Source organism: Papaver somniferum, chromosome 6, assembly GCF_003573695.1.
Source record: "Papaver somniferum cultivar HN1 chromosome 6, ASM357369v1, whole genome shotgun sequence".
Lineage (NCBI taxonomy): Eukaryota > Viridiplantae > Streptophyta > Magnoliopsida > Ranunculales > Papaveraceae > Papaver > Papaver somniferum.
Window position 1 is genome coordinate 117,944,815 of NC_039363.1, and position 72,089 is coordinate 118,016,903.

General features: G+C 36.6%; 4 protein-coding genes, 1 long non-coding RNA gene and 2 pseudogenes across 11 annotated transcripts; 6 read left to right on the forward strand and 1 right to left on the reverse strand.

The window, feature by feature from the left end:
- The first annotated feature begins 9,449 nt into the window (after positions 1-9,449).
- LOC113289016 (aconitate hydratase 1) lies at positions 9,450-15,992 on the forward strand. Its single transcript, XM_026538175.1, has 20 exons — positions 9,450-9,631; positions 9,772-9,876; positions 9,982-10,142; positions 10,260-10,352; positions 10,482-10,667; positions 10,903-11,064; positions 11,370-11,514; positions 11,621-11,763; positions 11,861-11,917; positions 12,003-12,082; positions 12,197-12,272; positions 12,676-12,861; positions 13,468-13,535; positions 13,609-13,727; positions 13,805-13,926; positions 14,085-14,183; positions 14,262-14,741; positions 15,073-15,171; positions 15,261-15,503; positions 15,648-15,992. The coding sequence occupies exons 1-20, from the start codon at positions 9,628-9,630 to the stop codon at positions 15,720-15,722; spliced, it is 2,703 nt and encodes a 900-aa protein (XP_026393960.1). The 5' UTR covers positions 9,450-9,627; the 3' UTR covers positions 15,723-15,992.
- A 65-nt stretch (positions 15,993-16,057) lies between these two features.
- Positions 16,058-19,591, forward strand: LOC113289017 (probable prolyl 4-hydroxylase 10). Its single transcript, XM_026538176.1, has 8 exons — positions 16,058-16,614; positions 16,712-16,790; positions 17,485-17,582; positions 17,691-17,788; positions 18,707-18,839; positions 18,939-19,126; positions 19,233-19,309; positions 19,440-19,591. The coding sequence occupies exons 1-7, from the start codon at positions 16,373-16,375 to the stop codon at positions 19,301-19,303; spliced, it is 909 nt and encodes a 302-aa protein (XP_026393961.1). The 5' UTR covers positions 16,058-16,372; the 3' UTR covers positions 19,304-19,309; positions 19,440-19,591.
- Positions 19,584-25,973, reverse strand: LOC113291372 (annotated as a pseudogene).
- Positions 25,974-32,563: 6,590 nt separating this feature from the next.
- LOC113289018 lies at positions 32,564-36,832 on the forward strand. Of its 7 annotated transcripts, XR_003330811.1 has the most exons (6): positions 32,564-32,892; positions 33,144-33,504; positions 33,697-33,898; positions 34,293-34,438; positions 34,506-34,574; positions 34,717-36,832. It is a non-coding gene; the product is annotated as an uncharacterized LOC113289018 (long non-coding RNA). The 7 variants fall into 7 exon arrangements; XR_003330807.1 differs by having other exon boundaries at positions 34,293-35,259; positions 35,351-36,832; XR_003330808.1 differs by having other exon boundaries at positions 34,293-34,574.
- A 4,766-nt stretch (positions 36,833-41,598) lies between these two features.
- LOC113289019 (dnaJ homolog subfamily C member 17) lies at positions 41,599-44,644 on the forward strand. Its single transcript, XM_026538178.1, has 3 exons — positions 41,599-42,397; positions 42,512-42,712; positions 44,159-44,644. Exons 1-3 carry the CDS (start codon positions 41,720-41,722, stop codon positions 44,201-44,203), a joined length of 924 nt encoding a protein of 307 aa, XP_026393963.1. The 5' UTR covers positions 41,599-41,719; the 3' UTR covers positions 44,204-44,644.
- A 368-nt stretch (positions 44,645-45,012) lies between these two features.
- On the forward strand, positions 45,013-54,117 carry LOC113289020 (annotated as a pseudogene).
- A 2,348-nt stretch (positions 54,118-56,465) lies between these two features.
- LOC113289021 (ethylene-responsive transcription factor 4-like) lies at positions 56,466-57,670 on the forward strand. The gene has a single exon (XM_026538179.1). The coding sequence runs from the start codon at positions 56,577-56,579 to the stop codon at positions 57,366-57,368; it is 792 nt and encodes a 263-aa protein (XP_026393964.1). The 5' UTR covers positions 56,466-56,576; the 3' UTR covers positions 57,369-57,670.
- Positions 57,671-72,089: the final 14,419 nt, after the last annotated feature.

Consider the following 72,089-nt stretch of genomic DNA (forward strand, 5'->3'; position numbering starts at 1 on the left):
CATAATCATACATGCATACAGAGAGGTGAATCAGGCAGTATATGGTTTGTCAAACTTCGCGACACAACAACAATTACAAATAGGGAGTAATATTCACACATGCATATGGGACTATATATGTCAAGACTTCCTAAATATAATTGTATCAAATTATTCAACGTGGCGGTGCTACCCCAGATATATACTCCCTCCGTACCTATTATATAAGTTGAGGGACTAAAATCTCGAATATTAAGGAATTGCTTTGGTTTCATAATTTTGCCAAGTTCTTTCCTAATTTACCCCGTGTATCATTCCCAAAACGAATTCTTAGATTAAAAAGATATTTAAGGTAATTAGATCCCCATTAATTGAAAACAGGTGTAAATATTCTCTCCATGGGTAAATATCGGGCTAATAATGTTCAAAGATGGGATGTTCGTCTTCTCTCCATGAGAAAAAAAGGAAAGCCTTTAATGAAAGAAGGAGAAACCATAAAAAAGAAGATGCATGCTAAACCATTACTCTGCGTTATTTTTTGTAGCCTATAAAACCATCTTCTTTTGGTGGTGGATTAATATCAATATTCATTTCTGATTTTCTTTTTACTTTTGAAATTTCTTCAGCCCGAAAAAGAGCTCTAGCAATAGAGTAAAGACTATCCATCTCCTTCTGATTCTCTTCATTAATGGAAAATTATCCAGCTTGTAAAATGTTCCTAACAATAGTGTCAAGAAGCTGCATCTCCTTATGAGTCTCTTCATCCATGGAGTATTACTGTACATATAATGAAGATGGAAGATAGAATATATAGAGAAACATATTCATTGGTAGGAGTAGATTTGTAAGAAAAAGGAAAAACATTCTCAATGTGAGAATTAATGAGTATAAGGAACATGGAGTTATTAGAGAGAGTTTTCACAAACTGATAACGAGAACAATCAATGGCAGTGTATGATACCCAAGCAAATAAATAGGGGTAGTAGAAGTAAAAAAACGTTTGGAAACTTGGACTCCGCCTATATATTGGTATAGGGAAAAATGAGAATTCCGCCTATATAATAGGTACGGAGGGAGTACTAGTTTATTTATTTATTTATTTTTTTGCTCGGTAAAAAGATTATATATATTAAGAAGGAAGGTTACATACATATCTGCAGAGCAGACAAACCACCAGGCACAGAGAAACAACAACATAGAAATGGAAAACCCAAAAACAGGAAAAGAACAAAACCAGCTAAGGAGGGTCAAACAACGGGACTCCAGTTCGCAATTACATCATGGAGGTGAAGAGAAGAAAAAGTAGGCGAAGCAGCAGCCCAATGGAAAGAATTAATCTTATAGTCAACTATACAGCTTCTACATATCTCTTCTCACATTCGAGACATCTCTGATTCCTTTCGATCCAAACATTCCAACAAATGTTGATTCGTTTCCTGATTTCTTTATATTCCGCAGAAGCGGAGTAGGTGCTCTAGTTCTTGAGAACATCCATTATCGACGAGCGAGTAGGCAAACTAAGATTAGATTGAGAAAAGAAATACACCCATACTTGTTTTGTGAAAGAACAATCCCAGAAAATATGCTTAACTGACTAATCCACCATGCTACAAAGGAAACACATATGAGAAGACTGATTATCTACATGCGCTGTTAGAATGATGTTTCTTCTAATAAGATTATCAACAGTTGGGAGCTTCTCAAGAACAAACTGCCACAAGAAAAACCCTATTTTATGAGGCAAATCACCCGACCAAATAGGAAAATCCACCTGATTTAACACCCCGTTGTTAACGCCACGTCGTTAATGTAAGCGACTTTAGCTGTATAAATACCAGACTTATCTCCCAACCAAAGTAACTTGTCCTCAACATTAGGGAAAAAAACTACATTTTCAAGGATAGAGATAACATGAGTATATTCAGAGATCTCAATATCATAAAGGCGCATTCGAGAGATATTTAGATTCCAACTGCCACCAGTGACCAGATCCATCCAGAACAAAAACATTACATAGAGAACACTGCTTGTTGTTGAAGATAGCATACAACCTAGGAAAGGACGTGGATAATGGACCTTGCAAGCACCATTTGTCCTCCCACAAGCGAATACGATCGCCTTTGCCAATCTTAAATTGAGTCAATCTGAAAAAATCATCAACAACTTTAGTAATGTTACTCCATAAGCAAACTCTGTGAGCTAATTTAGAATCCTTGGTACGCCACCCGAAATCTCCAAGGCCGTACTTTTCTAATATGATTTTAGCTCACAAAGAGTCTCGCTCCCTCCCTTGCCTCCGGCCCTCCATCACCACTTTTTCAGCAAAGACTTATTAATAACGTGAATTTTTATAATGCTTAAGGCTCGTTTATCGAGAGGTTTACACACCTTAGACCACCTAACCCAATGCACACTAATCACGAATAGTCTTCTCTATTTGGTCAACCACAGATTTTGGCGCCAAAAACAAGGAAAAATAATAAATGGGTAAACTGAGTAACACGCTCTTGATCAGTATTAACTTACCAGTTTTGGATAGAGAGTTCCTTTTCCAAGAAACGAGACGAGATTTACAAGACTCCACCAATTTGTCCCACTTCGACTTGGAGAGAAGTCTTGATCGCCAAGAGGAAAGAGAAGTATTAGTTTATTTTTTTTTAACAAAACTACCTTTCAGAAAAAAAAAAAAAAAAAAAAACCCGGGGCATCAACACCTCTTCCCCCCATTATTAACTGTTCCAAGTCTCGTGTTTAGTCTGTTAATCAACTCTCCGGGATAGCAAAATCAGCTTTTCTAGCCAGAAAATCTTTTCACCCTCTCTATTCTTTTCCTTTTTTTTTAAGACCAAACACTTTATATTGAGCCTTCAAAATGAGCATCCTAATATGGAATTGTAAATGAATTAATAACCCACCAACCATACAACACCTAAAAGGATTGGTATCCCTACATAAACCCGTTATTCTTTTCCTATAAGAAACTCTAGCTGATGCAATCCACATGTCTCGACTTGCTCAACTCCTTCAATTCCAAAACCATACCTCCGTTCCCAAGATTGGCAGAAGGTGAGGTCTTTGCTTTATGTGACAGAACAATCTAAATGTTCGAGTACTTCTTAAATCACAAAGCTACATCCACGTCATCATATCTCCCCTAGCTCCGAGTCAACCGTGGCTGTGTACCAGTATCTATGGCCCGCCATATCCAGAAGCAAGACACGATTTTTGGCACGATTTTCCCACACTCTTCCCTGCTATCAACAATGTAGAGTCATGGGTTTTATTAGGTGACTTCAACGAGGTGATGAATCAATCAGTGAAAAAAGGGGGATCGCAAGTTACATATGCTCAGACTCAGCCTTTTCTCACAATGATGGATCAAATGGGCTTTATGGACTTAGGATTCTGGGGAGATCCGTACACATGGACTAACAATCAACAAGGACAAGATAATATCATGGAAAGATTAGATCGAGCCATCGCTACCCCACATTGACGTATGACTAATCCACATGCAGATGTTACTCATCTTCCGAGAATAGCTTCTGATCATGGTCCAATTCTTTTACATACCAAAGTAATTGATTGGCACGGGCACAAAACCTACAAGTTCGAGCACCTCTGGTTAAATCATCCACATCTCAAGTAGATAGTCGAAAAAACATGGAATCAGCAAAATGACTCGGAACCAACTCTAGATCTCTAGCTAAATCTAATTGCAACTGGCGAAATACTTATGGAGTGGAACAAAGAAACTTTTGACACCTTCCAAAACTAATCAAAAAGTCAACGACTCAGATTCAAATGGCACAACATCAATGTGCTATATGAAATGTTGTCGAACTAGACTACTGGCTAAACCAGGAAAAACAGCTTCGAGCCCATCACTTATATTTGCTGCGATGTCATGCAACATACTGGCAACAAAGATCCAGAATCCAATGGCTTCAATTAGGAGACAACAATACAACATACTTCCACACAAAAGCACCATTCACCGAAGTTGTAATAACATTAAACAATTACAAGATTCACAAATCAACTGGGCCAGTGATAAAGATCAGGTAATCCGATTCATCCTCGATCATTTTACTGATCAATTCACAGCCCAAAGCACAACAATAGACGAAGAACTCTTCGCACAAATCACACCCAGAGTATCATCAAGACAATGCTCAAAGTTCACGGAAGAGGTGACCACAACGAAAATCAAACAGGCTTTATTCTCCATCAACTCTGAAAGCGCTCCGGGACCTGATGGATATACTAGTAAGTTTTTCAAAGTTTTTTGGGACACCACACACCGTCAATTAATAGCCATGGTCCACAGTTTCTTTAACACACTAAACATCCACCCTCTCATGAATCATACCAACGTAACCCTCATACCAAAAATAGAACATCCTTCAAAACCATCCCAATTCAGACCAATTAGCCTTTGCAATGTAGTTTACAAGGTGATATCAAAGATCCTAGTAAATCGCTTACGCCCCCTCCTCCCATTTATCATAAGTCCATATCAGAGCGCCTTCGTCCTACAAAGATCCATACATGATAACATAGCAATCGCTGGAGAACTATTCCATCCTATCAAAACCTCCGGTCTTACCAAAGATCCAAAAATAACATTGAAATTAGATAAGAAAGCTTACGATATCTTAGACTGGGGGTTCATCAAAAAATCATTCACAAAAATGGGATTCCCAACCAAATTCATATATTATATTATGCCACGCATCACTACGGTTACCTATTCAATTAACATCAATGGTACCCCTCATGGATACATCACCCCTACGAGGGGCATTCGGCAGGGAGATCCTCTATCTTCTTATATTTTCATAATTTGTGCAGAAATCTTATCAACCAACCTAGGCAATTTGGAAGCACAAAATCTTGTAAAAGGGCTAAACATATCTGAAAAAGCTCCACCTATTTTGCATTTAATGTATGCGGATGACCTCCTAATCACTTACAAGGCATCTCCGGAAGGCAATACACACCTCAAAAGTCTTCTTCAATCCTACAGTTCATCGGTGGACCAAGAAATTAATGCAGCAAAATCAACAATAATTCATCATCCAAGATTGCAATAACATCACTTGGACGCTATTCAACAATTTTTTGACATGCCATCATCGTCAACGTCACCAATATACTTGGGAGTTCAGTTTAAAAATGGGAGAACCTCTAGTCACATTTTTGATCCATTGCTTCAACGTTTGGCAAGTAAAGCTCAAGGATGGATGACCAAATACCTTACTCCAGCAGGAAGGTTAGTACTCATTAAAACTTCATTAATTCCTACCTAAAACCACCTTATGCAAACACAACTATTCCCTACTCATATACACAAACAAATAGATCGGATCACCAGGATTTTTTTTGGGGTCATGATTCAACGGTTAAAAAACTACACCCAATAGGATGGACCAAATTAAATAAACCAATAGCAAAAGGAGGTCGTGGAATAAGGAAAAGTAGTCACCACAATAAAGCTTTATTCATGAAAAGAATCTGGAATATGCACGACCAACCTAATTCCATTTGATTCAGATTATATAATGAGAAATATATTCAAAATCAACCAATCTTCCAGGACAACACCCCAATTCCTTCCTCTTCCAGCCCACAATGGAAACAAATGGCATCTCCCATACCTATATTACAAAATCTCATTTTTCATCGTATCGGAAATGGTCTAAACACACCTATCCAAGCAAATTGGTTACCTCACTATCAAAACCTAAACCCGGACCAATGCTACCCAATCCAATCAGTTTATGATCTCATTGACCCCAACAACCGTAATTGGAATCATGAACAACTGAATCACCTCCCACCTACTGCTATCCAAAACATAATAAACATCCACCTTCCCGCAAACGTGCCTCAGGATAAAATCCTATGACCACACTCAAAATCTGGAAAATACACTACTGCCACCGGATACAATTGTTTAATACAATAAGAAGACAACCAACACCACATAAACCACCTAACCCCCTCCCCACTAAATTCTTGTGGAACTTACCCTGTCCACCAAAAATTTAGCTTTTCTTGTGGAAAGCTATAAACGAAGGTCTCCCTACTTTCTCGTTACTACACCGCATCAACATTACAAATTCCAACCTATGTCGTCGCTGCAACACCGAACCGGAAACAACAGAGCACATGCTTATTCACTGCCCAATAACAGTAGCATCCTGAACATCCTATTAGATCGTCTATCAACAAACCAAACCAACATCAGCTCCCATATCACTATAACACGATAGCCAAACTATTACCCAAATTATACAACACGATAGACATGCCCCCTATATATCAGCTTGTTGTTTTCTCTTATGGAACATTTGGACATCCAGAAACGATTTAGTTTTCAAACAACATCATACAACCCCACAAAAAATCTTGGCAGTTACCCTGCAACAACAACAAGAGTACCAATGGGCATAAAAAGTTTTACCCCCAACCTTACCTGTGGATTCACCAACCAGCCCCCCACACACCCACAAATATCAGAGCAACAACAATGATATTAGCAGGATGGATTAGACCAGAATAGGATTGGCTAAAGATCAACACAGATGGGACTGCAAGAGGACATCCGGTAATAGCGGGAGCAGGTTTTATTTGCAGGGATTCAACGGCTCAAACTGTGATGGCTCTAGCGCAGCCACTAGGTATAACAACGACACTAATAGCTGAAACATGGACGATTCTTCTAGCTTCAAGGACGGCAATCACCAAAAGTTATCTTTGAGACAAATTCAGAAACTTGATGCACTTCATTAAAAAAGAACGTGAAGCTCCATGGTATGTTGCAGAAATGATTATAGAAATCAAACAAAGAATGCGACAAATTCCTCACTGCAGTATATAACACAACTATAGAGAGGAGAATCAAGCATCAGATGGCCTGGCAAATTATGCAGCAGACGGAAGTCAAACATGAAACTTATCAACATCAGTCTGGGACCAGACTATCCCACAATTTATTAGCCAAATTTTATTTAATGACTTCGTGGGTAAAAAATACCCACGTGTAATTGCTCTTTAGTGTGTTCTTTCTGTTTACTCATGCTTAAAAAAAACACACCTCTTCCCCGTGCGACTTCGAGAAAACGATGAAAAAACAACTACGTGTATTATAACCCTCGTAAAATATATTCGTGGCGATGAAGTCAACTTATTAACCACAACAACAACCAAAATGTGGCCAATTTGTCTTGGATGTTTAGAGCTTCTCCAATGGTTGTGTGGTCAGTTTCACATGTGGCATTGTGGGAAGACATCCTTTATCATATTTAATACCTAATTTTCCTAAAAACAGGGGATAAAAAAATTTCTTCTCCAACCCATGCGTTTTTATTCCTCTTCTTTACCTAGATGTCGGCTGGTTCCCTTGTTTATTCTTTTCAGAGTGATTTCCCTATTTTGTTTCGATGCAGTTATTCATCATATCATCTTGATATTGTGATATGATGAATGTCACGTAGAGTATTATGATCAAACATCAATACCGACAGTACATCTAAGAATACGAGTAAACAAATTAATTAACAGGAAGCCGCACTAGATATATGAAAATCCAATTACTTTTGTGATGTTATCATCTACTTCAGTTCAATTGTTCATATAGTCAGAGAAGAACATGGATCATTATCAAATATCTCGTGTACCTATTTTCATTTTTTGATACCTCCCTTATGTTATAAACCCAAAGATCAGACTTGATTTAATTGATGATAGACAAAACCAATAACATGCTAACTATGCTAATCATACTGTTAGGTTAAAGCAATAACTATTCTTAGGAAAAGTTCAATAACCAAAGAAGAAGGCACGAGACTGACGTATAATGTTATTAGAGATGTGATTGATTCAATGGGGTTTTCCGTGAAGAAATCGAAAAAAAAAAATATTTCGGTGAAGAATTTAGAGTGAAATACAAATTTGTAATCAAAAATCAATTTTAAATAAAATAATTTAGAAAATAACTTGTTATAGGGGCGGCATGATTTATTAGAGGGGCGGCAGTGTGATAGTAATGTCCCTCTAATTGATTAGGGGATGTCCTATAGGGGGTGTAAATTAACTAGATTACCCTCCTCATTTTTTAACCTAAATCAAATCTAAATTGAAAATTTGTTTTCTTTCTTCTTCTCTTCTCCTCCTCCCATCAACCGTAACCTCCATTAAACTCAAAATTTCATCGTCTTCGATTAATCGACGATTCGAAAATTAATCAAGTGTAGTGTAATGACTTATATGAGGTATATTTTGGAAACCCAGTTACAATTTGGTTTATTTTGTTCGATTTAAGTTTAATTTCTATTGAAAATTAGGGTTTTAGATGAAAATTGAAATTGAAATTTCTGGGTTTATGTGAGTTACGGTTGATTTTAACTCAATTACGAACCGTAACTAGATATTTTGATGTTGTTACGGTTGGTAATAGTTCAATTACCAACCATATGTTCTTATATCTGAGAATTTTCTTCTGTTACGGTTGGTAACCATTTTAGTTTACGAACCGTAACTCAGTTACGGTTGGTATCGAGCATTTGGTTACGAACCGTAACTTAGTTACGGTTCGTATCGAACATTTGGTTACCAACCGTAACTGGTTTTACGATTGAGTTTTCTTCAAATTTAACCAGTTACGGTTGGTAGTTCATCTTTTACGAACCGTAACTTCGATTTACGGTTGGTTATGAGTCAATTCCAACCGTAATTAGCTCTGAAAATAAAAAAATTGAATTTTTTACGTACTTTAGATAACTTTGAGCAACAAAAAGCTAGTTGAGACTAATTTAGAAGTATATCCGGTCATTTTCAGGTCCTGGTTGTTCATTTTGTTGGTTAATTTCTTCAATTGATTGAGATTGAGATTGACCTTCTCGTCTAAACTTTTTTTTTTAACTCTAAAAATCTGATTTTGGTTTTGATTTTGAGTTAATATAAGTGAAATTAATCATTAACACTAAACTTGATTATCATCACTAAACTAGGATATCAATTATGAGGGTTAATTTGTCATTTCCAGTATTTTTTTTATAAGAGACACCTTGAATGATCATGTAATGACCATTTTTATCCTATTAGAATGCCATCCCTCTAATAAACCATGCTGACCCTATAACGGGTCACTTTAGAAAAGGCTGACTCGGATGGATAGACATCCTCTTCATGAACCTCTAGAACTAGAGGTTCACCAAGAGGATGTCTACCAAAATCTATACCATGTCATCCACATAGTAGTCCAAGAGGTTAGGATTGGAAAAGGTTTTTTTGAAAAATGGATGTATATCCTATGTGGACGAAGACTTTTTTACTCACACACAAGCCATGAGAGAAGCTCTTATCTTGAACACAATTTCTGAAACTCCTTTCCACGTAAAACGCATATTCTATTTAATCAGATCGTGTGTGCTCAATTAATTGGAGGCTTTTTTTTCCTCGTCAATTGTCCCCCACTCACTCTCCTAGGAGTAATAAAAAGTTCCTCCAGCAGTCACACGCCCCTCACCAAACATTTCGCACTAAACACAACCATCACTTCAACTAATACTTATTCAGTATCTAAAAACCCTATCTCCCAGATCTCTTCCTTGTCACTTCTCGATCCTCTCGACTGTAAACATGGGTAATGCTTAGATCCTATCCGATCTCGTACTAGTTTTACTTTTGATCATTCTTTTATTGATTTCAGTTCATCTAATTCTGTTTTTGATTTATGCTGATATTGATCTTTATCTGTTTTGAATTTTTGAATTGTGTTATTAGCTTCTAAGAATGTTTATGAAAGTATATTGAAAACACTGGAGAAACCTGGAGGTGGTGAATTCGGAAAGTATTATAGTTTACCAGCTCTTAATGATCCCAGGATTGGTAAGTGATTTCAACTCTGTTTGATTTCGTGATTGGAATGGAATTTTGTTTGTTTGATCAATCGAGGTGAATATTTGAGGTTTTTGTTTGTTGATTTTGTTACAGATAAACTTCCATACTCGATCAAGATTCTACTTGAATCTGCGATTAGGAACTGTGATGAGTTTCAAGTGACACAGAAAGATGTGGAGAAGATTATTGACTGGGAGAATACATCTCCTAAACAGGTCGAGATTCCGTTTAAACCAGCTCGTGTGCTTCTCCAGGTAACCGTTTAAGATTGTTTTGACTATTTTCCATTTTTTTTTCTGTAATTGTTTGTTTGATGAATTTTGGTTTGTAAAGTGTAATAGAATAATAGTGTTGTGTTATGAATGGCTTAGGATTTTACTGGTGTTCCTGCTGTGGTTGATTTAGCCTGCATGAGAGATGCCATGAACAGACTCGGCAGTGATTCCAATAAGATCAATCCTTTGGTAAGAAATTGTTCTAGCGGTTTTCTTTTTTGGATTCGATAATGTTGTACAGTTGTACCTCAGTTTTTGTTTGTTTGAGAAACTATTTCACTGAGTTGAAAGTTTAAACCGGAAAACTTTGTCCTGCAGGTTCCCGTAGATCTCGTCATTGATCACTCAGTGCAGGTGGACCTTGCTAGATCAGATAATGCTGTGCAGCGTAATATGGAACTCGAGTTTCAACGCAACAAAGAAAGATTTGGTTTTCTTAAGTGGGGTTCCAATGCATTCCATAACATGCTTGTTGTTCCTCCAGGCTCTGGGATAGTTCACCAGGTAATGAAAAATAATTCTTTGGAAGTGCACGTTTATTTTACTTTTTATTCATCTCAAGCTATATCAAAAAAGAGGCATTTGAGTCGTAATTTATAAAAGTCAAGTATCTGTTTGCGAAGGTAACACCTATTGCTACCTCCTGAGTGGTATAGAAACTGTTATTCTCTGAGTACCGCTCATGTTGGTCTTCTGCAATACGGCATTGGTAAAATGACTATACAATGTTGACTTTCAGGTGAATCTAGAGTACCTTGGTCGAGTTGTCTTTAATACAGGGGGCGTGCTTTACCCCGACAGTGTTGTTGGAACTGATTCTCACACGACTATGATAGATGGGTTGGGTGTTGCTGGTTGGGGAGTTGGTGGAATCGAAGCAGAAGCTACAATGCTTGGGCAGGTAAACATAAACTTCTTTTTTCCCCAATATTATATTTCTATCGAGCTATTCAGTTAGAAATTATCTTGATGTTGATGCTAATTAACTTTCAAAGGAAACAAACAGCCCATTAAATAGCAGAAAACATGTAGTATTAGTTTATACAGTTTTCATATGTGATTCATTGTATCCTCAACTGAATTTCTTAGGAAATATGTACAGACACTTGATTTCCCAGTATCCATGCACTTTGTCTGGAGTTTTTTCTATCTACCAAGCGTTTATATATTAATTTTTCACTTAAATATTTTCTGTTTGTTTTACAGCCAATGAGCATGGTCCTGCCTGGTGTTGTTGGGTTTAAATTAGTGGGAAAGTTGAAGGATGGTGTAACAGCCACTGATTTGGTTTTGACCGTAACCCAAATGCTTCGTAAACATGGAGTTGTTGGGAAGTTTGTGGAATTTTATGGTAAACCCCGACTTCAGTTCATTTAAATATTAACATTTAATTCTTTATTAAATCCTCGCTCTCATAGACGTCTGAATTGAACATGGACTATTATCTCTGTCTGCAGGCGAAGGCATGAGTGAACTTTCACTTGCTGACCGAGCCACTATTGCAAACATGTCACCTGAATATGGTGCAACCATGGGTTTTTTCCCCGTGGATCATGTCACTTTGCAATACCTGAAGCTGACTGGCAGAACTGATGAAACTGTGAGAATTAAGCTACATAACAAAGAATCTGATTTAACTTGTCTAATGTTTTTTTGATGTGGTGCTAATGGTAAGTAAATTGTTAACCAACTTGTAGGTCTCTATGATAGAGTCATACCTACGGGCAAATAGGATGTTTGTGGACTACAGCGAGGTAATCTAAGGCTATGCCATTAATGTCTTTTCTGGGTGTTGTTTTAGATTTTATTGGTTTCTAACCAAAGTTTTCCTGAAAGCAGCCCCAGATTGAAAGGGTGTACTCAGCTTATCTGTCTTTGAACCTTGAGGATGTAGAACCTTGTGTATCAGGACCAAAGAGGTACCCTTTTGTATCCCTACGCATAATTTCATTCTCTTTTGATATATAAAAAAGCATCTTTATTGTTCATCCTTTTCAATATCACTTGGCACTCATGAGAGCGATCTCTGGCAGGCCTCATGACCGAGTACCCTTGAAAGACATGAAAGCTGACTGGCATGCTTGCCTAGACAATAAAGTTGGATTCAAGGTAATATGGTCCTGTGTTGTTTTTTATTTTAGTTTATGAGATTTGTGGTAGATGGAGTGTAGTTATCTTGTATGAGTCATCAATATCCTTAAAGACTCTCAGCGGACATCTTTGTACTGCTAATTGGTTCTAATGCTCCATGCAATTTCATTCCATGTTAATGGAATTCAACCTGGTTTACTTTCCCAATGGAGCATTGGTAATTTCCAACCTTCTTGTTTTATGAGGTGGCATTGTTCCTCTATCACTGTGATGGTTAAAGGTGTAAATATATTTGCTAGCAGTCCGTAAAGGTTTTGGACTCCATTTAGCCGCAATTTTGTTTAGATTCATATGCCTCTGGGTCTCATATATATCTTGGGCATCTGCCTTCATGCTTTCTTTTTCATTTGTGATGCTTCAGGGATTTGCCGTACCAAAAGAATCTCAAAGTAAAGAGGTCGAATTTTCATTCAAAGGGACGCCAGCAAAGATCAAACACGGTGATGTTGTTATAGCAGCTATTACTAGTTGCACGAATACCTCAAATCCTAGTGTAATGCTTGGAGCTGCCCTGGTCGCGAAAAAGGCTTGTGAATTGGGATTAGAGGTCAGAATCTTTGTTATTTTGTTTGACGTAGTATCTTGCATCTTTATCAGAAGTAGCTATTTTAAATTTTAAGGTAGTAGTTATCAATAATCAGAACTATCAGTATATTTTTCATAGATATCAATGAAATCGAAATCTGGCTTTAGAGAGAAGCCCTTCTCTTTACGAATTGATGTAAATTAAATGCAATATCCAGTCGCTCATGCAAGTATTATTCAACCAATTAGTGGTAGGGTAGGGAAACATATGATAGGAAGTACATAAATAGTGGATATTAATATTAAGAAGTTAATCATCACTATCCTTTGATTGGATTCGTTGGTCTGCTAGCTAAAGCAAAGTTTTTTTTGTATTAATCTTTTCCCTGATCTCACAAACTCTCATAAAAAGAGGGTTACTCTTACCAGCTGCATAAAATTATATGTTTCTACTTTCTACTTTATCATTTTGGTTAATCTAACTCAACTTAAGTAAGCAATTAATCTTAGTTGCATCAGGTGTTGTGTCAGTAACTACTGGTTCCCAAGATGTATTATGAAATTTACCACCTTGAGCTTTGAAATTCATCTCTTACGGAATGCTTAAAGTTATTGTCATCTTATCCAGGTGAAGCCATGGGTCAAGACAAGTCTTGCACCAGGTTCTGGAGTTGTTAAAAAGTATTTGGATAAAAGGTACCTACAGAACCAGACACTGGATTTCTAACTATTTATAGACAAGTAGTATAACTTGTCATTGAATTTGCAGTGGACTGCAGCCATATTTGAATCAGCTGGGTTTTAATATTGTTGGGTATGGATGTACTACCTGCATTGGAAATTCCGGAGATCTTGATGAATCAGTGGCCGCTGCAATTGCTGAAAATGGTAAGTTCCAGCTTATTGGTCATTTTTCTCTATTTGACGCTCTTTGGATATACTCTAAAATCTGGTTACATTTTCAGACGTAGTGGCAGCAGCTGTTCTCTCTGGAAATAGGAATTTTGAGGGTCGTGTACATCCATTAACTAGAGCAAATTATCTTGCTTCTCCTCCTCTTGTCGTTGCGTATGCCCTTGCTGGCACGGTATGTAACTACAAAAGGGGAAAAAACACGCACATGAACACCCATTTGTGTTATCTCTTCAACCCTACTAATCAGTTAAAATTGCCGTATAAGATGCTAATATTGCATGCAAAACAAAATCTTCTCTTTCTTGGCTCACTTCATGATTTCACCTGCAGGTTAACATTGACTTTGATAAAGAACCCATTGGGACGAGTAAAGATGGGAAGGATATATATTTCAGGGATATTTGGCCATCAAATGAAGAAATAGCTGATGTAAGTTATCCTGCAATGTGTTTTAGTTAGTGATATTATGTACTGGTCAAAGTGTTTATATCCTTTTCTTTGCTTCAGGTTGTGCAATCTAGTGTGTTGCCAGACATGTTCAGGGGTACATATCAAGCAATCACCAAAGGGAATCCCATCTGGAATGAGTTATCAGTTCCCTCTGGAACTCTCTACTCCTGGGACCCAACATCAACTTACATACACGAGCCTCCATATTTCAAGGACATGACTATGTCCCCTCCTGGACCCCATGGAGTAAAGAATGCATACTGCTTACTCAACTTTGGGGATAGTATTACAACTGATCATATATCTCCAGCTGGAAGCATCCATAAAGACAGTCCTGCAGCCAAGTACCTCATGGAACGTGGGGTTGATAGAAGAGACTTCAACTCTTATGGAAGTCGTCGTGGTAACGACGAGATCATGGCTAGAGGAACTTTTGCCAATATTCGCATTGTCAACAAACATTTAAAGGGAGAAGTTGGACCCAAAACGGTTCATGTACCATCAGGAGAGAAACTATCTGTTTACGATGCTGCCATGGTATTTCATTTTGCTCTAAAGTTTCTTTTCTTACTTAGTAACTTGGTACCCTTACATATGGTAAAAAGAAAATAATCATACTTGTGACCTAGCATTGCACTGGAATAGAACCACTATATGTTTATTGTAGCAACTGTCTCAGGTCTGACCTTTCAGGCCATATAGATAACACGTAATGTTCGTTGGTTCATTCCCACAAATGTAGTCTAGTGGTAATGTGAGGCAGGAGGAAGATAGATTCCATCCGTTAGCAAAGAACGATTACTATGCGAACTAGGGAAGCATTGTCTATTGCTAAAATCTTTAACCTCCATTTTATCCCCTTTAACAGAAGTATAAGAATGACGGACACGACACAATTATCTTGGCTGGTGCTGAGTATGGAAGTGGAAGCTCACGTGATTGGGCTGCTAAGGGTCCAATGCTTTTGGTAATAATTATTTCGTAATATGTTTTCTTTTGCTTTTTCTTGTCATGTTTTCTTTGCACTGACGTTGATATTTGATTATTTCTCTGTAGGGTGTGAAAGCAGTTATTGCTAAGAGTTTCGAGAGGATTCACCGTAGTAACCTGGTAGGGATGGGTATAATTCCACTTTGTTTCAAGGCAGGCGAAGATGCCGAGACTCTTGGCTTGACTGGTCATGAACGCTACAATATTGATCTCCCAAGTAGTGTGAGTGAGATCAAACCCGGACAAGATGTTGTTGTTGTCACTGATAATGGAAAGTCGTTCACATGCACTGCCCGATTTGACACAGAGGTAAAAAGATAAAGAAAACTGAATTGTGCTCTCTTTTGTTTCCTGATTGCATCTGAATCTACTTCTGCCTAGTTTCAACTACTTATTACGACTTTCCCCCCCTGTAAATCATATTTTCTGACATTTGGTTCTTGCATCGTATAGGTGGAACTTGCATACTTCGACCACGGGGGTATTCTACCCTATGTCATCAGGAACTTGATTAATGCCAAGCATTAGAGATTTAAATTGTGGTTACCCATGGGTGAACACGTTGTTTTCAGCCAAATTATTGGTATGCGAATCCCTTGATTTGTCTGGAAAAAAAAATGGTTTGCGTCTTGTTAGCCCAGGCTTGGGCACCCAACAAGAAACAAATTAAGTAATAAAATAGCAAGCTAGAGCGAGGAAAGGTGGTGATTTAGCTGTTTGATTTTCAAGTGTATCATTTTTTATACTGTACCATAAGTTCCACTATTAATCAATTCAGACTTTTCATTTATGTAGAAATAAGTTTGTAATCTAGAGGCATCTAACGTGCCTGACTAGAGTAAAGCCGGCAAAATTCGTCACCATTCTGACCTATCCAAATACTCCAACCCACTTGAGCATAAGATCTTCATACAGACACAAACCTGCAATAAAGAGTGAGATCTGCATGTATTGACATTAGCCGGCCAGTAAAGGACTGCCATGTGCATGTTATATATTTGCAACATGTTTTCAAGAACAAATGGCAATGAATATGAGATCTCGTCTACATCCCTGACAATTACTACAGATCAAAACCTACGTGCATACGGGCGTTTTCTTTTCTCTTTGCTTCTATCTCAGTATTCCATTTTTCTGTCTTTCTCTAAATAGAATCAAGGATTTTCTAATCTTTAACAATGCATATGGCTCCTGGTTTAATGTCAAAAGAGAGAAGAACTTGTCGAATTACATATATGAATAAGAAATCATTATCGTTAACACCCATTCTTGCTATGCTTCTTTTCTTGTCATTTCTCATTTTCATACTTCTGTTTCTTGGAATTCTATCACTTCCTATTACTTCTGATGGTTTTCCCAAAGCTTATGACCTCACTTCTTTCGTTCGTGGTGGTCGAAGGAATACTAGAGAGATTCTGAGGTTATTAGAATTCTTCAAAATCTTGTGTAATTGTGTTTCCTTAACAATGCTATTTTAATTGGAATTGTTCAATTGTTGATCTGTTTTTTCTGTGCAGAAGCAAAAATGATAGAGGGGAGCAGTGGATGGAAGTCCTGTCCTGGGAGCCCAGAGCCTTCATTTATCACAATTTTCTAGTAAAGATTTTCTTCTCACCAAATTCATTTTTTCCCTTTGTTTTTGATTAACCCCACAATTGCATAGGCTGGTACTTTTGAGGTTCCTATATGCAACAAAACACCCAATACCTCACATATGATAGAAATTGTATGTGTGATGTTCTTGTAGGGTGGGTGGTCATTATTCCTAGGACTAAACAACTTGGAGATTGGCCTAGCAAGTCATAAAAGAATTTGTGACATGGAATTTTAAGCAAAGAATTCGATTAGTATCATTAGCTGTACAATGTACTACTTATATTTGTCGTCATCATCTTATTTCATCAATTGTCCATTCGGTTCATTATCAATCAGTTAAACATAGGAAAAGAGCGTACGTTAATAATTTTAGAAGTTGTATTATTTGACTCAAAAATGCGGCAAATATTATGTAATTTGAAGCTTTAGTTGTGATAATTAGTTTCTTTATCTGTCCCTCTAGGAGGTCTGGCTACAATAAAACATTTTCGAGATGCTTACATACAACTGAAGTACTACTAATCACTTTTTATGCTACGTAGTTGATAAATATCGTTCATGAGCTTCACTTGATTTAGTTTTACATGTTGTGCTCAGCTGTTCGCTCCTTGCATTAGCTAGAGTCTAACACTTAGTTGATTGTAGATTTCCATCTCGGAGTAGTTATTCTGACCATAGATGATTTTCTGAGCAGTCTAGTAAAGAATGCGATTATTTGATTAGTATTGGGGCACCTCGAATGAAGAAGTCAACAGTTATTGATACCAAAACTGGTGGAAGCACAGCTAGCAAGTATACATTTCAGATCTTATTGTTTATACTTTTAATAGAATGTTTAAAAAGTCATTGCTATCTCCTTTTTCTTGCCCCTCTAAAGGAAATATATTTCTTGGTATGTAGAGTGCGCACTAGCTCTGGTATGTTTATGAAGAGAGGAGTGAATGAGGTCATCAGAGATATAGAGGAAAGAACTGCAGATTTCACTCATATACCTGTAGGTATTGTCCTTAAAACTTATATCTATACTTTTGAAGGTTATTACAATTACTCCACCATACACAGATGAAAAACTGCAGCACCAAATCTGAATTGGTGGCCATTTGTAGTTTGTAACATGCTTGTTGGTTTGTCCTTCTCCTCCGTACTACTCCTTGAGGGTGAATATATGTAACTGCACTTGGTTGTTTCCGGCATTTTTGTGCGATCTGGTGCTACACCAGTTTTTACGAGCAGTTACTATTACTTCTAAAATAAGAGCTTCAACCTGGACTATCCTGAAATGACAACGGCACTTGACATGTACTTGCTATTACTTCCGACGTTGTCATGTTCATTTGACATTTAAGAAGATGTTGTCGGAAAATCAACCTGGCCTGCACAGATTTATCTGTAAGTTGATTTTTGGGACAAAAGCCAGACCTCTTACCTATAATGACCTGTGTACATGATTACCGCGTGCATTCGTGAGGTGTCTATCTACTTCGACAACATAATGTTTATCCAAGAAACAACATGGAAGTTGGATGAGTAACCAGTTGGCTGAAACAACTGATTGAATCCCTCGTAAAAGATTGACTAGTTGATATCTTGCATTCTCTGGTTTTGTTTTGCATACAACCTTAAGCTGAGTTTTGGAGTGCAATTTTCTGCCGAGTGGTTAGCAGTATAGTTCTATGTTATTGGTCCCAATAATCACTAGAAACTATCACCACGCATGGGCAGTTTGCTATTACATTTCAGATTAAGACTAAGCATCTACCATATAAGCTAGCAAATACATATCAACCATTCAAGTTGTGATGCTCTGAAATTCTTTATGCATGTTTTTACGTTCTGATTGGGTTCCTCAAGTCTGGATTTCATTATTTATATCTGACATGTATTATCTTTCCTTAAATTAACATTATAACATTCAGAGCATGGAGAAGGACTTCAAATTCTCCACTATGAAGTTGGACAGAAATATGAACCTCACTATGATTACTTTGAGGATGAATTCAATACAAAGAAGCATGGAGGTCAACGGATAGCTACATTACTGATGTATCTGTAAGAGCCATGTGCCATGATCCCTCCACATGCGTGTTAGTTTTTCTGACCCTTGCACGGCTTTGTAAGTTCTTCTATTTTCATATGCTGTTGTTACAGATCAGACGTTGAAGAAGGAGGTGAGACAGTTTTTCCCAGGGCCAAGGGAAATGTCAGTTATCCCCCATGGGAGGATGAGTCAGTGGAACGCGGTAAAAAGGGACTAGCTGTTAAACCTAAAAAGGGTGATGCATTATTGTTCTGGAGCTTGAAGCCTGACGCCACTAAAGATCTGTCAAGTTTGCATGGTAAGTTGTTATTACTTGTTCCCTTGAAGGCTTAGATCGTCGAAATGATAAAGTTACCATTCTGCAGAGTGCATAATATGTACCTCAATTTAACTGTTTTATCCAGGTGGTTGTCCTGTAATTAAAGGCAATAAGTGGTCATCTACAAAGTGGATGCACGTTGGCGAATTTCCTTAGCTAGAGGTAACTCTTTTAACTCCAATTACTCCATAAACATAATAGATTGGCGCCTAGAATGATATGCATTATCTGTGTTATTTACAGCTTAAGTTCATTTTACCTTTAACCTATATTCCACCCTCTAAATTTGCAGATTTCGAAGACAATGATAGGCTGTTGTAACTTGTATTAACAAATATAAAGCATCAACACGAGGCGAATTCTTAGTGAAAAGCATTAATCTACTGATCAACTTTCAAAGCAAAGAAGATTTACAAAAATTCATTAAATTCTGTAATGACCAAATGAGTTCTTTATATCAGTTCCTTTCTTTAATACAAAATTAGAGCTAAAATCCCTTGAGTAGCTCCATATGCAATTGATGTCATATGATTCACTTCCCGGAGCCAAAATATTATGTACAAAGGAATATGCAATGACGAGGCTTTATGCGTCTTCTGTCTTCTGGTGTCTACATTGACGCAGCAGTCTGACGGAAGCAAGCTTTGCTAGCATGGTTGGCTCAGTGTGGCTTGGGGCTAAATTCAATTCAGTGCACAATTGATCCATCCCTGCTCTCTTAATGCTGTGTCAGTTCAGAAACGAGATTTTGCAGAAAGGAAAATTCACATTGGGTGAAGCTGATCCTCTCTTCCTCCTGCTTGACAGGTTTTATCAAATCAGACACAGCCTCTGAAATCTCTCCAACGAAGTCGACGATCACGCCTTCAACGCCCATCATATACTGCACATAAACAGCCTCGTATGTCAAAAGCGAAAGACTAGCTTCCTTGATCCTAGACACTGCTTCTTGATTCCTCAACAAACCTCTAACGTCTGATACAATCCCTTGCAAACCATTTTCCAAGCACAATTTTATAGCTTCATCCAAAGAATTCCTTCTAACATCCGTGTAAATTTCAGTTCCACCTTCTGTCAAGAAATAAACAGGATATCTATTCTGTAACTTTTTGACAAGCCGTGCTGCATCAAGCTGGAACGTAGAGAAAATAACCGGTCTTTCCTGTGCATACCCCAACACTACTCGCAGAATTTCTCGAAGACGATCCACAAGTTCTTCGTCTTGGTAAACAAAGTAATCATCAAATTTCAATTCAATGTTGAATCCTGAAGATGAATTCACATTTTGAAAAGCTTCTTGTAATGTACACAGAAAATCATCATTTTCAACATTCCATTTGCAAATTCTCCCATCTTTACTTTTTCTCAACAAAGGCTTATAACATTTAGTCATGTTTACAGACTCTCTTTGAGGTCCATAACTAAGAAACCCAGCTAAAGTAATTTCAGTAACTTTTCTCTCGGATATCGTCATATACGTACCGCAGTTTTCTTCTCCGGTGATGATTTCATCGTCGTGAAAAATAACCGGTACGTTATCTCTCGTAACTTGAACATCGAACTCAACATAATCGACTGCGTAATAGAAAGAATTGAATTCTCTTTAATTGACTTCATTCTTTCATCAGACGATGATGATGAATTCATATTCATACCACTTCCTCCGTGCCCCAGAACCAAAAGCTTCGAAGAAGAAGAAGAAGAAGAAGCTTTAATACAACAGGAACGAATTCCTGTAGAATAGATTGATGATGATAATGTAGTGATTTTAGGGACTTGATCAAGATTAGGAACATTAGAGACACGAAGAAGAGATTTCAGAGCAGCCACTTCAAGAAGATGAGACTAATTTTTTGTTGTTGGTGATGAAAACAGGGGGTTTGATTGAAGGCTATTTATCGGGGGAAAACTTTGGATTGTGCTTTTGAATATTCTTTCCGATTTCACATTTAGCAAAAGTTGTCCTCTGGGAAGTAGACGGAATATTCCGCTGATTCTAGAGGCTTCGGCTATGATTATGGGTACTTTGACTAGTATGGTATGGGCTCCATACCTATACTATGAGTATGTATGGGCACCCATTCCCCAACTCGACAGTTTGACACCGGTAACCGAGTTAATCATAACGGAAAATGAGTCATTTGTCCAAATATTTTTAAAACACGGTTCAAATGGACGAGTAAAAATTAGTACGGGTAAAATGGACACAAAAAAAATAACAAGAATGAAATTGGATTTATCCTGACTTAAACTTAGAAAAGAGCGAGGATGAAACTGGTTGCATCCCGATGTAAAATTAAAAATAAGAAAAAGTATTTGAAAATGGGAAGGATGAAACTGTTTACATCCTGACTATTTTTAAAATTTTGTCCATTTAAACAGTATCAAATTTTACATGTCTTTTTCACCCAGGAGTTGTTGATTCTGGTCTTTTTAACCAATTTTGTGTAATCATAATCACAAAATACACCGTACTAAGCTATAAATATAGTATTCTGTTGTTCAAAAAAAAAAAAGCTATAAATATAGTAATATACGAATCCGATTTTGTGCACAAATAACAATGGCGAAACTAGGATTTGATATTGAGGGCGGTAAATTTTTCTATTTGTAAATGTGTCGATTACTTTTTTAAATGTTCACGAAATCGGTGAGCTTTTTGATTCTGGTACTAAGTTCCTGTAATTTAGCATTGGTTTTTGTTATGTTTTAATACGAGGAAAAAATAAATAGTTAAGTACAAACTCTTTGGTTGGGCTAAGCTATATAAATATATTAGGATTTGCGTTGTTAAGTGGAGAAAAATATTAGTTTGGGGGCTACACATGTATATCTTAATGATGGATTTTTTAAAGAGAGAATAATTAAACTTGGGTTCCTCAGATACTTTCACGTTGTTAAATTCTGCAATGATGTGTGTCGTAAGTTGAACAATTACTTTAGATACTTTCCACTAATACTAACAAGCAATATAGTGGTAGTAAGGATCATTTTCACAGAGAGTAGTGTGATTAATATGTTATTTAGATTAACAAAACTATTGTAAAAGTCGAATAGTTTGATTAGGGATTCTTTCGCCGTCACCAAACATTAACTTAATCATCATATTTATTTATCATTCATTATAATCATTCATCTCCAACCATTGGATAACATGTACAGTTAGCTATCCCCAAAATTCTTTGTATCACCAAATAACATGTACGCTTAGTCACCGGATTTTATCCATCTGAACCACCAAAACATGCACTCTCAAGGTGTAACTCATTCGAATGCTTTACAATTTGTGAACTTAGGTTGATTCCATCAATTAAACTCAGTATGCTCAGTTAACTCACTGGTGTTGTCTTCACAGGCGATTGCTCCACAAAAATACAAAATCCCTCTGCAAGGTTTCGCGTTTGCTACTTGTGTAGGAGATAATCGACAATTACGGGCAGTTCAACTGTCAACTAGCATTAGAATGATCAATAGATTAATTTAAATGCACACTCAAACAATCTAAAAACTAATCACGAACCTTATATCTAATGAAAACAAATGATGAGATGATTAAAACTCACAATAAACTTTTTACAACTAATCAACATAAATTCTTGGTGTGCTTACTTTGCTTTTACTTCCGTATTATAAATTCTTTTATACTTAAAGTGAAAGAAAATAAGTACTAAATCAATCTTACAGAATTCGATTCTTAAAAAATAGAATTAACAAGACTTTCTCTTGTTGGAACTCGGTTCTTAAAAAATAAAATTAACAAGACTTTCTCTTATCGAAATTCGGATCTTGAAAGAGATCATTCTAGGTTGCCTTTGGATATTGATTTTTGAGATCGTCCAAGAAATTTGTCATGCAGGTTCACGAACAAAGAATTGGTGGTGTACTAGGTACCCTCACCTTTTGAAGACCATTTGCGGGATCGTTACTACACACTCTTCACCATAAGTTTGCTCACCAACTTTCTTCAAGTCTTTTTATTTTTTATTTTTTATTTTTCTTTCTTTCTGAAGGCGCAATATCTGAAGTGCTGCTTTCCTTTACTGGCTTCGTCATCATCAGGATTCTTAGGCAATATAGTTCAATTCGAATTCCTGGTAAAAATACGCCGTGATTTCATTGCTTCTTTAATATGTTGAGTGATTTTTTATGCTTCTACATTGTTTAAAAGAGAGGGTACCAAGTACATCACCAACTTTTTTCGTGCGGCAACATGTATGGACAAAATCTAATACAATTGCAAGTAGACCAACTTAATAATCCTTGACAATATGTATTTATAGTTTATATTTCCATCTTTTCTCAACCAAAAAGTCTAGACAATAAATTATGTGAACCTGATTGTTAAGAAGAGCATATGGACGATCTCCAAAATCGATATCCATGTTCAAGCTAGTTGTATCCAAATAGTCCAATGAGGATTCTGCCAAGTAACGAACTGGGTATATATATTTCAAAATATGAATTCTACAAGAAATAAGTTTTGTAATCGATCACGATTGTACGAAAGTATCTACTAAGATTGAATGTATTACATGCATAAATCCAATAATAAAGATAAACAATATATTGTGGAGAAAGAAAAACACATGATATCAGAAGTTTTGTTAACGAGGAAACCGCAACTGCTGAAAAATCCTGGGACCTTGTCTAGATTTGAAAAGAAAACTGTATTAATTCGCTACATACACTAGCCTACTATCAGATTTAGGACTGGAATGTAATTGAGACGTTATCCACCCTCCAAGAGATTTCATTACAGTCGCGCTCCTTATGTCATCGCAAGGTTCTACATAATTGATTATCTTAGCTGAAGTCATTTGCAGCCTAAGAGTTGCTTCAACCTATGTGTAGACTGTTGATACTAATCCGCCTTAAACAAATAAGCCTATTTTATTTTCCTTTAGATCAATGATCAAGGCTTGTAAATCTATTTGCAAATATACAAAGCTAGCAAACCTTACAAATTTGTAACACTTACACTAACTTAGATGAGAATCCTGGATTCTTTAACACCTCTCAAGAACAATCTTCAACTTATCAACTAAAAATAGTTTTCAGATATCTATCTTAAGATATCACAAAGTCTGAGACGAAAATAACTTTTTGATTACTATCTATCTTGCTTGAAAGAGATTACGAAGACCTCAAAAACATAAAAGCAAGATCAAGATACATGAAATATCAAGATAATGTCGGACATGGTTTCACGAGTCCCCAAAACGAAGTGTTTTGGTGGTAGACCTAATAACATTTCTCATAGGAAACATAGGTCAATAGTGGACGACTCTAGATATCAACTAGGATACAAAGTGTCAAGGATTGAACTTCCCGGTTGAAAGAGCATCTTTATTGTTTTCAAGACTAAGGGTTGCTTAGAATTCAAGCTAAGATAACTTGAGATTCAAGCAAACACTTTCTCAGTTTAGATTAAACTGAGAAATTCGTCTTGAAATCACATAAGAATAATACACATAGTGGTTCAGGTACGTGAACCGTGTATAATGATAGTTCTTGGAAAATATGCCCTATGAACTAGTAAGTAATTTGATGTTCATTTAAACACTTAAAAAATTAATCATGATGCATATACACAAGTGTTTTAGTGATCAATGATGTCTTAGAGGTGTTTATGAGAGTCATAGCAATGCTAAACATATTTTAGAAAAATAAGTCTTTGAGCATCTACTAAAGTATTACTGGGACCGTTGGTGAAACGGTTCGTGAACTGTAAGTCATAGTTCACGAGTCAAGGTGCTACGGTTCGTGAACTGGGTTCGCCAACCCTACTCGGCTCGTAAACTCAAATGGACGCAGTAAGTGAACTGGGTTCTCCAACTATTAGACTTTCTCACCAATATAAAAATTCAGATCACCACAGTTCGTGAACTGGTTCGCCGACCTTCCTGTATTCCAAAACTCAAATAGCCACGGTTTGTGAAATGGTTCACCAACCTTCCTGAGTCGAAATTACAGTAGTTCTAAATTTCTCTCATTGATGTTTGAAAAATTCCCAAATGATAAATCATTAGATTGGGTAATTTTCAAACTGATCCATAAATTAATTTTTGAACAATAAATGATTTTGAACTAATATTGCTAAGGATCTTTGAAGTTCGAACATCCAATGTTTGAATCATATTTCAAGATTTTTAACAAGACAAGATTTACTTGATTTTTATTTATTTTTGCAATAGACCTAGTAGAAGTCATACGACATGGTATCATAAGATAGAATGGTAAGATAATGAGTAAAATATAATGGTTCAGTCTTCACATACCTTGTTGATGAAGTTCTCCAAATGTCTTATTCGATCTTCAGTCTTTGATGGTGATGTCTGATACTCAACTGTCAACTTCTAACCCAATCCTAGAATTGACTTAAACTAGAAATCAATATATAATTTTTTTCATCTAACATTGACAACAAGCTTGAGATGGCAAAACTTGTGAGTTCAATCGACCGTTGCTCTAACAATTGAGCAAAGCCTCGTAGGGATTCACCTTAACATTGGGAGTAACCTCATTAGTAGTTTTCTGGTGGAATTTGTATCTCTTCATCCACCTATTCAATATCTTGGCATGTCAGAATCAACATCGTAATCATTTTCAATATCCCAAGAAATAGAGAATTATATTTATTGTTATACAATGTCACATCAACTTGTTGGGTAACAATATTTGCTCGCTTCTTCTTAATTCCTTTTATTTGTTTAATAACAAAAACATCATCTTGAGTATCATTGAGACATTCTTTTGCACTTGTCACGACACCCTGTGCAACCGTTGGATACATAACAATTATTGCATCAATTTTAGCAATTGTCATAATATGTCATCATCTCCCATATTGACCATGTTGTGATCCACTTCCTCAACATTGATTGACGGATTTTCTATTTATTTTGAACCTTCACAAACAAAAGCAGGATCTCCTTCTTCTAACTCTTGCTAGACATGTGTTTTAATGTCTGCACTGAAACTGACTTCAGTTGTTTTGTCTATGACATCCCTAGATAAATCTTCATCTATGGGCTCTGAAACACATTTCTCCAACTGCCGAGTCCTACACTTATCCTCAATATCATCTGTATTCTCCTTAACGCTCAATTCTTGCTTGAAATTTTTCAAATTTGTAAATAAGACCTTCTTCTAAACTGCATCCCTCTTTGTATTAAGTTCTTTAAGTTTCAAAGCATAATGCTCATTCTTACATTCGGCCATGATATACCCAATAATTTTGTAATGGGTACATATCGTATAAAATTGAGTGTAAAAAGAGATGCAAACAAAGTTCTATAATCCCACTTGAAATGTGAATGTTTTTCTTCATTTGCAAAACTAGAAGAAGTGACTTGTTACATTAGATTTTTTTTTTCTTCTTCTACTGTTTCATACGAATTAGCATCAATAGTGCTAAAATGGAAAGTGGGTTGTTACTTTTTAGTTCTTGGAACTACTACTACTATTGATCTTTGGTTTTTCTTATTACTAACGATGAACATTTTGTATATGTATAACATAGAACACATCCTACACAATATAAGTTTTCTAAAATTTCATATTTCACGTATATGATTCATGTATTGCTTTTTTATATTTAAAAATATAAATATCTAGGTTAATTATTACCATCCCAGACTCCCAGTCGATCATTTTAGTTTTTTTTTTCATCTTTACAAAAAGAAGTTCATCGTGATTATTCTTTCCTTTTTTTTTTTCCCCAATGGGTTTTGAAATTAAATATCATCTTTATCTAAATAAACATGTATTTCTATGATAGAAGTATTTTTTCAATTTAATTCTAAATATTGAACCCTTAAGAACACAAGTTTTGGATAATTTATGATCATCATGTTTGATTATAGTTATTTTTTATGTAAATTATGTAGCAAATAAGATGATCGTATAATAAGATATAAACACTTCCTTGTTTATATATATACTGCTAAGTAGTTTTTCCAGCGGGTTACTCTGTTTTTTCTAAACGAAAACTCATGTTTTCCTTTTCTTTCTTTTTTCTCCTCAGTGCAACTGCAAATGCCAAATCCCGAAATGGTGTTGTTTGATTGAATCCCCAAACTCCATAAAAGTTTTTTTTTTGGTAAGAAATGAGAATCAGTGAGATAAAAAAGAATATCATTCAACATCCCATTCATTGATAGGAATTGTAAATTCAAATTTACCATTCATTCCAAGCCTCATTCCATATTTTTGGTTTGTTCCATTGGCAATGAAAGCATCACAGTAAAATCCATTGCAATTGGTATCCAGGAGAAAAAAACTCAAGAGTTTTTCCCCTTTGATTCTTAAATGCTTTCAACAATGAAGAAATTTGTCCACAAACATATATAAGGCAACTGGGTAGATGCAAGTTGAAACTAGGAAATGAAATTAAGATAACTTAATGTTTTTTCTTAATTAAGATAACCAAAATAAACATAACCAAATTGAAATTGCAGATGTCTTTTAGCAGATATAAAGTATAAACCATACCCATACCATATATCAAGTTAAACCATGTCTTTAACAAAAGTGAAAACGAAAAGGTTAGCGGGGCGAGCATGTGTGGCATAGCAGTCTGGCTGAGTAAACTTCATGGGCCATCCAATCATGGGCTTGTTCTGGTTGGCAAGCCCGTTGAGAAACAAGAGATTATCAGTATTTATATCATCATTAAATATGAGACTATCTGTAATATACATATCGAAAGAAGAGATTACTATAAACTGACTCATTATCAGTTTGAACAACAACCACCATGTAACCCATTTCACTGGCTATTCTGATAACTAGGATCCAAAAAATGGTTATATGCTAAAACTAAGTGTCGATAAAAAAAAAACAACCAAAACTGAGAAATCAAAAGTATACATATATCTATAAACTCAAACAACAACCATATTATTCATCAAAACCCCAAAAAAAAAACATATGCAAAGAAATATAAAAAAAAACTGACTTATTATCAGTATGAACAACAACTAAAACATATATAGAAATCTAAAGAAATATAAAAAAAGTATACATATCTCTATAAACTCAAATAACAATCATATGCACAAAAATAGTATAATAAGAGATATCTAAAAAAATATCAAAAAAGGTATACATATCTATAAACTCAAACAACCATATCAAAGAGAAATCTAAAGAAAGCAACATAACTTCATGAGAGAAACAACCATACGAACAACGGAATAATAAGAGGAACAACCATACAAAAAACAAAATACAAGGAAATATATAGAAAACTATTTTATGTTATACGTGTTGTTATCCTTTTCTTGAACTTTTGGCCTGCCAAACACTCCTCTGATAATCTCCATTATTTTTTTCACAATGTTCTAAGTTCTCCTTTTCTGATCTATCCCCCCCCCCCCCCACCCACACACACATACACACACACACACACACATTGTTGTTTGTTTCTTACCAAACTCCCCTCGCTGCTCTCCTTTTCTGGTTCTCTCAGTTGTTTGTCTGTTGTTCTTCTAATTTTTATTTTTTGGGTGTGGAAGTTACACTGAAGATATAATTAATGAAAGTTAAACTCCTCACTTCTCCTCTTGAATTGAGGCAGGTAAAATATTAACCTTGGATGGTCAAATCTCAACCTTGGATGGTAAAATCTTATTAAAATATTATCCAGTTGTACCAATCTTTTTACTTGGCCAAGATTTCTCAGCTCGCATTCAGCAAAACTAGTGGGGAAAGAAAGAGATAAAGAAAAATAAATGAATTCCTTAAATGTATTTGTGTCTCTGAATTTGTTTACTTATAGTCACAAATATCTAAATCCTACCAGTCATGGCAGCAGCTCTGGTTGACACCACTTCAATACTCAAAATTACAGAAAATAAGAAAATCTTATTGTTCAACTCTCACATCCGAAACCTTCATGCCCTTTCACTAAAAAAAGGGTTTTCAAGAGTTTTAGTATCACCCCAAATCACAATAGCTCCCAAAGAGTTTTATTCCTGATCCAACTTCTTATACTTTCTCGATAAATCAGTTGTTTAAGAGAAGGAATGTTGGGTATGCAATGCAATTAGTGATGAAGTTGTAAGACTCTTAGATGATGATCATTCCTAAGTTATCATCCTTCAGTTTCAGTACCAAATAGGTCAAATTACATTCACTGGATTGAAGATTTACTCTCCACCGAAGTTATTGGAAAGACTAATGTTAGTGGAGATGATGATAATAAGGTGAGGGGTTTTGATATTGGAACTAGAGCTAATTGCATATACCCTCTTCTTGGTGCATCCCTATCGGGTTGGAGTTTCGTTGGATCATGTATTTTGGTTATCCCAAACCCTACATTTTACATTTGTTTAATTTGTTGAATTGGGATTGAAATGTGATTGAAATGTATACATATTGCTGATCGATGATAACTGTTTGCATATGTGACTGATGTTTCTTTATAATGGGCATAATATAATGTTAAGAGTAATCCACATATTTCAAGAATTCATGTCCGAACCACTCCATTCCGAGTTGCTAGAAGTCGAACTCGGAGTGTTAGCCAGGAAACTCGAAGTCAGACTCGTCGGTAAGCTGTGGGAGAGGTGGACGCTGAGACTGTTGATGGTGGTGAACATATTTTAAATGTTGTATTGCAGACCCCCATTAGGTAAGTTTGGGTTGTGAGAGATTTTAGGGATATTTTGGGTTGTGATGAACATCTTCTTTAGCTACGGATTTGTGGATGTTTTTTTTGTTTTTGTTTTTGACATTGAATTTCTGATAATTGTGGTTGTGTGAAGTATTTTGATTGTTGTTTATAGACAATATGGCTTTGTGATTGCTTATGGTATTGTTTTTTTGGTTAGGACAACAATATTGGTTTTTGAGGGTTTTGCTGGTAATGTTGGATTGGAAATTTCGGGAAAGTATAGATAGTTGTTAATTGGATTTTGTACATAGAGCAAGTTAGGAGGGATGGTTTTGAGATGGTGCAGGGTAGGGAAATAGATTAGGTGCCTTTTGATATAAGAGTATTTGTTTATATTACTACTTCCACCGGAATAAAAAACTGGATAAGAGGGCTTAGATCGATTGCTCATAAACTCATATTTAGGATACTGAATAGCGAAGGTAGGGGAAACTTTGATATTGAACATTAAATGGAGTTACCTTAGAGATTGACTGTCTAGTATTGTTGGTGTTGATGTAATTTCTGCTGATTTTCTTCCTGTAATGGAAGGAAGTGTTAAGGATGTAAGGAATGGAACATACTCAGTGATATTTCGATTTCGGAAGGGTTTCTGCATGATTTGTGTTGAAAAAGGTTTATTGAAGTTAGAATTCCTGCCTTTATTCTTCCCGTCGCTGATGAAAGGTCTGTATCTCAGAGATTTTGTGATGTGATTGTGGTATCTGTGATTCCGGTGGGTAATGGTGATGATTCTAGTGATTTCAAAAGGGTTTAGTAACTCTGTGATTGATATTATTCATGTTAGTGATTAGTTGCCATAAATATTCATTCTCAGAGTTAGGAATTGTCTGAAAGAAGAGATTTCTTGGGGATTCCAACAAGAAAAACCGGCAAAAACTAGCCGTTAGACGCCAAAAAGGCTTCTAACGGTCGAGAGAAATAGCCTGAAAGAGTTCAAAACAAGAGAGAAGTTTCTTGCTACTAAGAACTCACTGAGACCCTCATTTTCTTATTCTTTTTCTCACTGCACATGTTTCGGCCATTTGGCCGGTCCATCATGGATGAAAAATAAATAAATCTTCAATTTGTTAACTCCATACGAATTCCCTTAATCCTACTATCTATTTATCTATCATCAAGAGTACAAAACGTAGTTTGGCTAAGTTTGCCAGTATAATTGGTGGTCCAGATTTGTCCTCAAAAAGATAAATCCATGGCTGTAGTTCTCCAGACCACGCCCTACTAATCGCAAGTGTGGCATAGATTTTTGGTTCAAATTTTTCCTCCCAATACATAAACCAAAAAGTTGGTTAAAAAGACCAAAATCAAAAATTTCTGGGTGAAAAGGACATTTAGAAATTGATACTGTTTAAATGGACAAAAATGTAAAAATAGCCAGGATGTAAACAGTTTCATCCTACCCATTTTCAAATACTTTTTCTTATTTTTAGTAACCCGTTATAGGGGCAGCATGGTTTATTAGAGGGGCGACATTCTAATAGGACAAAAAGGGGTCATTACATGATCATTCAAGGTATCCCTTATTAAAAAAACTGGAAATGACAAATTAACCCTCATAATTGATAACCTAGTTTAGTGATGATAATTAAATTTAGTGTTAATGATCAATTTCACTTATATTAACTCAAAATCAAAACCAAAATCAGATTTTTAGAGTTAAAAAAAAAGTTTAAAGGAGAAGGTCAATCTCAATCAATTGAAGAAATTAACCAACAAAATGAACAACCATGACTTGAAAATGACCGGGTATACTTCTAAATTAGTCCCAACTAGCTTTTTGTTGCTCAAAGTTATCTAAAGTACGTAAAAAATTCAATTTTTTTACATTTTCAGAGCTAATTACGGTTGGAATTGTGCTCATAACCAACCGTAAATCGAAGTTACGGTTCGTAAAAGATGAACTACCAACCGTAACTGGTTAAATTTGAAGAAAACCCAATCGTAAAACCAGTTACCGTTGGTAACTAAATGTTCGATACGAACCGTAACTGAGTTGCGGTTCGTAACCAAATGCTCGATACCAACTGTAACTGAAGAAAATTCTCAGATATAAGAACATACGGTTGGTAATTGAACTATTACCAACCGTAACTCACATAAACCCAGAAATTTCAATTTCAATTTTCATCTAAAACCCTAATTTTCGATAGAAATTAAACTTAAATCGAACAAAATAAACCAAATCGTAACTGGGTTTTCAAAAACATACCTCATATAAGTCATTACACTACACTTGATTAATTTTTGAATCGTCGATTAATCGAAGACGATGAAATTTTGAGTTTTAAAGGAGGTTACGGTTGATGTGAGGAGGAGAAGAGAAGAAGAAAGAAAACAAATTTTCAATTCAGCTTTGATTTAGGTTAAAAAATAGGGAGGGTAATCTAGTTAATTTACACCCCCTATAGGACATCCCCTAACCAACTAGAAGGACATTACTATCACACTGCCGCCCCTCTAATAAACCATGACGCCCCTATAACAAGTTACTATTTTTAATTTACATATGCATTCAGTTTCATCCTTGCTATTATTTAAATTTAAGTCAGGATGATCCAGTTTCATCCTTGCTATTTTTTTTGGTGTCTATTTCACCTATACTAATTTTTACTTGTTCATTAGAACCATGTTTTAAAAATATTTGGACAAATGACCAATTTTCCGTACATAAATCTACGGCTGCTATCATCTTGGAAAAGCAATGAAACAAATATATTTCGCTGAACTTATTCCTTTCGAGTTCCGACTTCTTAGACCCTTCTCATTCTTTTCAGTTAGTCTATCAAATCCTCATCAGTTAGTCTCGATTCATTTTTCTCTTCCTTTTCCTATCTCTTCGTTTTCCCGTTTTTAATTGAAACTGAATAGGGGTTTAGGGGTAGTTTGAAATCCGAAATCGTCCAATGTAAAAATGATTGAAGAAAAATTGTTGTCATCAGCAAACCCAACTTTCTTCGTGAAGGAAGAAAAATCGCTTAATGCGCATAAATTTGGTGAAATAAATGATTTCCAGTTGAAAAAATGATTGCAGAATTTTTCTTAACAAGGGGAGTTCAAATATTAGGTAAGAATAAATTTATTAATTTGTAATTTGTTCAATCTAGGGCCATTAGTTCTCTAATTCTGTACTTGGGGTCCCAATTCTAAATTTTATTATTTGAATGGTTCAATTCTATATTTTGAAGTTCTCTGTGAAATGTTGGTAGAAATGGCCGAGAGATGATACGTCTTACTATCTTCATAATGAAATTTTCTTTATTTTTCATTTAAATTGAATTAGGAGACTTTATTAATTTCTTTCGGTTTGGATTACAGGATAACAACAAGATCATTGAAGAACAGACATGGCATAAAGTGGCTTCAATCACCAGTGAGATAGTGCGTGCTCTGATATGACATACCTTCAAAAATAAGTACCAATATGTTTTCTTTTAAATTGGATTACGTGCAGTATGAGTAAATTTGTGAATCCAATTACAATTACATATAGGTTACTGTACTGTATTTGAGTATCTATCTTTGAGTTTACATAGAATTAATTTGCTTTGTTTTTGATCTGCTGGATCCATTTCCAGTTGGTGTTAAAAGGTTCTGGAGTACTAAGCATTTTTCTTATATATATAAGCAATTGTCCAGAAATTTGATGCAGTGGAAAAGATGGGATCAAATAGATATAGTAAGTTGATATGTGTCTTTTCTACATCCTAAGAAGACCGAGTATTTACCATGTTTTTTGAAAAATATGTTGGTTATGTCCTTCCATTTGCACCCTTTACCTTGAGGATTAAGTATTTTGTTTGTTGGGTGATTATCAAGTCCGAAGAAATCTTCTGTTGCGCAGTGTTTGAAACGTTTGTTACTGTTTTAGTGCAAGGGGGTAACAACATTCTTCATTGCACTCTATTGGAGTATGGACCACACTGCGGTTGTCGACTCTAATTCGATTTGTCGTCCTTAACCCCGCTCAATAATGTGCAGCTCATCATCTTCCGCTTCACCACCAATCACTTTTGTCCTCTATATGCTTAATTTAATGTTACATCTCACCGCCCAGTCACTTTCTTCCTTATGTAAGTTCAAGTATTTTGTCTCATATTGAGTTCATTTGGTTACTGTTTCTACCTTATGTAAGTTCAAATACTTTATCACATATTGAATTGATTTGGTTTTTTAATTTTGTTACTGTTTCTGCCTTATCGTTAATATTGTGAGTTGCAGAACATATGTGTGCTATTCGATCCCATTGTTTGGATATAAGATATTTTATTTTAAGAAACAAATACTTTCGATGTTGTATGCTTAGTTTGATCAAACTGATTAGGAATACATTCTTGGCCCACTCCCATTGAGAATACAGATGGTATTGCAACATGTATTAAGATGCCAAAACATATTCTTTAATTGATGCCAACTGCTTAAGTGTGTATTTATTTTGGTGTTCCTAATTAGTCTAGATTTTTACAGTGAATGATAGACTGATAAACATGACGGCTCCAGTTCCAGAGCAACCACTTTTTATTGTTCTTGCCCAGTCTCCATGGTGTTCGCAAGGCAAGTTCAGACTGAAGGCAGGTCGAGGAGTAGATCAACGTGAAAAATCACATGTTGAGGTAGAATATTGTAATACATTTGCTTCTTTCCTTTAAGATGCGGTCTTAATCTAAAGATGTTGCATAGGTATCATAAAAATCCAGCAAAATTAAGAGTTGTTATCCTTACCAGCTATCATCCTTTTGCATTGTAGAGGTAAGATTTGATTCTGACATCATATGCTGTTGTAGATTATTTTATTTTTTTGTACAGATTGATACAGTTATTTGAATACTTATCGTTCTACTCTTGCAATGTCTACCAAAACATGACATACTCACTTTTTCAAAATTCTTAGGTGGCAAACCTCTGACGAGCATTAAAAGTTTTTCGCTTACTCAATTCATCTACAGACATCATTATCCATCTTCTTTGTCACGAAAAACAAGATAACACCACATATGCACTACTGAAAAATAAGTCGTGTATTACACAACGTTCGGTTCATGTGTAAAGATTTCGTCTCAACCCTTCCAGCACGTGTTTACAAACTAGGAACACTTGACATGCATTTTTGTTCTTCATTTAAATTTTAATCTATTTACATGTCAAGAATTTGGGTTCGTAAGCTTATTGGTCTGTTGTTTCTTCTTATCCTGTTCTTGATTACTTGTGTGTAACTTTGATTCATATAGTCTGCTCAATTATTATTTTGGTTAAAGCGTTACACATTATTTGTTTTAAAGCTCTTTTGATATCTTAAAGTTTGGCCGGCTACTATATAAACCTTTCTCGATTTGTCTTTCACTCCCACCGTTGCATCTACTCGGGTAATCGACTCCTCTGTTTACAATTTAAGCATCTGTAGTTGGTTTTATCTCGGTCGTTCACATAGTTCCAGGTATATCTAGGGCCTATCAATCATAGCCTTGACATTTTTACTCTGCTAAGCATACAATGTGGTATTTATCCGATTTTCCATGCTTACGCAGATGCTTCAAATGGGTTTCAGATTCACTGCAATCCCTCCAAAAGGCTTCCACATCTCCAGGAACCACCTACAAGACCTTGGACCAGCTCCCGAATTGGTGAACAGTACCCATGGCAGGTTCAAGTCATATCTAGAAAATGCAATGAAGCGGATTTCTTGGGAAAGACGATATTACCATCTTGGATAATCCATTTCTCGACGAAAACACGAGTTTTTCCTCAATATTATTATTAAAATTTGGTTGCACCATTTATTTACATTCCTGAAATAAAGTAACAATCGATTTTCCATGGGGAGGAAATTGAAGCCCCACTAAGCATCAGTGTGGTCAAGTTACCTAACACAGACGCACCACCTGATTTTAGGAACAGTAAGTGTAAAAATGCCTCTCATTCTGATGATGATCAAGATCAACGCGAACTAAAAAAATTACTCTCCTGCAAAAAATTGGTAATGAAACGTCCGACTATATCTTTGGTGAAGTATGATTGCTGTATAGTATAGTGATGCGCCCTTGGTGATACAGCAACCGAGCTACAGACGTGAACTGCTAGAAGCCTAGAACTTTGAAGCAGGATTCTATATAGCATTCATATCTGTTTATTTGAATCTAGCTCGACCTTTTTAACAATTTATCTATTATTGGATTTATGCTTTAATTTCTATCAAGATTTTTCAATATTCTGTTCAGATGTGTGTTCAAATTCAAGTAACCTTTTACTGCATCTAGCTTTTGTTTTCCCATATATATATAGTTGCTTTGGTGATTTTCACGTTTGTATTCTTTCAATCAATTGGTTAATACCCTGTAATTGAAGTTGGAAATTGGTGTCAATATTGAGATGCAAGAACTGCAGGTGGTGTTGTGGTTCCTTCTGGTGGTAATGAATTTGAGGTGTTGAAGCTGCAGATGTTGTTGTTGCTGTTTGAAGTGTGAATTGAATTAAATGGGATGTTTACTGCTGCAAGGAGCTGAACTGGGTGTGTTCAAGGGTTACAAAGGTGAAATTGCAAGGATGATGTCGTGTGTTGTTTGCAGTTGGAACTGAGCTGAAGTTGCAGTTGAAGATGATGTTGCAGGTTAGATGGCTTGAGCTGTGAATGGATCTAAGGTGTTGCTTGCAGTATTAGAGAGAAGTTGGAGTTGAAATGTTTGAGTTACTGCTGGAGAATTGAGGAGAGTATTGATATGCAGATGCTCTGGTAATGGGTATTGCAGCTGGAGTTGGAACAACTGCAGGTATTGCTTTTTAGGCTTGGGACGGCCTGTTCTTCAGTCTCTGCTTTTGATTTCAGCCTGCTAAGCAACGCAGTCCTGTAGTTTTAGCTTGGCAGGTGTTGTTATGGGGCTGTTTTTGTTTTGCGTCTGTAATTCTTTTGGCAGAATCATGTTGATGTGATCTGATTTCTGTAATTTTTTTTCTGTTGGCCAGTCCAAATATTTTTTTTTTCCTTCTTAATATAACGATTTTTTTTTGGTTAATACTCTCATGGCTAAGTTCGGTGTAAACTGTAAACTCAAATGCCTAGCAGCCTGTGTTGTTCGACAAAACAATTTTTTAATAAGTAAACTGTAAACTCAAGATTCAGATGTGACGAGTGAGACAGGTCAGTTGCCTAGTACCCATGGAGTCACTGAGTACAATCTGATTAATAAAATTAGTCCGCGAGTTGCAACACCAAAGGCGTCACTCTCCATGCACAAAAGCTCCAACAAAACAAATTGATCACAGAAACCCCATTTAACATAAACTATCTATATTACCCTTTTGATTTAAATCACCCAACAAAAATAAAAATCAACCCCGCCTTTAATTTTTATTATATTATTACCACCACCAACAACACACCACGAGCAACACCGCCATCGTGCCACCACCACTGACCACCATCGCCGCCAACCACCACCACCACTGACCACCATCGTCGACCACCACTACCGTACCATGACCACCGCCACTGCATCACCACCTTCGACCCCGTCCACTGCCACCACCGCCACCACCGTCCGCCACCACCACCGACATCCACCACCACCGCGCCACCACCGTCATTGCACCACCGCCACTAGTCAGCACCACCGCTTCCGACCACCGCTTATCACCACTGGCCACCACCGACCAAAACCATCACCACCACCGACCAAAACCATCACCACCACCAACCACAGCATCGCTGCCGCCTACCATCGCCAACCACTAGCACCACCGTCGCCGCCAAGAATATGATGAAACCAAAACTGGCTTCATCACTCAAATGAAAAATCAAAATTGGTTCCAACAGTAAACTACTATTTGGTTTCGTCGACAAATATAAAACATGAAACCAAAATTTGATTCAACATAAAATTCTCGTATCACCAATAAGATTGGTTTTGTCCACAAAAACTATATAAAAAAAGTGCGATAAAATTAGATGAAACCGAAACTCGTTTCAACATAAACTATCGTATCACCAACAATATTCCTTTCGTCGGGAAAAACTAAAAAAAAAAAAGTGAAACCAAAGCTCATCTCAACATAAAGTTATTATATCACCAACAAATTGGTTTCGTCGACAAAAATTAGCAAAAATACGATGAAACCAATTTTGGTTTCATCGTATTTATAATGAAACCAGACAAATTTACAAGATAGCTTTACCTTGAGAATAAGTTGAAAATATAATTGGTTTCATACAAATGTCTATGAGTATCAAGATAGCTTTACCTTGCATGAACAAGAAGTGGCCCAAGCAGAAACGAATTCTCAATGCTCCTTAATCTGGGTTCTTTAGGATCTGCGCGAGACAGTAAGAAAACAACATGACCCCATTTCAATAAAAGTTTAGAAATAAGATGTCAATGAACACTATTAAGAAAGAAAGCTACCAGCAAAAAAAGTTGGAGCGGAAACAAGTGTACCCTTTGTATGGGACAAATAGAAAAATGTATAAAGGTTGGAGCGGCAACGGTAGCGCCTCAACAGAGCCAAGCGACATACTTCTTCACACTAATGGGAGAAACATAAGTTAGTCGCAATTTTCCGATAAAACATGCACACTGTACCTATATCCTATCAGTAATCACAAAGATTATGGTGTTTTTTCTATTACTAAAAATAAACGCAAACCTCCTTCCCAAAAGACCATGGCTCATGATCACAGTGCCCTTTTCAGAATGACCTCGGTAAAAACGATGTTGACATCACAAATTTCTTAATTAGCAAAAATTAGATAGAAACCCATTTTGGTTTCATCATAAATAGATGAAACCATTTTTGGTTCCATCATAAATAAGATGAAAACATAATTGGTTTCGTGAAAATGTCTATTCAATTGTAAGAAAAATTACAAGAGGTATTATACACGTACGTTGATAGAAAGACGTCATTGAAACGTCATGACTGACATGGCATGCCTAAATGCTATTTCGCAAAGCTTTGAAAACACTAACGGATGTAACGTAGATAAACAAAGTGCTCACCACCACAAAATAACTAAGATGAACTTATTTTCTCCCCAGTTGTTTAAGTTGCAGGTAAGACTATACGAGCTGCTAATACTCTGCAAAATCTTTGCAAGTAGATACTACATTACCTATCTCTACATTTTCGGCATAAACAATAATATAGAGAAAATATGGAGCTACATTAACTTCACCACAAAGAAAAATGAGAGAACTAGTTTTGTTATTCCCAATGCTAATCACATAACACATGCTTACCCATTATGTATCCAAGCATCCCTTCAAATTTTCAATTCCATACTGGATGTCGAATGTGAACTCGCAGAGTTTCACCTTCTTCTCTGCCAAGTAGTACCCACTTTGTAGACTGACCAGAACCTGCAAACACATAAAGGTACGCATCAAATAACCAAATAATAATAGTATTAATGTTACTAGCAAGGATACCAGCTAACAACGACCATCTAAGTAAAAAACAAAAGACCGAAAATGCCAAGAAACTACTAAAACGAGCCAAAGAGAAGTTCGACTACTAAACCTGTCACAAAATGATTCAAGACAAAATCTTGTAAGCTATACTATCATTGTTTGTTGGTTTTTTGATGTAATATACTACCATTATATGCTGATAGAAATAGAGTAACAAGACTCCAGGTAGACAAACCTTCTTAAGGCAAAATACAAGTAACTACTTCACCAACAAATTGGTTTCATCGACAAAAATTAGAAAAAATACGATGAAACCAGTTTTGGTTTCATCATAAATACGATGAAACCAATTTTTGTTTCATGAACTGTCTACTCAACTGCGGGAGAAATTAGAAGAGTGTATTACACAAGTCCATTGAACATATAAGGATTTGTTGTGTACCTGCAAGAGAAATTATAAGAGGTGTTATACAAGTCCATTGAACAAATGAAAACAGAAAAAGGGGCATGGATATCTAGTAATTTAGTTTACCGGATTTTTGCAAACTGAACATGCTTAATCTGACCGGTGGGGAACTTGCTACACGAATATGGGGGTGATGATTTTGAGAAGCCACAAGCACCTCACAAGTAAACAATCATCCTGCAAGTTAGTTACACATTAATACTAATCACACAAATTAAATCCTTCCAAAATGAAAATCCCACTTCAAACTACGTAGAGAGGAATAACAAGTACACTGACCAGTTCAAGTATAGAGCTTTGCCAAATTGTTTGCACATACAATTGCAGTCATTGTGAGAGCAAAGAAAACCTATGAAATAACAACAACTAATAATGAGAACACAATTATCAACAACTGTTATTGTCTAAGATCTAAGTGAACGGTTTTGAGAGTTATCAAGGGAAGCCTTACTAATAATTCTACTAAAAACTTAATCAACTATTTTATGGTAACTAGAAGTACTAGTTTCTTTCTCTACTCTTGTTAAGACTTCTCAAAGTATTAATATAACAATAAAAAATGTTAGAAATCCTAATCAACATGGGCAATTAAACGAAAACATGTGACGCGTCTTCAAAACCCAATCAATTCCCACACATGGATCAAATAGCTGAAGCGAAATCATACTTTGAATCAAAAGCAACAAACCTGTGTTCAATTACCATCCCAGACCAATAACATTCTCATCAACAGTAAATTCAGAGTAATCTTAAACTTGTTTCAATAGAAAATTATTTATCACCAACAACGTTGGTTTCACCGATAAAAGCTCAAAAAGTATCAAACAAAATTTGATGAAACCAAAATCGATTTCAGCAATATTAGATGATTACCAAATTGGTTTGTTTGATTTTAGAATATTTTTTACTCACTGAAAATGTAATTACTCCACCAAAATTAGATGAAACAGAAAATTAGATGAAATTAGATCCTCCATCAAAATTAGATGAAACCGAAAATGTAATTACTCTGTTTGAATCATTGTACTAATCGATTAGAATACTCATCGAACTTAACATATAAGTGAAAACAAATCTCTGTACTAAACACATGCAAGATCCACAATTTATTCGAATATTCTAAGACGGTTTGATTTATTCATCATTTGAGACCCAATTCTTCAATACCCTAGACATAGTTCATCAAAACAACAAACCAATCGGCATTTGAGACCGATTTGTTTGACATCCAACTTCTGAATAGATAGATTGGTAAGAAAAACCACATTAATGTTACACAAAAAATCAGATCTCTAGATTTGACTGGATTTTTATCTTTTTATTTTCCTCGATTTGTATTCTCGATCTGTATATATTTACGTTGGTACGGGAGTAGTAGGTGTTGCTGTTGGTGATAGGAGAAGAAGAAAAGGAGGCGACGTTGGTGGAGGATCAAGAGATGATCGTGTTTCTGGTGGTGGTGCGAGAGGAGAAAGATGAGGTTCTGTTAATGGTGTTGGTGTGAGTGATAGAGAGAGATAATAGATCTCGTATGGAGAAGAAGACATGAATAATAGGGTAGGTTGGGTATTTCTTGAAAATGAAATGGATGTAATTTACCCATATTAAAAGATTTGGAGTTTTTATATCACTTTTGGGGAAAATGGAGTTCTTGCAACTCCATATGGTGAAGTTTTTGTACCATAAATTTGTTCACCTTGGTGCTACATGACTAGTTATGTAATAAAATTCATGCTAATTTCTTCCTATTTTTAATTATTAAATTCATGCTTCAATAAAACAAAACAAGAGTATGTTTAATTTGAGCCGTAGATCTCTCTTTCCTATGTATCAGATGAACGGTTGGTCAAAAAGTTTTCGATGTATTTATACAGACGACAATCAGTTTCATTGTAGAAACTAGAAAGAGTAGAAACCGGAGGAACATCTAAACTGAGGCCGCGAGCACTTCCAAATTTCAGGTACACAATACGAAATCTCGTCTCTCTTTCTCTCCTAAAACCCTAAGAGATATTTTTTCTAGATTAGAGATGGAAATAGATCATTATGTGATTCTAGGGTTACCATCAGGAGAAGAAGGGGCAAAATTAACTGATGAGAGAATTGGAAAAGCATATAGAACAAAAGCCCTAGAATTACATCCAGATAAAAACCGCAATGATCCTAATGCAAATACTAAATTTCTAAAACTCAAAGAATCTTACTTAATCCTTAAAGATGAAAAAGCTCGTAAAGCTTTCGATGATTTATTACGGGTGAAACGTGATCAACAACAACGCCAATCACAATATGATTCAAAAAAACGTAAGATGATGGCTGATCTTGATGAGAGAGAGCGTTCTTCTTTTGCTCCTGATCGTACTAGACAAGAGAGAGACAATGAAGAGAGAATTGCTAGGGTTTTTAAAGAAGAATGTGATAGAATTAGAGCAATGCACGCTAAGAAAGCAGGCGCAGGGACGCCTAAGGTGAATGCTGATTTTGGAACGTCTGGTACGAATGGGGAGAGTGCAGGGAATGGGGCCAGTTTGGATCCAAGTAAAGCTTTGAAGGTTACTTGGGAAGGTGGAGTTGAAGATTATAGTGCTCAGAGGTTGAGAGAATTGTTTGGGGAGTTTGGAGATGTTGAAGACATTGTGATTAGATCTCAAAAGAAGAAGAAGAAAATTGGGTCTGCTCTTGTTGTCATGGCTTCTGCAGATGCTGCAGTAAGTATTCGATTGTTGAATTTTGGTTTGTTAGTTTTTTTTTTATCTTAAATTGGATAGTTTTTGTTTAAATGCTTATGTTCGGTTACTTATTCTTACTTATTCTTTTCGTAGGTTGCTGCCCTGAAAGGTGTTTGTGGTGATCTTTCAAATCCGTTGCTTGTTCTTCCTCTACAGAAAACCGGACAATCTGAGTTTTCGAATGTTTCTCCATTCAAGAAGTTTGAGGAACCTGTCGAGCCGATTATGATTAATCTTGTTGGTGCTGGACATCAGGCTAAAGAAGATTCCATTTTAGAAAAACTTCGGAAAAAGGTATGAGCTTTTACTTTGGTACTTTGTTGTTGCTTTTACTAACATGCGTGAATGTGGTCACTAATCATCACTATTTGGATTAGGATAAGTGCCAGTTTTATGATTCAGTTATATCTTTAACTACAGCTTTTCTTTTGGGCATGCATGTTGTTTATATGCTATCTCTAGGATTTAATCGTCACTCTTAAATGACCAGTCAAATTTCATTCTTATGCTGCACTTTCATTTTGTGAGATCCTCTTGTCATTCTTATCTTCGAGTATCTTTGATGGAGTATGAAAAAGTTAAACAGATAGGAAAACTTCACTGAGAAGATTTTAACTCTATGAGTATAAATGTAAACCGAGTAATCTCAATTCTTGATTGAAAACTTCATCAATTTCTTCTGTTATCTTGTTTCGAACTTTAAGTAATTTGTCATATTTCTTCTTGAAGCTGCTATTAGTGTTGCCAGCCCAGGAAACTTCCAACTCTATAGTTTTTCTACAGCCCAGCTGTTAGATCACCTCTATATGTGGTAAGGAGGAGCTTAGTTGTTTAGAGAAAATTAGATAGTTTTTAGATGATCTTTCCTAAAGCCTCTCATCGCAGTGACCAAGTTCGACTTGGCAAGTCTGAAGGAAACCAAAAATTCTCGATTTCAATAATCGGAGATAACTGTTTGCTCGACCAACAATGTGTTGCAACTTAGTCGTTATTTGTATTACAATGAAAACTTAATATATGACATGAAGTCCTACTTGATGCTAAACCCAATGAAAATCTCACCAAAAGAATTCTAGTTTAGCAACCGTTCTTTCTAGGTTATGATTCTTTGAATTAATCTTTATAATATCCCTAATATCGGTGACCACCACTTGGGGTAAATACAGGATGGCTTCTTCAATCTTTTCTACCCTCCTAAAACCAGTGCCTTCTGTTTCAAAGATATTCAACTTTTGTCTGAACCTCATTTTTAGTCTTTACCAAGGATTGCGAATAGCGTACGAGCCATCTTTTTGAGCATGAAGAGCTAATTCATGATGTAGTTCCAGTGTGATTAGTTGCATGTTAATATGTTTTACAGTCTTATTCATCAGTAATGTGATGTTAAATTTCTGTATGCTGTTTCTCACTTTGTTTTCTGAGTCTACTGGCTCTGTAGTTGTTGATTATACTCATCCAAGTGTACTATGTGATTCAATGGAACTGTTTTCTGTTGTTGGCTTACCATAAGCTACAGACTACAGTTCTTAAAATATTAGGTTTGACAAAGAGTATATGCTACAGTATGTGCATTCAATGCGAAATTATACTCATTCTTGTTTCTGGTTATGCTGTTTTTCCTTTTGGCGTTATGCATGAAATGAATCATGTGTAGTCATTCTTTACTTATTTTGTTAATCAAGTTTTAATTTATCCTCCTATTGGTACTAACTACTGGCGATCATCTATCTTTTTTAATAGGCAGCGGAAAAGAAGAGCGAGAATAATGGAAATGCCGCAGTATGATACCTCAATCAAGCGGAGGGAGGCAATAACATCACGAGAGTTCCTGTATGCTGTCATCTCATCGTGCAAAAGCTTTTTGCTGCTCTTTTTCTTCTCTCCTCCCTTGTCATCTAAGAGTTCCATCCCACTGTCATCTCGTTGTACAATATAACAGTTTCGGATTTAGAACCAAAAATATAGGTTTAGTTGACAGAGGGCAACCAACGATGGTTCTCAGAAGGTTAGCGAAGAAGATGACAGTAAGTCTTAATTGTGTTAACTGTAAAATTAGTTTGTAGGTGTGATTCTTTTTCAAGTTGCAGTTTAGAACTGGGTGTGCCATACTAATCCGTTTGGAAAATTTAAAACAAATGGAGAAAAAGAAAGTCAGGAAACACAGTTTTAGGTTCCTTGTATTGTACTTCCTATTACAAAATTATAAAGTGGCCTGATTTTTTACAAGGTTGGCCTGTTGTTGGTCTATATAGTACATCTATGCTTAAATTTCTTTGTTTAGGGATAGTTGTTAGCTTGAATGAGTTGTTTTTGTGGCCCGCAATGCCGGGCCTAGAGCAACCACCATAAACAAATTCTATTCAATTGCTGCTGTCCCACGGGTCCATAAGAAATTTCGCTGCAACACCCTTCCAAATGCTCAGATCTCTCAGGAAGTTTTTTCTTTATAATCCAACGGTTAAACACGTTTGAAGCTGTACCGATCAACAGCAACACTAATTATGCCTAAGATCATTACAAAATATGCAGTCTTTTAATTATCTGCCTGTCTCACAAAATTCTTCTCTTAATTATTCCAAAGTCTTTTACATTGCTGGCTGGCTCGTCGTCCCCTTCATTCCTAGTCTCTGTGACTCTGTCTTTGTCCTGTCAGCATACCTCCATTCTTCATCTTCTTCTTCTTCTCAATTTCTTTCATCTGAAAGAGACGCCCTAGATTCTTTCTCCAACTTTTTTTTAAGGGTTTTTTCCCTTCTGAATTACAACTACTGTTGTTAGTGAAAATGGCTAGTGTCTCGCAATCACCAGGAGGAGGAGGAGCTACTGTTATGTGGCAACCACAAGAAGAAGGTCTTAGAGAGATCTGTGGTTTACTTGAACAGCAAATATCTCCTAATTCTGATAAACCTCTTATTTGGCAACAACTTCAACATTTTTCTCAATTTCCTGATTTCAATAACTATCTTGCTTTCATTATTGCCCGTGCTCAGGTATTATTTCAGTTTTAGTTTCTATATCTGTTTGCTTGATCATCATTGTTGGGGGTTTGCTTTGTTTGATTTATTGAATTCATACTGCTTTTCTTCTTTTGTTATGGTGTTGAAGTGTCACTTCTTTTTCTTTCTTTCTTGAATGTACGACTTTTGATTGAATTTATGAGGTAGGTGAATGGAGTTATACTCTAGGTTGTATTCTTATTTTAAGCATATATTGGAAATGACTCGCAAACATTTGATGATCTAGTGATAGAACTCGAAACAAAAACTCCATTTATCTAAGATAGGGACAGTGGATGAGGATGGATTAGTCTTTAGAAGCTAAGGCATCGAAAAACTGGTTTGGGAAACAAATAACAAAATTCCAGTAGATGTCATCTGTCAACTGGTTTCGAAGATGTCATCAAATTGTTTAGTTAACTTCATGGCATTTTTGCAAGTAACTTTTGGATAACCAACTAGCTACACTTGGGAAACAGCTAGTTTACTATGTAACTATATTTATGCAACCTTCTGATAGTGTTCCTCGGACGGAAAGTCTGGATTGTAGCGCTTAAATGGTTATGCATTCTATCTTGTATAGAAGAGTACCCAAATGGACTAATAAGACACGATAGCTTGTAGATTTTGGTGCTCATCGTCATCATATTCAAGTTTTTGGTTGACAAATGACAGTCAAATTTGAGTTGTCTGATTTTTGATAAAACTCATTGCTTGTTTTTGTTGTCTTTGCAATTATTACAAATAGCTTCTGAAGTAACAAGTTTGTTTAATTGCTGGGATAAACCTCAGTCTTGAAGGTGGTGTCTGATTTCTTTGTGCCAATGGCTTATCTATGCATCCTGGAATTTGTGTAAAATTTTGTCGAAATTGTCTTATCAGGTTCTATGTCAGGTGGCTTGAGATTTTCTTATATTGTATTTCATCGTTTACTTTTCTTAACTTCTGGTGTGAAAATTTGCTTTCTATCTTCCTATGCAGGGTACATCTGTGGAAATACGACAAGCAGCTGGTCTGCTCTTGAAGAATAATTTAAGAACCGCTTTCAAATCCATGTCTCCTTCATTTCAGCAGTACATAAAGTCAGAGATGCTGCATAGTCTGGGAGCATCAGATAGGCACATTAGGTCTACAGTGGGGACAGTTGTAAGTGTTGTCATTCAGCAGGGGGGAATTATTGGCTGGCCGGAGCTTTTGCAAGCCCTTGTACAGTGCTTGGATAGTAATGACCTAAACCATATGGAGGGTGCTATGGATGCTTTATCCAAGGTATGGCTTTATTCGAGTTCAATTAGATTTTGAGAACTTCTTTTTTTAAAGTTTCTCTGCTCACTATGACAACATGTCCGTTAATTTGTTGGATTTTCTGGGCACTTTTGAATGTGTGTTCATCTTAGGTTCAGATAAGGTTATCAGTTTTAATATAGAAGCATCTGACTAATTATCACATTTCATGCTATAGATTTGCGAAGATATACCACAGGAGCTTGATTCAGAAATACCTGGAATAGCTGAACGTCCAATTACCGTCTTCCTTCCTAGATTATACCAGGTATAAAGGGGAGTTTTAATTGCTGGACCTGTGCCGGTGCATTTGATTGCTTCAGCTATTTTGTGTTATTATAAAATTGACCCTTGGTCATGTCAATGGAACTGCTTCATTAATGCCCTTATTTTATGATTTCCTCGCATCAGTTTTTCCAGTCTCCACATGGCACACTCAGGAAGCTTGCTTTGGGTTCTATTAATCAGTTCATTATATGTCGATGCCAACGGTAAATGCATTTGCCTTGACATCTTTCTAAATCAGTGGGCTTAGAGTGCTTTTTTTACTGAATTTTATAGCGTTCATTAAAAGTTTGTATCCCTTTCCAGGCTTTACTTCTATCCATGGATCAATATCTCCAGGGTTTATTTGGTCTTGCTCAGGATCCTGCTGCAGACGTCAGAAAATTGGTTAGTGTGGTTTCAAATGACCTTGCATTGCCTGGGCTGTAGTCACAGACTCATGATATTAGAATATATTCATTAAAGTCTTGAGGAGTTTTTCATTTACAAGATATAAAGTAATGATTATATTTTTTTCAGTCCCTCTTAGAGCTGCATTAGATGCATTAGATAACTTTGGTAAGACTACATAATTAGTTCAGATGAAGGAAAGGTCATATGAACGGAAGAATCAATTTGGCTAATAAATTTCATCAGCTTAGTTAATATAAAATCTAAAGGAAGGAATAAGTTCTTTTGTAGTATACATTGAGGAGAAGTAAATATTTAAAAAAACATTGTCAGTTATAGCATCTAAAGATATACAGAATTCGATTATGGAGTCACTATATCATACTACCGAGAAATATAATAATGTTCGTAAGGTTTTAGATTGAGAGAGAATTTTGAGTGGTTGGTATAGTTTGGTATGCTGTAGCCATTTTTATTTATTTTGAATTGTCGTAAATGTGAAAATGAGATTTTAGGTAAGTAAGATGTTTGAGTACGCCCTTTTTGATCCTTGAATCTTAGATTTCAAGAGTAGCTCCTGCTCCTTGCGTAGTTTTTCTTTATTTTCAAGCATGAGTAGTTCTTAATTGGTTTGGACGTCTAGTTGCAGCGCTCTTATTCCTTGCGGGTGCTTCCGATACACTATTTGAGCATAGAGTAAATAATTACGAGATAGGCCTGGCCTGAAACTTGAACTTAGGGTGCCAACAAGAAAGTTTTCCTTTTAGCCACTGGGAGTGACAATGTTCTTATTGGACACTAATCCTACTTTATATGTTTTGCATGTATGTATAAGTAGATTTCAGTGGTATGTGTCTCTCATTGTTTTTTTCCATTCTATTGTATGTACGGGTTTGTTCAGCATTGGTTCAGCTAGTCGAAGTTCGTCCTTCTTTCTTGGAGGTGTGTATAATTCCTGTTCTTTCTTAGTTGTTCATATGTTACATCTGCGTTACTTCTGTCATTTCATATCTTAGTGTTATACACATATTCTTAGTTCAGATCATTGAAACTCAGAAAATGATGTTAAGTGTTACATTACAGCCTCATTTGGTAAATGTGATTGAGTACATGTTGCGAGCAAATAAGGACACTGATGAGGAGGTTTCTCTTGAAGCTTGTGAATTTTGGTATTCCTCCACAAACAAATTTCTTTTTCCCTTTAAAAACATGTACATGTATCACGTGCTAGTTTTATAGTTTTATGATGCTCACTAATCATACTATTCATAAGAAATAATAAAAATGGGAAAAAATGATAAGTATTATTTACAAATGGTAAAAAATGATATAACATTTATGAGCAGTTTAGTTTAATCCTTGAAGACTAATGTCCGACCTCCCCTGATGTTGAGTTTGTTATCAGGTCAGCATATTCTGAAGCTCAGTTGCAGTCTGATAGCTTAAGAGATTTTTTGCCGCGCCTGATTCCGGTATATAATACTCTTTCTCAGTATCTCAACATATTTGGCTTGTTATTTTGTTTATTTTTTTGGAATTCATGCTTATGTGATCGTGAATAACCAAAATGTAGGTTTTGCTCTCAAACATGGTCTACACTGAGGATGATGAGTCACTTGTTGACGCTGATGTGAGTTCATTAATATTTTGTTTCCTGAAATATTCTGAAAAGTTTCTGAGAAACCCATCAGCTACTCTCACTACATTTTTACACTACCTTATATTTAATCAATGTTTGTAGGAGGACGAGTCATTTCCAGACAGAGACCAGGTTTGCCTTTTTTATTGCTGAGTTTCTATTTACTGTTTTGTTGGTTCTGTTTCGTTGTTGACCTACCTCCTAAGCTTTTGATCAGAACAACAAGAACCTTTACACTGCAGGATCTGAAGCCACGTTTCCATGCATCACGATTTCATGGTGGAGATAACGAGGAAAATGATGTATGTCTGATTATTTTCCCATTGCTGATTGTCTAAATGCCTATTGAACACCAAATAAAATTGCCAAACCCATATATCATCGCATGGCAGTGGGACCCACGCCGTACTAGTCTGTAGATTCTCCCATTTACCCTCTGAGGGTTTGTCATTCCCTAATCCACAGTATTTGTGGATGGTACTTATAGCAGCTCAGTAATGCATTGATTCCGGTGACAGTGTGACCTACTTGTTTGAGTGGTAATAACTATTAGAACCTCAGGATGCTAGATGTCTTCTTATTAATCATTTACAGGCATTGGTATCAACAGGATGATGACATTGTTAACATTTGGAATTTGAGGAAATGCAGTGCAGCTGCTCTTGATGTCCTCTCAAATGTGTATGCTGAGGCAATTCTTCCAACACTGATGCCTTTGATTCAGGTATCTACGATAATCTGCATGCTGTTTTCTATTGTTTATTTTCTGCCATTTCTGTCTTAGACTAGACCTCCTCCTCTTATCTTTCTCTTTAAACCATCTTCTATTGTTTAATTTGGTGAGTACATCTGCTATTGCTGAGTTTATGAGTTGGTGTCTTTTGTTTCCAAATATTCTACAAACCCATTAATTTTATCTTTCCGCAGTAAAGTTACACTGAATCACTAAGATTCTTGGGGTTTCTTTTCTTGACTTAGTCAGTGTTAGAGTTCTGTTCTTCACGGTCTCTCTTAGTTTACATTCATCTTGGCTTTATCCGTTAACGATAGAGGTTTTTAGCACTACAAGAAGTTTTGGTACACGAGTCTAGCCATCAGGCAGTCCTTGAATTTTTCCGTATCTTTGTCCCTAACTTCTATTTATCAAATTTCTTCAGGCTAAGCTAGCCACCACTGATGATGTGACCTGGAAGGAGAGAGAAGCTGCTGTGTTAGCTTTAGGTGCAATAGCAGAGGGTTGCTTTGCTGGTCTTTACCCTCATCTGTCAGAGGTATTAGATATTTTGAATGTATATGGTTTATCATCTGTTGCAACTTAATTAATATGTTTGACCTGTAGAAACCAATGTTCAGTTTTAAGATTTCAGGGTTGTAATTTTAATTCTCTATGTAGGTTGTTCAATTTCTCATCCCTCTGCTAGACGATAAATTTCCTCTCATAAGGAGTATTACATGCTGGACACTCTCTCGATTTAGCAAATTTATTGTGGAGGTATATTCTGATTAGCTTTTCTTGCTTAGTTCATTCTTTGAAGTTTTTTCTCATTTAAAAATCATGTCCCATCTTATGCATTTTTAGCTGAGTTTAATAATGATTGGCCCTAAACAATCTGTATGGCACAGGGTATTGAACATCAAAAGGGTCATGAACAATTTGACAAAGTTCTTATGGGTCTTTTAAGAAGAATATTAGATCCAAACAAACGGGTGCTGGAGGCCGCTTGTTCAGCTTTTGCGACACTTGAAGAGGTTCCCCTACTTTAGTTCGATGGAGAAGTTATTTTTCTTCTTTCAAGCTTTTGTAGATCCTACTCTGGTATCTGTACAGGAGGCTGCCGAAGCATTGGTGCCTCGCTTGGAAATCATTTTGCAGCACCTCCTTTGTGCATTCGGAAAATATCAGGTCTGTCGGTGGCTTCTTCAGAGTTATATTAAACGTTTACTCGTTTAGACTATTTAATAGAGTTTATTTTGTTCTTGTGCCTGTTTTACTGCATATTCAAAATGTCAATCCAATTTTTATGAGCTTGTAGTCAAACTTCCATGCTTTACAGCAAATTACTGCCCATACGCGTGCTTCCTCCTTTCTGTTGTCATAATATATTTCTTATTTTCAGAAACGAAACCTCCGAATTGTCTATGATGCTATTGGTACTCTAGCCGATGCTGTTGGAGGGGAGCTAAATCAGGTATGATCTATCTGTTATTTTATACTCAATATTTTTCGTCGGATTTCTTCTAAGTTCTTCCCCACTAGTATGGTGTGTGATATTGCTCATTGTCGGGTGTAAATGCTTGCAGCCCCAGTATCTTAATATTCTGATGCCTCCACTGATTGCTAAGTGGGAGCAACTTCCAAATTCAGACAAAGACCTTTTTCCATTGCTTGAGTGCTTTACATCTATAGCACAGGTATACTTTGATTTGTTAACTCTGATAGTTCATACCCATGATAAACACCAGCAACAACTCACGTATGCCTAGTCATTGTAGTCCAGTTAGATTGTTCAATCATATACCTCAAAGTGCCCTGTAATGCTGAATTAATGATCTTACCTGTTTCAGGCATTGGGACCTGGATTTTATCAGTTTGCGGAACCTGTGTTTAAGAGATGCCTAAATCTTATTCAGACTCAACTGTTGGCAAAGGTTTGTTCGTTTTTAATCATTGAGTAATCATATCTTTTTGTAGTTCATAGTTTATACGTGTAAATATGTGAACCTTTGTTGTTATAGTAGGAAATAACTTACTCTGAACCGCATGTAGTCCTGTAATCTCCTCATTCCAGTATATTTGTTACTTGCTTATCAGTGAGCTGTCTTTTGACTCTTTTTAATATAATGATTTGGCAGCATGATATGCTTCCTCTAACTTTGATAATTGAAGCTTTCTTTTTAGGTAGATCCTTCGTCAGCTGGAGTCCAATATGATAGAGAATTTGTTGTTTGCTCTTTGGACTTGCTCTCGGGAATTGCAGAAGGTCTTGGTAGTGGGGTAGAGAATTTGGTATGCTCCCTCTAGATTTGTCTTTGCTAAGTTGCACCTTACTGTAGATTTTTCATCATGGTTTTATGCCTATACTTTGATGGAACTTATCTGTAGGTTGCACATAGTAATTTGAGGGACCTACTTCTGCAATGTTGCACGGATGATACTCTAGACATTAGGCAAAGTGCCCTCACACTTCTTGGAGACCTTGCTAGAGTGAGTTGATAATTCTTAATGCGTGGGCCAATAATGTTTTTGTGCTGTTTACTTGATTAGCTCAAGTTCATTGATAAACTTCTGCTCTTAATATCTAGGTATGCCCTGTTCATTTGCATCCCCGTCTATCCGAATTCCTCAACATTGCTGCCCAACAACTTGTAAGTTGACATTGTTTTTAATCTGCAAAAACCTATAGTAGGCAACACAATCATGTAAAGAACATACTCCCTGTGCAGAGTAATCCTGCACTTCAGGAGACTGTTGCAGTGGCAAATAATGCATGTTGGGCTATTGGAGAGTTAGCAGTTAAGGTATGTTCTGTTTGCTCCACTCTTCTTTGGTACTTATCAAGTATAGTCCAGTCCAGTAAGCAGATGGATTTTGTGAACCAGGTTTTGGTTAAACACATGAGCAATCAAAAGGGCTTGTAGGCACATGCGCATGGCATGTGAAATGCTACGCCTATTTTCATGTTGAGTAATTTAGAGCATTTCCTGGCACCATTTCATGATTCATGCCATTGCTTATTATAATTGTTAACTTCAGGTCCGTCAAGAAGTTTCTCCTATTGTGATGACAGTTATGTTGTGCCTCGTGCCAATACTTCAACATGCAGAGGTGAATCAAATCTCTCTTGCAGCTCCGCATTCTTCTGACACATTTTTCTTCTCGGCCTGGCATTTTGATAATTGAAGTTTTCTGTGCTGAAACAGGGAATTAACAAGTCATTGATTGAAAATTGTGCAATCACTCTAGGGAGGCTTGCCTGGGTGTCTCCAGATATTGTATCCCCACATATGGAGCATTTCATGCAATCCTGGTGTACCGCTTTATCAATGTATGATACATATCTTTTTTACCACTGTCATTTATTGACTGTGTTGTGTGGAGTCGTGTACCTCATTTCTGACTTTAAACCCATGAATATTTTCCAGCCATAACTTACTTTAACCTTACTGATAAGCAATCAACTTGTGGCAGGATACGCGACGATGTTGAGAAAGAGGAAGCCTTCCGAGGTCTATGCGCTATGGTAAGCAAATGTTTGCTTCCCTGGCTTTTTCACAAATTCAATCAACAACTGCAATTTCTAAAGAGGACCTACTTGCATTTGTACAGGTCAGAGCAAATCCATCAGGGGCTTTGAGTTCTCTTCTTCACATGTGCATAGCTATTGCAAGTTGGCATGTAAGGAGGAAGCACATCTAGTAAACAAATAATATTTGGTGGTGTTTCTTGTCCCATGACATCTCTATTTGTGTTTCAGGAAATAAGAAGTGAGGATCTGCGTAATGAAGTTTGTCAGGTGTTGAATGGGTACAAACAGGTAAGCTTTGCTCTATCTTCTGCATCTCCCATCATGTAAATCTTCCAGAGATTGGGCCACCCTCTTCTGCATGTTTAGGCAGTAGTTCAAACCGATTCACCCTTGTTTTATACTCACAACATAGCCGCATAGTGTTTGGTTTATACCAGTGATTTATTATGATTGTTGGCAAAGAACAAAGATTAGCTTAATAAAAGTGTCACTAGTTTCTCGAAGAACAAAAATCATACAAGTCTAAAGGACTCACTCTTTCGTTTGACCAATAACAGAGGCTTCAGAATGGAGCATGGGATCAGTGCATGTCTAGTTTGGAACCTCCAGTGAAAGATAGGTTGGCAAAGTATCAAGTTTGATTCGCTCTATCAAAAACGGTTTGCTGTTGACAGTAGAGTACTCACGTTTTACATTCTTTTCATTTTTTTTCTCTTACGATTTTGGTTATATTGGTATTATGTATAGCAACGAATTGTTGTATTGATGAATGATGAACAGTACAATTTTTTGGGTACTGAATATAACAGAACATAAATGTGTATAGAACTTGACATCCGATGAGATAAATTATTCTTCAATAGAATAATAAATCTAAGGTTTCTAGACTTCTCGCTACGTATGAGTTTTTGGGCAAATCACTCCTCTCTCACAGGAGTATCTCTTTTCAAGAAGAAAATCAATCAAAATGGTCGAACTATGATTTCGAATACCATTCATTCTCCAATCTACTTACAAGATTTGGGGGTTACCGTTGTGGATTACTCTTTCTCTTCGCGATTTATTTTCGTTTTGCATCTATCATTATATTTGTTTCATGTTTATGTTGTACTTGTTTTTTCTTAAAAACCATCGTGTAAACGTTTCTTATATGGAATGAAATGGTTTGATTATGAAAAGAAAAAAAAATTGACATCCCAAATTATGTTCCACAGGAACCTGTCCCACTTTGATTGTTTCACATCAAATCAATAAATATAATTAGGTCAGATGTGCACAATAGTCAAAAGGTAGAATAAATATTCATCTGGTAGTTGGGATTTTAACTCACTAAACCTAGTTAGGAAGATATATAATAACTCTAATTCGTTTTTTACCGGAAGACTGTGCCTAATGGATGTAACCTGTTACAGGGGCGACATGGTTTATTAGAGGGGCGGCATTTTAATTGGATAAAAAGGGTCATTACATGATCATTCAAGGTGTCCCTTATAAAAAAATACTGGAAATGACAAATTAATCCTCATAATTGATAACCTAGTTTAATGGTGATAATCAAGTTTAGTGTTAATGATTAATTTCACTTATATCAACTCAAAATCAAAACCAAAATCAGATTTTTAGAGTTAAAAAAAAAGTTTAGAGGAGAAGGTCAATCTCAATCAATTGAAGAAATTAACCAGGACCTGAAAATGATCGGTTATACTTCTAAATTAGTCCCAACTAGCTTTTTGTTGCTCAAAGTTATCTAAAATACGTAAAAAATTCATTTTTTTTTTACATTTTCAGAGCTAATTACGGTTGAAATTTTGCTCATAACCAACCGTAAATCGAAGTTATGGTTCGAAAAAGATGAACTACCAACCGTAACTGGTTAAATTTGAAGAAAACCCAATCGTCAAACCAGTTACAGTTGGTAACCAAATGCTCGATACCAACCGTAACTGAGTTACGGTTCGTAAACTAAAATGGTTACCAACCGTAACTGAAGAAAATTCTCAGATATAAGAATATACGGTTGGTAATTGAACTATTACCAACCGTAACAACATCAAAATATCCAGTTACGGTTCGTAATTGAGTTAAAATCAACCGTAACTCACATAAATCCAGAAATTTCAATTTCAATTTTCATCTAAAACCCTAATTTTTAATAGAAATTAAACTTAAATCGAACAAAATAAACCAAATCGTAACTGGATTTTCAAAACATACCTCATATAAGTCATTACACTACACTTGATTAATTTTCGAATCGTCGATTAATCGAAGATGATGAAATTTTGAGTTTTAATGGAAGTTACGGTTAATGGGAGGAGGAGAAGAGAAGAAGAAAGAAAACAAATTTTCAATTTAGCTTTGATTTAAGTTAAAAAATGGGAAGGGTAATCTAGTTAATTTACACCCTTTACAGGATATCCCCTAACCAACTAGAAAGACATTACTATCAATCTGTCACCCCTCTAATAAACCATGTCGTCCCTATAACAGGTTTCTAATGGATAGAGATTTTCTATATTTTGGTACGAGTAGATGAATTCCGGTTCGACAGTCGGCTGAACGATGAGTTTGCCACGTTCCACTCTACGAAACTTTTTGAGGACAAAATTGCACGGTGGTAGACCTTCAAGCTCAGTGTTTTTAGTGTACGTATATCTTTTTAGGGAAACATTTATCGAACATGTCGCAGCATTCATCTACGTATTATGACAATGAATCCCTGAACAGAAATTTTAACTCAAACAATTTTTTTAAATTTTCTCATGTTGAGCCCGGCGGCAGGCCGTGCGTCATTTAACTGCTGATCACTTCTTACTCTCTTACGCGTTTACTCGTACAAGTTTTCTTGACATTTTGACTCTTGGACAGTAGGAATAAAAGACAACTGTTGGTCTAGTGTGACCGATTCAAGAGCCAAAATGAAATGATGATGTGATTTCCTGTTAAACTACTACAATAGCTCTTTGATCCAAAACACACGGCGTTATACGCCGATTATACCGTTTACCACATTTTTCCCATCCACAAAAAAAAAAAAACAAGTAGCCGTCTCATTCCAGCAGCACAAACGTTATAACGTCTGTTTGAGAAAAGCCGCCTAGACTCGTGTCAATAGAAAACGCGTGCCACGTAAAGTGAGGACATACTTCACGGCTTAGGGCGAGGGCGGCGGCTTGCTTTCCAGGATTTTCTATATAAACAAACTTCATTCCATTACCTTCGTTAAGATATGTATCAAAATCTTACACTTTAACCTATTTTCACAGCAAGTTTTCGTTTTATTTTTTTCTTCTTCAGAAAAGAAGATTTTTACGCTAATGGCACCAAGAGAGAAAACTGTGAATGGAAATGGTGTTAAAGGAAAGGTTAATGGAGGAGAAACTGTAAAAGAAGTACATTATAGAGGTGTAAGAAAGAGGCCATGGGGAAGATATGCGGCGGAGATCAGAGATCCTGGTAAAAAAAGTAGGGTTTGGTTAGGTACTTTTGATACAGCTGAAGATGCTGCTAGAGCTTATGATACTGCTGCTAGACAATTCCGTGGATCAAAAGCTAAAACTAATTTCCCCTTCCCATCATCATCTCAACCTAATTTTCCGAATAATTCATCATCTTCCTCTGAGATTATTAATATTAATCGTAATAAGGAAAATAATAACAGTAATCATAGTCCTAGTCAGAGTAGTACCGTTGAATCATCAACAAATAGAGAAAGATTGTCTGCTTCTCAGATTATTCATCCTCCGCAGTTAGATCTTGATCTGCTTCATCGCACCCGTGGTGGTGGAGGATCTGGAGCTGTTAGGTATCCATTCGGTCATCCTCAATATCAATTTCAACATCCAGCTGGAGTATTACCAACAGCTCTTCCTCTGTTTTATTTTGATGGGATTTTAAGACCTGATCATCAACAAAACCACAACCAGCGGCTAAAATTGGATCTTTCTGTATCTGATTTTCATCATCATCAGATGAACGGCAGTGGTAGTGTTCATAGTGATTCTGATTCATCATGCGTTGTTGACAACCATCAGATCATCTCAACTGAGAAAGCAACAACTCTTGATTTTGATCTTAACTTACCTCCTCCATCCGAAGTAGTTGCTTAAGAGGATTATTAGAAAAGTCAGTCAAAGTCCCCGTCGATTTTTTTCCAGATAATTATCGCCGGCTTTAATTATTAAAAATAATTTGCATTGCAATTTTTCATTCGCGAAGTTTCCTAGACAAAAGAAGCACCCTGGATGTTGTATATATGCATTGGAAATTATCCTTTTCTTTTTTGCAATCGAGAAATTCATTTAAAGAATAAATTTCTCATTGTTGTAATTTCTGTGTTTCGCTGGTGATTCTTACCTTGTTGTCACCTAATTATGGTCAAAGGAAAAAAGAAAAAATCATTTTATTTCAACTTCTGTGTTAAATTCACTACTGCGGGCACAAATTCAATGCCGCTAAAATTATCCGATCACCTGATACAAATTTTCGTTTCCTGGTATACCAGTCATGTCTCAGAATTTTTAAGTAATTTAGAATATGAGTAATTCATAATTAATGGTGTTTTTTTATTATATTTTCTATCAATTAGACGGCACCGACGAAATAAGTAACCTCCTATCACACGACCATTTCATCATCACGAGTTGGGTTCTTTCTGATTTAGTTGTGGGTGGGGCCTGCAAACGAAATTACGTGTTGACGACATTTTATTCGTTCTTTTATTTATTATTAGTCGGCAGGTGGCACGTGTATGTGCTGCCGTCCATTTAATGTTTTTTTAGTTTAAAGTAGTGGTACAATCTATCGTGCGCTATAGGATTACGCTTACTAGTTAGCAGCTCCACTAGTATGATCCCTTTTACACTCATAAATTACACGTGTTGCAGCTATAACACCTGTCGACCGACTCTGTGTAGTTTGACTCATAATGAACGTCTTATAATCGACGATTATTTTGTCGTGCTAATCAAACACTGATTTACCAAAAATCTTGAAAATATTTATTAATTATTTTAATTCTGTGGGCCGAGTATGATGGGAGTTTTTTTTCTTTTGTTTGTTGTCTTTATCTTTCTCAATCAAACACTTAGACCAGGAGGACCACGAAAAGGAGTGGAGGCGCGGCGGCCGGCTTTTCTTCAGGCAATAGTGGGGCCACTTTTAACCTCTTTTGATTCGCAATCCATGGAGAAAAGATTTACCTTTTCTATTATTTTTCCTAGTCTCTTCTTTCATTTCTGTTTTTATGTATGGATGTATTGTGTGAGTAGCACATAACATGACTACATGAGTGTAACCCATACGAAGCAGCAGGAAAAAGGTGGTGTTATTATGACGCGTGGGGTGTGGTGTTTGATTTTTATCAAAATGAAAGAGGTCTCTGGGGCGCCACGTTTCTGCGCGAGCTTGATATGAGGAGAAAGAGATGAAAACCGCGCAAGTAGGGAAGGGCTGCGGGCGACAATGGGGCATGAGGGACGAATCAGGAGGACTCGCCGAATCGAGTGAGTACCGGGGAATGATGTGTGTCACTTATAAGGAGGACTCGTAATGTGCTAGCCGATTGTGAATGTGTTTACAATCGTTCTTAACAGACAGAAAAAAATCCCTGAAAAAACCGTCTTTCACAGTTCTTCTTCTTCTTTTTTTTTCTTTTGCGTGTCCCAGTGGACCCCGTCATTTTCTCTCTCGATTTTTTTTCGTAGTCTGTTAAATTTTTTTGATGGGTTTAATGGTTTTGTCTCCCTTAATTGATCAATTATTGATTATGGACAGGTTAATACTTAATAGAATATATTCCTCTGTATTTAAACCACGAACGCCTTGATTCTGGATGCAGTTTCACTGCTGGTGTCCTTAATCCGTAACTAATGGTATTGGAATGAAAATGAAATTTACAGATTCTCTGGCAATCACGAATAGGAGGACATAGAGTTGTGAACACCAAAATCACATAGAGTATTTTCGTGTCACGATCAATATTCACAGTGTTAGTAAATCATAAAGGACGTGATAATTGCTCGGTAAAATGAGTAAACACGCAGAGACGATGATATATGCACGCATATATATCTTGGTCACGGATATAAACACAATGAAATATATAACAAATATAAGCAGTACAAGAATGTAAATGACACGATGATTTACGTGATTCAGTGCTAAGGCTTATTCACGGGGGTTTTCAAAAAAAACCCGTATGTATAAGGATAATTACAAAGTTTAATCAAATCAAATAGCTTAAAGTGGAAGGGAAAGTTAATATCACATGATAGTTACACATATCTTTTATTTACTTTCACTCTCTTAAATTACTTCTCCTTAATCTAGAATTGCAGACCTCTTGTCCTTTAAGGAAATTTCTATGGTCAAATCCATTTTGTTGTTGAGCCAGGTGGATGACCAAACTGGCTAGTGCCGTCTCTAATGTTTTAGAGGCATGGGGCGAACATTTTGAAAAGGGCCTTTCATTAAATGATAATAAGCAATCAATAGATTCATCATGTATGTAAACGTCTAATAAGAATATTTAAAAAGAATGAAGGTCTTAATTTAAAAAGTGCATGTTTAAAAGAGCAAAAATTCCTATGAAGTACCACCAATACCAAAACAAAAACCATCATCCTTATAAAGTGTCCTCCCGGGATTACAGTTGCAAATTCATTATTATCTTGTATCTAACTAGAGTAGAAAGCCTAGGGACAGGTTTAAAAGTCATGCTTTAGGATTTCTCAAAAATAAATCTGATTATGTCGGCAGATCATCCTAAACAGGACTGATTGCAATTCGAATTTCAGAGTTATAAACCAGAAAAAACTTCCAAGATTAATAATACTTCCTCCGTCTCATTATTAGATGACCTAGTTTAAGTTTGCACAATTCTTAAGACAATGAATGAAAATGAGTATTTTTAAGTAATTTTTACTATTATACCCTTATGGATAATAATTTGCCAAATTTAGAAATGATTTCTCTCAAACTATACCATGGATATTTATAAACTTTTTATCATTGAAAAACATTTTAAAACACCTACGTAACGAATATAAACATGAATATCAAGTTATACATATTTATTATACTAACGATAATCAACCAAAATGATAGTTTTAGAAATATCATTTGTTTAATGAGATAGGTCAATTAATAGTGGGATAAAATTTTAAACCAAATAGGTCATCTAATTATGAGACCGAGGGAGTAAATCTTAATAGGAAAATGAAAAAATACTACAAACAAGCTAACTAAAGTACTAAATTTATACAAAAACAGATATACAGTATAATGGAAATAAGACAAACCTCAACTCAAGACAAGAGGAAGTTTGTACGGTGCCCTAGCAGAAATACTCGCCTAATCACTTTCTTTCGTCTTCGGTTCTTCAAGTTTATCAAAAGATTAACGTACACAAACCTAGGTGTATGTGTATCTATACAGTGGACAGAATATAATTTTTGGGCCCCTTCAAATTTTGGACCTAGGGCGATCGACCTTTCTGCCCTATGTCTAAGACGGCCCTGAAACTGGCTTTTCCACTTTGGTAAAGCACTTGGTGTTAGATAATCAAGCGCGCGTGCTTGAGACAAATGCTGGAGTTTAAAGAAAAAGCGCGGGCGTTGAGAATACAATTCTGGCGTTGGTAAAATAAACTCGGGCATTAGTCCTATCAACGCGGGCGTGAGATACAAAATCTCCAACATTCATATCTCCAACGATCATAATTCCAACGTCTATATTTCAAAACCTATAATCTGGATTAAATTGACTTCATTTATGTCACACCACTACTATTTCCTTCTTCTAAAACTCTTCTAAATCAAAAAATTTGATACAATATGAGCGACCTATTAAGAAAAGCGACCAATAGTGTAAAGAAGAAAAGAGATCGAAGAAATGAACCGACACCGCGTCCTATCACAGGTGTAGATTTTTCTCAAAATCGGGAAGCAGAGTTTGTTGCGCCGCGTGTCGTTGTTGGTCCATCATTTGTCCAAGGTCATGTGTCGGGGCATCAAGATCGCTTTGATTATTACTTTGGAACGAGAGGTGGATTTTCAGACTTAAAAGCTATTTATGAAGTTTTACCCCCTCAAGTCCGAGAAAGAGTTGACATATATCCTTGGCGTGTGCTTTATAGCGTGAAGCCTAGAAGACACAACAACAAAATTCCCACAACAGTGGTAGAAAGGTGGTGGGCGACGACACACACATTCCATTTCATTGATTTTGAAATTAGTAAGCTTGTTTAACTTAATTCAAATTATATTTTTTAAATAATTATTAAATAATCAAAAGAATTAATCATAGTTGCTATTATACTTGTAATAGGAATTACGCCCCTTGATTTGTATTTCATTTGTGGGATCCCAAGTGAAATAGGAGAGTCACCACCATTCAACCAAGACGAATGGATATCAAATAGTAAATGGGAGACGTTTTTTCCCTCGTTTATAGACTCATAAATACCTGAAGATTATAAACAATTGAAAGGAGGTAGGAATAAATGTTCAGCGTTGAAGTATTTCCTTAACCAACCTAGAAACCCAGAGCATGTAGATGACTATCCTGAACTCGAAAAGATGTTTATCTTATGGGTACTGGGTCAGACATTATTTCCAAACTCAACTTCTGTTGATCGTGTTGGTTGGCTTCAAGCGTTAGAAGATCTTGACAAAGCACCAGATTATGACTGGGGATCTGCAATTTTAGCAGAATTGTATTGTGGGCTGGATCATGCGTCCATGGGCGGAGATAACTCACTGGTTTCTGGGGCATCATAGAGGTAAATATCAAAATTATTATTTTAAAATTTAAATAATTTTTATGAGCAAATGTAGATTAAGTCAAAATACTAAAATTATGGATTAATTTGCAGTATTGGTGGTATACCTACTTCCGTGTTAGTAAACCAATCCTTAAAGACGATACCCAAAGATTTCCAATGTTGAATATGTACATCTCGACCAACTTAGCGAAGGGTACTGGCAGCGACATCTCGGGTTCCAGTTTTGTTCATAGGTTTCATCAGATGACTCGGCCACAACAACGTCGTTGTTCACACTTACATTGATTTTCTCAGTATGATGCTGATGTTGGACAACGTATTCTTGATTATTCTCTGCGTAGAGTTGGTACCTGGGAGAAAGACTGCAGTACCAAATGCAAGGTATATATGCAACTGCAATTAACCCGCCACAACAGATGCAAACCTCTGGATCAGATTTTGAATGGCTGGGAAGAACCAATTGGGAGAGGTATGAACTAAATACAAAGATGGATATTAGTGAAGCGGAGTATGTCAAATCGTACGAGTCGATTTCGAATCCTATAATTGGGACACAGAACATCCACATCTATGGGTTTGATCTCCCAGGGTTATCACGCCTCTCCCATTATGCAAATATCGTTCGTAGCCAGCCACCTCCAAAAGAGCCATGCTTTATAACTTACCCCACCACGGGTGCAAGTTCTTCATCATCTTCGTCAAATTTGTCCGAAATTCGTTGGGAGATGCCAAGTATTACTTCACAAGGTGAGCTAACCACAATCCCCATTGTTTCCCAATGTATGGAACATGATTATCCTTACTACAATATGACTGCCAGTGAGGGAGAGTTGAGGAGCCAACTGAACGATTTGTATTGGATGACTCGGAAAATGGGGGGTACACACTTGGATGTGTGTCGGAAATGACACGAGAACACAATGTTTGGATTGAGTCCAACTGTAAATGATGATGGGCGGCGGTCACAGGATTCCGATTCCACTAGGGTATGGCACGATAGTGATGAAACAGTGGTGGGAGAAACACAAGTACGATAGAGTTCTTCTTCACCACACATACGATACAATACTTCTTCGCCACAAATTGTGCATGTATCTCAACCTTAAGTATTTCGGATGGATCCTAGGCGCATTTCATCATCATTCTCGCCCTACAACCCAAATGATTGCTATATACCACCACCACCACAACCAAAAACGTCTTATATGCTTGGAGGACCAAGTGCTTTCCAACAATCTCCTAGTGCTTTCCAATCGCCTAATGTTGTTCAACCATCTTTATCTCCTAATGGAAATATACTTCATATGTTGGCAATTGGGGATGTCCCAGGTTTATCCCCAGGTCTCGGAGAATTCTTGACTCCAGAAGATAACAATGGGAGAGCTAGCGATGAGCGACGTTAGAGAGATTGTTTGTAATTTTTAATTCTGCTACATATATAATTTTAGTTTTAAAAGTACGATGGTCTAAATTAAATGAAATTACATATTTATAAAATTAAGCGTTTTACATTAGCTTCACTGAATTACGTCAGACTACATTAGCTTCAAAGAAGGGGTTGAAACCGTTCAACACCTTAAGGATTTCGAAACATTTTTTGAAAGGAAAAGCCACATTTTTCCATCTTCGCCATTCAGCCAAAGATCTTCTTACCATCTCAGCATCAGTTTCACCTCTCAGTCTATATCGATTGGCTTGTATGGTTAAATCTACAAACTCACTTACTTCTTTCTTAATTGTACAAAAACGAGTTTCTATGTCGCGTATAGCACGACGACTCGGATTACGGGTGTCACTGCAGAACCCGTCGTGAATAACCTCCCATAAATTCACCCATGGATGGTTTGCTGAAGCAAGCTGAGTAAATAAAAAAACATAGTTTCTGCAAATAGATTCATCTTCTTCTTTAGTATACGGAACGCGCCGAACTAACAAGGGACGAGACATGTTCAAGAATTGAAAAAAAATTTGAAGTTGAAGAATTTTTTTAAGCTCAGAGAAGAGTAAAGAAGAATAAATGTGTGAATGTGAATTTGGAGTTGAAGTGAGGAGTAATTATAGAACTCAAAAATTATAGCTGTTAGATCACAAGAGTTTTCAGCCGTTCAGATTCAGCCGTTGGCGCTTCTATGAAAAACGCGGCGATTTCAGGAAAGACGATGACGCTTTAATCAAGAGCGTGCGCTGGAAAGACAAGCGCCGGCGATTTTGGCCAACTGCCATCACTAGAGCGAAGCTCGCCCGACCTTTCATCAAGCGTGCGTTACATGTTCTGACTCAATGAATAAACCAACAATTTTGTTGTTTTGAACATCCATTTTTCATGTTTGTTAAGTCCGTAATGGGAGCAAAATGAACAAACATTGAGTTTGTTCATTCCATAGGAACTGCTATTAGGGGGTTGAGTATTTATAGGATCTTCATATGGGTCCCTCGCTCCATCTGGTATCCACTTTCTTTTTTTGCATTCCCTTCACCATTGGAGTACGCCGTGATGACCCGATGATTCCCAAGCGATCTCCTCCTTGCCTTGTCGGGTCATTTCTAATTCAGCCATCCATATATTTGCCACGTAGTGACTAACCGATGTTTCCCCAGCGTTCTGATCCAACCTTGTCAGTTCACCTTTATCCCAGCCATTCACGTTCTTCCACGTGTTGACTTTATTGTCACATTTAATGCTGGTAGTTGGATTATCCCATGCCTAAGCAGCCATTAATGAGGTCGCCTTTTCAATGTCAGTTGGACTAAATTTGGTACGTTCATTTCAAATTTATCTTAAGATATGCAAAAACAGGATAGGGGGATGCTATTGTGTAACGCGTGTGCGTCCCTTTTGATACTCCCCGGTTTCTGAATGTTCACGTGTTCTTTTTGTTTGACACGTTGATGTGTTTTATAGATAGTGGTTCGATTCTCAGACTTGCGAAGGATATTAATTAGACTTAAATTCTAATATTAAAATAGAAAACTCACTAAAAATTATAGCAAACTCAATCAAAGTTGATATCAATATTAAAAGAACACTGAGGGTAAGATTCCACTATTTTCCAAGTTCAAAGTGATTTAATCCAATATTTATATTCATGCAATTTTTTCGTTCAATTTGATTCTAAACTATTGCAACAAGTAGATTCTCAAAATAACAAGTGTAAATCCGAAGCATAGAACATCAAAAACCTAGGTCCAAGAATGCTCTATCAAAATAAATAACAATTGCTTAACAAGAATCATTCAAACAATTTTCACTCAAGGCAAAACAATCATAAAAATAATTGCGATAAATAAATAAATAAGAATATACCACTTTTTGTTGGAAAAATAACTTCCTCTATCGCCTCAGAAATGGGGTTTAGCTCCTCATATTAATCATGATCTCAAAATAATTGTTTATGGCTCAAAAGATGATTAAAAAGATGAAAATTAATAATACAGACGATTCGCAACAGTTTGCTGGTGTTGCAAAATCACTGTTACAGGGAGAAATAATAGCTAAAGACCTAATGCAACATCTGTGATGAACGACACATAGGTACCGCTGTGAAACAACGATAGTTTTCTGCGACAGTTGCTTGTGCGTCAATGTTCTTCGTGTTCTTCCTCTTCAGCAGCAGCAGCAGAATAAGGTATTTTCCTGCAACTCGATCTCTAGAGCTCTATGGTGTTCTAAACTTCTCCTAAGATTTCGTACCCCCTATATGAGACTCGAAACAACTTATATATACTCTAGAGGTGAGGATATTTCGAGAAAGATTTCAATTATCTTCCCGTTCTTTTCTCTGCAAGTCACAGACTTTTCTGCATTTCCTTTTTCTTCTACGCGTAAACTGAGTTGTCCAAGCCTCCAGAAATCTCTCAAGACCCTAATAAAATCTTTATACAATCTCTTATTTCTATCCTTCCACGTAACTTCCACATATTGAAACAGAAAAATACCCGATATATTATCATCTACTATGTTTTAAGAAATCTTCTTTCTTTCCATGAATAAATCCCTCGACTTCCCTGTTTTGATAAAACATGCCAATCATCGTACGATCCAGTGAAAAAAACTCCATGAAAATCTCTCTTCAATCTTTCCCAGGACCCGAGAAAACTATCCTCCCCTGTGTTGTCGAGAACTGATTATCCATCCCATTTCAATCGATCCAAACTCTCATAATAGGCCTGTCTGCTCTTGATAAGTCAGCCCATCAAAAATCAGCCATTGAATCTCGTTATTTCACGTCCAACTGATGATCCCAAATTCACGTAGGTAATAATATAGTTTCCCGCCAAAATTTGTGTTTGAACGATGAAGAAAAAGGGGGTGCCCCTATCCTCTGATGGGGTGTAAATAGCATGCGACAACAAATAGTAAAGAGGATACCCCTTATCATTAAGTGCCCCTTAGTAATTGAAGTGCCCCTTATCCAAACTGAGAGTTCGAATAGTAATTTTCTCCCACGAGCGCAAATACCACTTTTCGAGCCAATTTTCCCGCAAAAGCTTATTTCTCCAAAAACACCTACAAAGACACAAAAAGCCATAATAAATACAAAATCGAGCACTAACAATATATACAATTGAGATTATATCATACACAAAAATGCGTCTATCAAATATCCCCAAACCTATTATTTGCTAGTCCTTGAGAAAAAATAAAATAGAAATAAAATCCTAACTCATTGTCGCAGGCATCGTCGATTGCATTTAGCGTATGCAATAAGCCTTTAAACCCCTAGGTGGCCCTAGTGGCGGAGTGTTGTCTCCGGAGGGCTTACCAGAGGTATACCCACAAAACCTTTATACTCCAGACCCTAGCTATCTACACAAGAACCTTGGAAGGCACTAAAGAATATCCTTGGTTGGCATACTTATTGACTACAAGAGGAAGTACCCTGATGCGAAATTCCAATTGATGTACACGAGTTCGAACTCAAGCATACTAAAATTCATATAAAGTGACAGAGCTCTACTCAGATAGTCGCATCCAAAATCAGAATCAAACAAATCACATGGATAGATTAAGAAGATGGATATAGAAAAACATAGATGGTTTTGATGTTGACTAAGGTGAACGGTGTTTCTCATATCTGTCTGAAGGCCACTGCCATAATGAACCTATTCTAATGGACTGAGATACCGGTCTGACTAATATCAACACATTGGCATATACAAGGGTACCAGTGGTCGATAATCCTAACTCTAGGTCAACACAACTGGCATATACAAGGGTTCCAATGGTCGACTTTATTGAATTTATTCCAGTTGGTCTGATGGTCTGGTCTCAATTTTTTTTTTTTTTTTTTTTTATGGCTATCTCAATCACTCTATTTCACCCTATCAATGGTAACAACTTGAATCGTGAGCCCCACCTAATCACTTAGAGACACATATTTTAAAAGAAAAAATAAAAATAAAAATAGAAGTGAAAAGGACTCAATGAGACATGGCGAAAATACGATGTTATTTCTAACACCTGAGCTCTGTGCTTTTATGAATAGACTCTTTAGATGTTTCCATCTAATCAGATTGGTCCCTCAACTCCTACAACCAAAATGCTTCCATCCACTTAGATTGGGTAGTGCCATCCTTAATAAGAATAAATTTCTAGGCTCTGGAGTTTATTTATTGCAACGAAAAGGTAACAAAAAGTTCTACCCCACCCCCAAACTTAAATCTAACATTGTCCTCAATGTTTCTAATTAAAGAAAAGTACCAAAAATATAAGTAACATGAGGAAATAGTAAAGAGAGAAGTCGTAAAGATAGTACCTGGGTGAAGTGTAACCAAAAACCTACAAAAATAATATACAACATACAAAATCGCCTCGATGGTCAATCAAGGTAAACAGGGTCCTCCAGAGGGACCTCCTCAACATCACCTGTAGGAAAAGGCTCTAAAAAGGGCTTCAATCGCTGACCGTTAACCTTCGAAGAACTACTACCATCTGGTGTCTCAATCTCAACAGCGCCATGAGAAAAAACAGTACGGACCACAAAAGGACCGGTCTATCGAGAGCGCAACTTCCCGGGGAATAGATGTAACCGAGTGTCATATAGAAGAACCTTTTGACCTGGAGAAAATGACTTTCGTAAAATATTCCTATCATGCACAAGTTTCATTTTGTTCTTATACTCCTTAGCACTATCATATGCATCTCTACGAATCTCGTCCAACTCATTGAGCTGGAGCTTTCTTTGAGCTCCTGCCTTGTCAAGTGAAAAGTTTAAGTTCTTAATAGCCCAATAGGCTCGATGCTCTAACTCAACAGGCAGGTGACATGCCTTGCCAAATACTAAACGATAAGGTGACATTCCAATGGGTGTCTTAAACGCAGTACAGTAAGCCCATAAGGCATCAGTAAGCCTCGACGACCAGTCTTTCCTATTTGGATTAACTGTTTTCTCTAGAATACGTTTAATTTTCCTATTGGAAACCTCTACCTGACCACTAGTCTGAGGGTGATATGGGGTTGCTACTTTATGGGGTAATACCGTATTGTTTCATTAAAAGAGCAAACGGTCTATTACAAAAGTGTGAACCTCCATCACTAATTATAGCTCGCGGTGTACCAAAACGTGTAAGTATATTCTCTTTCAAAAACTGGACTACGACCCTGTGGTCATTTGTTTTACGCGGAACCGCCTCAACTCACTTAGACACATAGTCTACAGCGAAAAGTATGTAAAGATAACCAAACGAAATAGGAAATGGACCCATAAAATCAATGCCCCACACATCAAAGACCTCAATCACTAAAATAGGGTTCAAAGGCATCATATTTCTATGGGAAATGGTTCCTAACTTCTGGCAACGCTCACAAGAAACACAATGACTATGGGAATCTTTAAACAACGAAGGCCAGTAAAATCCACACTGCAAAATCTTAGCAGCAGTCTTCTTAGCACTAAAATGACCCCCACATGCATGTTCATGACAAAAGGAGATAATACTAGACTGGTCACTCTCAGATACACATCTCCTAATAATCTGGTCCGGACAATACTTAAACAGATAAGGATCGTCCCAAAAGAAATGCTTAACCTCGGCTAAAAACCTAGAACGATCTTGCTTACCCCAATGTTGAGGCATTCGACCAGTAACAAGATAATTCACTATATTTGCATACCAAGGTGATTGGGAAACAGAGAACAATTGTTCATCAGGAAAACTATCCCTTATAGGAAGGGAATTATTAGGGGAACTAACAACTAGCCTAGACAAGTGGTCTGCTACTACATTCTCTGCACCCTTTTTGTCTCTAATGTCTGGACAAAATTCTTGTAACAAAAGGATCCATAATCAATCTAGGTTTGGTATCCTTCTTAGACAAAAGGTATTTCAAAGCAGCATGATCAGTATAGATTACGATCTTAGAACCTAATAAATAGGATCTAAACTTATCCAAGGCAAACACGATGGCTAGAAATTCCTTCTCGGTAGTTGTATAGTTCATTTGGGCATCATTCAGAGTTTTGCTAGCATAGTAAATCACATGGAGTAATTTGTTTTCTCGCTGACCTAGCACAACGCCTATAGCATAATCTGAAGCATCACACATAATTTCAAAGGGTAGGTTCCAGTTAGGTCCTGGACTATCGGGGGGTCGGTGGCGGGGGGAGTAGTAGTGAGTAAAGTTTTAAGCTTATCAAAAGCCTTTAAGCAGCATCATCAAAGACAAACTTAACATCTTTTGCAAGCAAATTGCAAAGAGGTCTAGGAAATCAAGCTAAAATCCTTAATGAATCGACGGTAAAAACCTGCATGCCCTAAGAATGACCTAATATCTTTTATGGTTTTGGGACCTGTAGAGTCTTAATAAGGTCAACTTTGGCTTTGTCTACCTCTATACCCTTTGAAGAACGATGTGCCCTAAACAATTCCTGATTTAACCATGAAATGGCATTTTTCCCAATTAAGCACTAAATTTTTTCCTTACACCTAGTCAACACTAATGTCAAATGATGCAAGCACTCATCAAAAGATGAACCAAACACTGAAAAATCATCCATAAAGACCTCTAAAACCGTTCTACCATATCAGAAAATATGCTCATCATACAACGCTGAAAAGTGCAGGGGCATTACATAGCCCGAAAGGCATGCGTCTATACGCAAAGGTACCAAAGGGACAGGTAAAAGTGGTTTTCTCTTGGTCTTCTGGGGCAATAACGATCTGATTATAACCGGAGTAGCCATCTAAGAAGCAATAGTGACTATGTCCAGCTAATCTCTAGCATTTGGTCGATAAAAGGAAGGGGAAAGTGATCCTTCCTTGTGACCTTGTTCAATTTCCTATAGTCAATACACACACGCCATCCCGTGGTCACTCGGGTTGGGATTAATTCATTATTATCATTCTGGACTACAGTGATACCTGATTTCTTGGGGACAACCTGAACAGGGCTGACCCACTTACTGTCTGAAATTGGGTAAATAATACCCGCATCTAACAACTTAAGCACCTCTTTTCGAACTACCTCTTTCATGTTAGGGTTCAGTCGACGTTGCATCTCCCTAGAAGGTTTGGAGTCTTCCTCTAAATGAATCTGATGCATACACACGTAGGACTTATACCCTTAATGTCTGCTATAGTCCACCCTAAAGCTTCCTTATTGTCTTGAAGTACATTTACTAGCCTACTTTCCTGATCACTATCCAAATCGGAAGCTACAATCACAGGTAAAGTCTCAGATGGGCCTAAAAACACATACTTTAGAGTATCGGGTAGTGGTTTAAGGTCCAACTTTGGGGGCTTTCTAAAGAAGGAATTAGGGTAGTCTCAGAAACTGGTAACGGTTCGAACCTAGCTTTCCATCTATCAGTGTCTAACACGGGGTAGAATCTAATAGAGCATTCACCTGTTCAATAGTGCTATCGTCGTCAAAATCTAAACCAAAATGGGATAGACAACTTTCTAATGGGTCTTCAGACAAATGTTTGGTAATGACTCCTGAACTAAGGCTTCTATCATGTTCACCTTCAACACATGTGTCATCTAGCTCATGAGGTTGCTTACTGACATTAAAAATGTTCATCTCCATAGTCATATTACCAAAAGATAAACTCATCACACCATTTCGACAGTTAATGATCGCATTAGACGTAGCTAAAAATGGGCGACCTAAAATCACAGGTATCTGGTTCTCTGGGTCAGGGACAGGTTGGGTATCTAGGACCACGAAATCCACTGGATAAATAAACTTGTCGACCTCAATAAGAACATCCTCGATAACACCTCGAGGGATTTTAACAGACCTATCAGCTAACTGCAGTGTCATCTGAGTAGGTTTCATTTCACCAAGTCCTAGCTGTAAGTATACATGGAATGGCAGTAAGTTCACACTGGCTCCTAAGTCAAGTAAAGCTTTTTCTACCCGGAAGTTACCTATTGTGCAAGCAATGGTAGGAGAACCTGGGTCTTTGTACTTTGGAGTTGTGGTGTTCTGAATGATTGAACTTACGTGACTAGCTAAAAAGGCTTTCTTATGGACGCTAAGTTTTCGCTTTCGCGTACACATATCCTTAAGGAACTTGGCATAAGCAGGAATTTGCCTAATTGCATCTAATAAGGAAGGTTTATGGTAACTTGCTTAAAAACCTCCACTATGTCATTAAAGTTCGATTCCTTTTTGTTGGGTATAGCTGGGAAATGGGGCTCTAGGCATAAAATCAGACCTTTCAGGAACCGAATTCACATCATCAGAAACTTTATCAGTCCTCAGCTACTGGTCCTGAGAGGTGAGATTCTGAGGGGTGAACTACAGTATGTTCACTATCGGGCATGGTTACCTTATTGTCTACAACTCTACCACTTCTAAGGGTTCTAACACATTCAATTGATTCGATGGTTTTGCACCTAATTCATGAACTCCTCTAGGGTTGGGTTGTGTTTGACTAGGAAACTTACCTTTTTCTCTCAAAGAATCACTTATCAGACCAACCTGGGTTTTTAACTCGGAAATAGCCTGACTATTTTCTTGTCCTATCCTGTTACTAGCTTGTAGACTCTGTTCTACGGATAACTGAAATTTTGCAGTTTGCTGAGTTAACAAGGCGAG

Coding starts and splice junctions, on each gene's coding strand:
- LOC113289016 (XM_026538175.1), top strand. Junction 10,143..10,259: donor CAGCTCGTGTGCTTCTCCAG/GTAACCGTTTAA, acceptor TGAATGGCTTAG/GATTTTACTGGTGTTCCTGC. Junction 15,504..15,647: donor CTGCCCGATTTGACACAGAG/GTAAAAAGATAA, acceptor TGCATCGTATAG/GTGGAACTTGCATACTTCGA.
- LOC113289017 (XM_026538176.1), top strand. CDS start 16,373: ATGCATATGGCTCCTGGTTTAATGTCAAAAGAGAGAAGAACTTGTCGA. Junction 16,615..16,711: donor AATACTAGAGAGATTCTGAG/GTTATTAGAATT, acceptor TTTTCTGTGCAG/AAGCAAAAATGATAGAGGGG. Junction 17,789..18,706: donor TTTCACTCATATACCTGTAG/GTATTGTCCTTA, acceptor TATAACATTCAG/AGCATGGAGAAGGACTTCAA.
- LOC113289019 (XM_026538178.1), top strand. CDS start 41,720: ATGGAAATAGATCATTATGTGATTCTAGGGTTACCATCAGGAGAAGAA. Junction 42,398..42,511: donor TGGCTTCTGCAGATGCTGCA/GTAAGTATTCGA, acceptor TTCTTTTCGTAG/GTTGCTGCCCTGAAAGGTGT. Junction 42,713..44,158: donor TAGAAAAACTTCGGAAAAAG/GTATGAGCTTTT, acceptor CTTTTTTAATAG/GCAGCGGAAAAGAAGAGCGA.
- LOC113289021 (XM_026538179.1), top strand. CDS start 56,577: ATGGCACCAAGAGAGAAAACTGTGAATGGAAATGGTGTTAAAGGAAAG.